General features: G+C 45.8%; 3 protein-coding genes across 4 annotated transcripts in view; all 3 read right to left on the bottom strand.

Moving 5' to 3' along the window:
* LOC146356152 (uncharacterized) overlaps nt 1-607 on the bottom strand; it is a 9696-nt gene extending 9089 nt beyond the window's left edge. Inside the window, exon 1 of the mRNA XM_084831723.1 lies at nt 393-607. The gene's annotated coding sequence lies outside the window, so the exon portion shown is untranslated. The remainder of the gene's footprint in view (nt 1-392) is intronic.
* Nucleotides 608-8999: 8392 nt separating this feature from the next.
* On the bottom strand, nt 9000-22128 carry LOC146356151 (uncharacterized). 2 transcript variants are annotated; one of them, XM_084831416.1, is made up of 6 exons: nt 21949-22128; nt 19053-19577; nt 18756-18876; nt 17284-17369; nt 16335-16455; nt 9000-13777 (listed from the first exon to the last, which is right to left on the bottom strand). In XM_084831416.1, exons 2-6 carry the CDS (start codon nt 19464-19466, stop codon nt 12243-12245), a joined length of 2277 nt encoding a protein of 758 aa, XP_084687542.1. In that variant the 5' UTR covers nt 19467-19577; nt 21949-22128; the 3' UTR covers nt 9000-12242. The 2 variants fall into 2 exon arrangements, with proteins under 2 accessions (XP_084687542.1, XP_084687543.1); XM_084831417.1 differs by lacking the exon at nt 18756-18876.
* An 11666-nt stretch (nt 22129-33794) lies between these two features.
* On the bottom strand, nt 33795-70182 carry LOC146356150 (uncharacterized). Its single transcript, XM_084830026.1, has 11 exons — nt 69830-70182; nt 64449-64901; nt 58511-59035; nt 58208-58328; nt 51486-51571; nt 50487-50607; nt 47302-48691; nt 45389-45441; nt 40819-41057; nt 40031-40151; nt 33795-37499 (listed from the first exon to the last, which is right to left on the bottom strand). Exons 2-11 carry the CDS (start codon nt 64887-64889, stop codon nt 36202-36204), a joined length of 4395 nt encoding a protein of 1464 aa, XP_084686152.1. The 5' UTR covers nt 64890-64901; nt 69830-70182; the 3' UTR covers nt 33795-36201.
* Between the last annotated feature and the right edge of the window lie 634 nt (nt 70183-70816).

Raw genomic sequence — 70816 nt, 5'->3', positions numbered from 1 at the left:
GCAGGGAACATTCCCAGATGGAGTGAAAGTGGGAACCAAAATGCACTGAAGTTTCCCAGGGACTTGATTGTGCTTCTCAACTCTCACCCCCAGAAGCCTCCTTGGCTGTCCTCTCTAGTCACTTAGATCAGGTTCTCCCAACTTGGCGCCTTCCAGATGTGTTGGACTACAACTCCCAGCACGCCCCAGGAAGCATGAGGGATGCTGGGAGTTGTAGTCCAACACATCTGGTGGGAACGAGATTGGGGGAGGCTGGCTTGGACTCCTTTCCACTTGGGGGTCTCCCCACCCACGCCGCCCTTCCCTGTCTTGCATTTTCCACTCGGCCTCCCACTGCAGCTCCCCGGAGCTCCTGCACCCAAATGCACACGGGGTGAGCTGGGGGGACTCACCTGATCCCCCTGGGTGGGCAAGGCAAAGGCCAGGCCCACACTCCCCTGCCCCCACAGGAGGAGGTCCAGATCCTTATTCCGGCTGGCTCTGGGTTGAAGCAGGAACCAGCTCCGGCCTCCTCCCACTCGGCCTTTGCTCCTTCCAGCTGCTGTCCAAACACCAAGCGCCAGGCGGGATGGGGCGGTGCTCTTGCTCTGGAGGACTCCCCCTTCTCCCCTTGACCCCATTTCCTTCCTCTCTAGGAATCCACCTCCTCTCCCTTTAACCCTTAGAAGACTGAGCAGCCCAATTTCTCAGCCTGGGCATCCAAGCCATCGAGTCCAACTGCGATGGGGGTTGGACTCGATGGTCTTACAGGCCCCTTCCAACCCCACTCTTGTATGGTCCTGTTTCCCCCTCCGTCGGCATTACGCCCCCACTGAGCACAAGCGGTGCAGCAAGGAAAATAATAGACCTCGGGGTCTTTCAGGGCAGGGGCGGCGCTTAAAACCACCATGTGAGTTTATTGCAAGCTCTTGGGTGTATTTACTCGGAAGTAGGCGGTGGAGGGTGATGGCTGCGATTTCGGTAGGTCTGTGAATTCATTCTGGGTTTCAGTCGGAACCAGCCAGACCGCTAAAGGAGCTATCCAAGGTGCCGAACCAATTTGGGGGATAGACTTCAGCACCTTGGATAGCAGCTTTAGAGCTGTGACTGGTTCTGCTGACTGAAACCCAGAAAGGACTCACAGCCCCACTGAAATCAGAGCCTGCCACCTCTACTGGAAGTAGGTCTCCCACTGCATTCAACAGAGATTATTCCGAAATGTGCTCATCAGATTCCAGCCAAGAAACCAGGAAGCTTCCCAGATGAAGAGACAAACAGATATGGGAGATGAGAGACTAGACAGAAAGGACGTAACAAAGCCAGGAAGCCATATCCCCACCCACCCATTTCATGCTATACAAAGGCTAGTATATCCCATTCTGATGTGTTAGCCAAAAAAAAATTGCAAATCCGGCTAAATAAGATAGCGGAGCCTCTGCAGTTTTGCGTTTGAATGAAACAAAGACACTCTTTACATGCTTTGAAACGTTTGCTCTGGCTGATGCTATTTCCACACCGGCTATAGGGCGCCAGCTTTGTCATCATTCACAAAGCTGCTTTGGCAGGATTAGTGAGGACAAGAGCAGTATCACCAGGACCAAATTACTTGAAGGACCGCCTTCACCCAAATCAGCCTGCCTGCACTTTAAGAACAGAAAGCGAGGCCCTTCTCATTTGCCCACCTGTGAGAACAGTTAGGTGGGTGATCATCCGTGAGGGGGCCTTCTCTGCAGTGGCCCCACACCGTTGAAACAAGTTGCCATCAGAGGCCCGCCATGCTCCATTATTGCAGGCTTTTAAGGCGGCCTTGAAAATGTATTATTTTACCATGGCCTTCCCTTGATATGACTGTTGTTGCTGGTTTTATTGTCTGCGTTTATTGTGTTTATGTTTTTATTGTTTTTACTATTTTAACTGTTTTTATGTATTTTATTGCTGTAAGCCACCTTGGGAGAGCTCCTGCCCTAAAAGGCAGTCAAGAATTTTTAAAATAAATAATCAAAATATTGTAGGCAAAGAATCTACTTACGTGGTTCACTTAGCCTTTTCCCCACTTCTTGGATTTTAGGGATGCTTTGTGGGGCTATAGCCAATGGCCCCACAATGACCAAGACGAGGAAGAGCAAGGGGAAATCCCTGTTTTACCCCTGCTCAGCTCCATCCTGAGGGGTAGACCTGGAACACAGCCATGGATCCTCTATCAGGCCTGGGAAGATTCTCTGCTGTATGTTCATCCTCTGGAGATCTCCTTCTAAGAATCCCCGTTCCAATCTGTCAAAGCATTTGCATGCTGTGCTCATATGGTTTTATATGGCTGTTAACTAAATGCAGATTAAACACCCTGCAACTAATAGAGGTTCAGGGAAGCTATAGTGGCCAACATACGGTAGACAGACAACGGCTGGGTTCACATAACATGCAAACCCACACTCATTATGCCTTTCTATATTGACATTTTGTGGTGACAGTCTGATGCCTTTGTATGTTCACTTTTTGTATCTTTCTTGGTTTCAGGTTTTAGCTTCGTGTATATGCAAAAGCTTGGTTGGAAATTGAGCAATAAACTGAACTGATTTACATGCATCCAGGGGCAAAATTGCTAGGGTTTTGTTTGTTCGTTTGTGTATTTGACATTGATGTTAATAGATAATATTAAGGAGCTATCAGATAGGGGACACGATTTGTTGCTGTGGCATGCATAATGCTTAGTCATCCTCAACATAAGATGTATTGAGTTAAGGCAGCATATCTCAATAATGGAAAACATCCAAACTAATTTTAATTCCCAAACCTGGGGAAGACACTCAAAATACGGATTTTTTGCATTTTAGCCCCAGCCCTATTGCCTTTGAAACCACCCACCACTGGAATGTGGCCCCCAAGAGCTTCTCTATTATTGAGTTCAGCTCTTGGGCTGAATGAAGTTCCCCACGCCTGACTTACCACCAGGCATCAGCCAAGTTATCTTTTAGGTGGAGCGTTTTTGTGGCATGTGTGTTCGTTACATGTTGCTTGTGTATGTGTCTTTTCTTGTCAACTTGCACATTGCCGGTCATGTTAAGATTATGATGTCTTACCCTGTAGATATGAGGTCTAATGCTGTCACCCCTTGAGGTATTTCTCTTCCGTTACTCTGTACCCTCAAGAATTCCAGGACAACAATGCTGCTGCTGAATAAACCACCAGTTCACGTCAGTATTGACCTCCGCTAAACCATGCTGGATCAAAAACAACATGTTTATTTTCTTATTAAGTAACAGCAATTCATGTTATTTCAAAGCCAAGTACAATACTAAATGCAGCACACACAAAGACATCTAACTTTCCCCCTCCCAATCCCCAGCTGTCCAAGTGTCATAACTTCCCTCTGAACTCCACTGACCCATCTCAAGTCAGCAAAGAAGTCCAAACGCCATGACATTCTCCCACCAGGACAGCTAATCCTAGCAATAAATAATTTCTCCTGGACTCTTAATAAAAACAAGATTTTTCTATTTCACCACAAAGATCTCCTCCCATAGCTACCTCTCTGCTGATTCTTTCCAATCTGGCCAGTGTTTTGTCTAGGAATATTTATTTATTTACAGGTTTTATATACCATTCTATATCTGACAAGATTCCCAAGCAGTGAGAAAGAATAATAATAAAAAGAAAATATTTAAAATCAGATCGTGCCTATAAAACTGTGGCTGGTCATTCAGGGAAGGCTTGTTTGAATAACAGTGTGTTCAGCCAGCACCAAAAACAAAGTAACGGCTGTGCCTGCATGATATCAAGAGGCAGGGAGTTCTACAGAGAGGACGCCAGTACACTGAAGGTTCTATTGCTAGTGGACTCCAAACAGGCTGCAGGTCCATGCGAAACTACCAGGAGTGCCTCATCTTATTACTTCAATGACTGGCCAGGCTAGTTAGGGAGAAGGTATTCTCTCAAATATCTGGTACCAAGTTTTTTTTACAGGTATGGGGCATTTCTACTCCCGAGCACTACCACCACTTATGGAGAAACTGCTCCTTCACTGGGCAATACTATGGGATTTCTTTTCTTAAAAAAATCTTGTATTTCAGGTCCCAAGGATTCATTTAACATTCCCTCTATTTCTGGTTCAAGCCAGAGCATAGTTGCGAAACTGAAGCCAAAATGGTACCACTTATGCAGACTCAGGGTAATCAGAGGTTGGTAGGGGGCACAAAAAAATCTTAAGAAAAAAATGCAAAGGGGGCAAAAACTCCACAAAATGTTAACTGCCTAAGAGGAAAAAACCTGAAATGTGGGAATGGAATGGGGTTGCTAGAGGGGGAGAAAGATGGAAGGTTGTTGTTGTTCAGTTGTGTCCGACTCTTCGTGACCCCATGGACCATAGCACTCCAGGCCTTCCTGTCCTCCGCTCTCTCCTGGAGTGTGCTCAAGTCCATATTCATTGCATCGATGGTGCTATCTAGCCATCTCATCCTCTGCCGTCCCCTTCTCCTTTTGCCTTCAGTCTTTCCCAGCATCAGGGTCTTTTCCAGGGAGTTTTCTCTTCGCATTAGGTGGCCAAAATATTTGAGCTTCAGCTTCAGTATCTGTCCTTCCAATGAGCAGTCAGGGTTGATTTCCTTTAGGATGGACTGATTTGACCTCTTTGCAGTCCAGGCCACTCGTAAGTCTTCTCCAGCACCACAGTTCAAAAGCATTATTCTTCAGCGCTCAGCCTTCAGCCCTCACAGCCATACATTACTACTGGGAAAACCATAGCTTTGATTATACGGACCAATTATAACGGGCCGTATAACCTTGAGTTCCACAAGGTGAGACTTCTCCACTGCCAATTCTGTCGGAATACTTTAAAACCTCCTAGTAGCCTGGCATAAAGGGCTTAGGTGCGAGGTGGCCACCAACACTTGAGACCAGATGCCCTATTCAAGAAAGAATTTATGAAAGAGATATTTTGTACACAAGGGATTACTAAAATTTACTTCGGGGTTTTCACAAGACTGCTTAGTGGCAATTCGTAAGGACTCAAGAGGCACTGTTGCTATTGTTGTTGTTCAGTCATGTCCGACTCTTCGTGACCCCATGGACCGTAGCACGCCAGGCCTTCCTGTCCTGCGCTCTCTCCCGGAGTGTGCTCAAGTTCACATTCATTGCCTCAGTGATGCTATCTAGCCATCTCATCCTCTGCCGTCCCCTTCTCCTTTTGCCTTAGTCTTTCCCAGCATCAGGGTCTTTTCCAGAGAGTTTTCTCTTCGCATTAGGGGGCCAAAATATTTGAGCTTCAGCTTCAGTATCTGTCCTTCCAATGAGCACTCAGGGTTGATTTCCTTTAGGAACTGTTGCTATTACAAGCTTCTAATGACTTACCTCTGGCCAGATTCCCTAAGGGTGCAATCCGATGCATGTTTAGACAGAAAAAAGTCCTACAACTCCCAGCATTCTCCAGCCAGCCATGCTGGCTGGGGAATGCTGGGAGTTGTAGGACTTTTTTCTGTCTAAACATGCATTGGATTGCACCCAAACCCTCTGCCCCAGCTAAATACACTTACAACCAGGTCCAGCTCTTGGGTATAGCCTTCCTCTTACCTGCAAAGTTCCTCCTGTTTTATTTCTGGCTGTGTGGACAGGTTATCTGGTTTTTTACTGCCTGCTTGTATAACTTTCCCCTGGCAAGAACTTAGGGCAGCCCCTTAGCATAACACAGGCACCAGCTCCCTAAGCCTGATTGCCAGCCACATAAGGTGACCCCACAGAGAAAGAATAGCTTGCTATTCAGGTCTTGGCTATTCACTCTCTCCTCAGCTATCTTCTACTCTTTTAATAAAAACACATGCCAGCCAACAGACCTCCTCCCTCCCTCTTTGCAGACTCTCAACTGTAAGAATAAACAAACAAATAAGCAAACACACCCTGTAACTGTCATTTCCAAACCACTCTTTCCCACCGAGCTAGAATCCCCAGGCAATCCAAATTGAATTGACCTCATCTAGGCCCTGTCTTTGCACAAAACGTTCCCTTGAGATCTCCGATTTCCTTGAAGAGACCTCTAGTCTTTCCCATTCTGTTGTTTTCCTCGATTTCTTTGCATTGTTCATTTAAGAAGGCCTTCTTGTCTCTCCTTGCTATTCTCTGGAACTCTGCATTCAGTTGGATATATCTTCCCCTTTCTCCCTTGCTTTTCGCTTCCCTTCTTTCCTCAGCTACTTGTAAAGCCTCATCAGACAGCCACTTGGCTTTCTTGCATTTCTTTTTCTTTGGGATGGATTGAGTTGCTGCCTCCTGAACAATGTTACGGACCTTTGTCCATACTTCCTCAGGCACTCTGTCTATCAGGTCTAATCCCTTAAATCTATTCGTCACCTCCACTGTATATTCATAAGGGATATGACTGAGGTCATACCTGAATGGTTTAGTGGTTTTCCCTACGTTCTTCAATTTAAGCCGAAATTTTGCAACAAGAAACTCATGATCTGAGCCACAGTCAGCTCCAGGTCTTGTTTTTACTGACTGTATAGAGCTTCTCCATCTTTGGCTGCAAAGGGCATAATCAATCTGATTTCGATATTGACCATCTGGTGATGTCCATGTGTAGAGTCGCCTCTTGTGCTGTTGGACTTGTGCTGGGAGTTGTTTTGCTATGATCAGCGTGTTCTCTTGGCAAAACTCTATTAGCTTTTGTCCTGCTTCATTTTGTACACCAAGGCCGTGCTTGCCTGTTATCCCAGTGATTTCTTGACTTCCTACTTTAGCATTCCAATCCCCTATGATGAAGAGGACATCTTTTTTTGGTGTTAGTTCTAGAAGGTGTTGTAGGTCTTCACAGAACCGATTAACCTCAGCTTCTTCGGCCTCAGTGGTTGGGGCATAGACTTGAATTACTGTGATGTTGAATGGTCTGCCTTGGATTCGTACTGAGATCATTCTGTCGTTTTTGAGATTGTACCCCAGTACTGCTTTTCCCACCCTTTTGTTGACTATGAGTGCTACTCCATTTCCTCTAAGGGATTCTTGCCCACAGTAGTAGATATAATGGCCACCTGGATTAAATTCACCCATGCTTGTCCATTTTAGTTCACTGATTCCCAAGATGTCGATGTTCAATCTTGCCATCTCATGTTTGACCACCTCCAGCTTACCTTGATTCGTTGATCTTACATTCCAGGTTCCTGAACAATATTGTTCTTTACAGCATTGGACTTTCTTTTCACCACCAGACACATCCACAGCTGAGTGTCCTTTTGGCTTTGGCCCAGCTGCTTCACTCTTTCTGGCGCTACTTGGAAATTCCCTCTGCTCTTCCCCAGTAGTATATTGGACACCAGACACATCTACAGCTGAGTGATAAAGGACAAAGAAGTCAGGGACCTAACAGAAGCAGATGAGATTAAGAAGAGGTGGAAAGAATACACAGAAGCACTATACAGGAAAGATCTGAATGTCTCTGATAGCCATGATAGTGCGGTCACTGGACTGGAGCCGGACATCCTAGAGAGTGAAGTCAAGTGGGCCTAACAAAGCTAGCGGAGATGACAGTATTCCAGCTGAGCTATTTAAAATCCTAAAAGATGATGCTGTTGAAGTGCTGCACTCAATATGCCCACAAATTTGGAACACTCAACAGTGGCCACAAGACTGGAGAAGGTCAGTTTACATTCCAATTCCAAAGAAGGGCAATGCCAAAGAGTGTTCAAACTACCGCACAATTGCACTCATTTCACATGCCAGCAAGGTGATGCTCAAAATCCTACAAGCTAGGCTTCAGCAGTATGTAAACCGAGAACTACCGGAAGTACAAGCTGGGTTCCGAAGAGGCAGAGGAACTAGAGATCAAATCACCAACATTTGCTGGATCATGGAGAAAGCAAGAGAATTCCAGAAAAACATATATTTCTGCTTCATTGACTACGCTAAAGCCTTTGATTGTGTGGATCACAACAAACTCTGGCAAATTCTTAAAGAGATGGGAGTACCAGACCACCTTACCTGTCTCCTGAGAAACCTATATGAGGGTCAAGAAGCAACAGTAAGAACCGGACATGGAACAACCGATTGGTTCAAAATTGGGAAAGGAGTACGACAAGGCTGCATATTGTCGCCCTGCTTATTTAACTTATATGCAGAGTACATCATGAGAAACGCCGGGTTGGATGAATCACAGGTTGGAATTAAGATTGCCGGGAGAATTATCAACAACCTCAGATACGCAGACGATACCACCCTAATGGCAGCAAGCGAAGAGGATCTAAAGAGCCTCTTGTTGAGGGTGAAAGAGGAGAGTGCAAAAGCTGGTTTGAAACTCAACATTAAAAAAACTAAGATCATGGCATCTGGCCCCATCACTTCCTGGCATATAGAAGGGGAAGAAATGCAAGCAGTGAAAGATTTTATTTTCTTGGGCTCAAAGATCACCGTAGACAGTGACTGTAGCCATGAAATTAAAAGACGCTTGCTCCTTGGGAGGAAAGCTATGGCAAACCTAGACAGCGTAGTAAGAAGCAGAGACATCACCTTGCCGACAAAGGTCCGCATAATCAAAGCTATGGTTTTCCCAGTAGTAACGTATGGCTGTGAGAGCTGGACTATAAGGAAGTCTGAGCACAGAAGAATTGATGCTTTCGAACTTCCAATGGGCAGTCAGGGTTGATTTCCTTTAGGATTGACTGATTTGACCTCCTTGCAGTCCAAGGAGAACTTGGACTGGAGTTCTCTCCAGTCTGGAGAAGACTGAGAAGACTCTTCTGGAGAAGAGTCTTACGAGTCCCCTGGACTGCAAGGAGGTCAAATCAGTCCATCCTAAAGGAAATCAACCCTGAGTGCTCATTGGAAGGGCAGATACTGAAGCTGAAGCTCCAATATTTTGGCCACCTAATGCGAAGAGAAAACTCCCTGGAAAAGACCCTGATGCTGGGAAAGACTGAAGGCAAAAGGAGAAGGGGACGGCAGAGGATGAGATGGCTAGATAGCATCACGGATGCAATGAATATGGACTTGAGCATGCTCCGGGAGAGAGCGCAGGACAGGAAGGCTTGGCGTGCCATGGTCCATGGGGTCATGAAGAGTCGGACACGACTTAACAACTGAACAACATCTAGGCCCCATTTAACACCACTCAAAGTGATTGTCTCCCCCTGCTCCTTTTCAGAACATCACTAAGCAACTACCGACAGGCCTTTGACAGTAACAAAACAAGGCCTTGGGCCTACTCAGATATATTACTGCCTCACAGAGGCCACACAAAGTAAATGTTACATAACAATAATGGTTATGTACAGGGCATTTCTTCACAAGGGGTTGATACAACAATTAGAAAACGTCAAAACTGGTCCGGTAGCAAATAGGCAGCTCATGCTGTTCTCTCAGAAGAGGTGTTACATGCTGGAAAGGGGCACCTCCTAACAACCCTGGATTTTTGTGCTCTGCACTAGCTGCAGTTTCCAGACCAGCCTTAAGGGCAGCCCCACATAGAGTGCATTGCAGTAATCCAGCCTTGAGGTTTTTAGGGCCTGTACCACAGTGGGAAAGCTATTCCGATCCAGGAGAGGCCATAGCTGGCATACCAGTCAAAGCTGGTAGAAGGCACTCTGACCTGCCATGGCCACTTGGACCTCCAGTGACAGAGATGGATCAGGGACTACTCCCAGACCATGAACCTGGCATTTCAGAAGGAATGAAACCCCCTCCAAAACAGACAATAAGCCTAGCTTCTGGACTCGGAAACCAGTCACCTACAGGTCCTCCATCTTACCAGGATTCAGCTTTAGTTTATGGGCCCTCATCCAGCCCACCACTGAGTCTAGGACTTGTACAGCCTCACCTGTTCCAGAAGTCACAGGGAGCTAGAGCTGTTTGTGATCAGGATACAGGTTACTGTCGGGCTGTAAAGGGAGGTGAGTGTTCCCTTCACAAAGACATACCTGCCTTGGGTGTCAGCTGAAGGAGTGAATATTAAAGGCAGGCAATTTGGCTGCCATGCTGATTGCCATCCCCATGCCTGGAAAGTGCCTGAGACCATGCGATGTGGGCCAGGCCATGGGTACTGAAGTGGTTGCTCACATTTTTATGGTAGGTTTCATGTAAGAAAACCGCATGGGGGTTTTCTTTCTTTTTGTTTTTTTAAAAAAATTGTTTGCAATTACAATAGAAGCAAAAAAGATAAAGGGAAAAACACACACACAACAACAACAAGAACAACAAGAACAGAAGCAAAAAAAGGAAGCATATCCATTCACAATAATTGTTCACATCATCGTTAATGAAAAGGAAAGAATTGGGAGGGGGGGGAGATTCCACAATCCTTTTCCAAATATATACAGATATAAGCAGACTTTGTATCTAAATAAGCATCCTGTTGAAAATGGCATCTGTAGGATATACGTTCAAAACCACCAGGAGCAGTAAGTTCTTCAGACCACTGAGTGATAGATGGTCATGTTCACCTTTCGAAGCTTGAAGTAGCAGTCCCTTTGCAGCTGTAAGGGCTCCCAAAGTCCACTTTTGCTGTCCACCTGTTAATCCCCACATCATAGGTATATAATGTAAAAGCAGATGAACATCCACAATTATGACAGATTTTTCAAGAACGAGATTTATCTGAGCAATAACTTCCAAACAGAAAGAGGTCACAATGAGTCATGTCTATGTTATGGGCCTCATCGAGGCACTGAGTGCCTTGTCAGCATCTAGAAGAGCTAGGCAGCTTCTTCTTAACAAGTCACTGCGGTGACCAATATACAGAATTTTTTCTTGAATCAGGCTTAATTTTAAATCAGGTGTTCCTTCTTGTTTATGTTAGTGACTGTTTACTGGTTGATTGCTGTCCCAAGCCCCCGTACATCAAGGGCTGCTTTGCACAACATGGCAGCTTATGGTGGTTGCACAGGCCATGCACATGCTGCGGCCAATTGTGAGTTAATTAACCCATGATAACCGGCCATATTGAATGAACCAGTTCTAAGAGTAGAGCCCTCTAAGGAGTACACTTAGAGGAGCACAGATGTAAACCTCATCAAAAGCAACTCCTTGAAAGGACCTAGCATTCAGAGTTGTGAACCAAAACAATAAACGACCTGTTTAGTGCACATTTTTTGGGCAGAAAGTAGCGTATTTCAGCTTGAGGGGGTGGAAATGCTAGCAGGTAACAACTGGGGGTGTGGACAGCAGTACAGACTGCACTCCTTGCCACCTGTGAATTATATACAATACAAAGCAAAGACAGCACAGAATGTACAACGGGTAAGGAACAGTTAAAGAGTATGAATAGCGTCTGTTCACATTAAGTGCTAAAATGATAGTAACGAAGTGGTGGTCCTAGCGGCAATCAACAGGGTCAAGAGGGACGCTATGGAGTAGGTGCCATATCTACGGTGTTCTGATTTGTAGGGTAGGCTTCAGGTTGACGGAAGTGCTGTTTCTTCTTCTCCTTGTGTTCGTAATAAGGATGGAGCTGTTGCCTTCATCTGCTGGCATTGGACTGAGGCAATTTTCTGGCTTCTTGGTGGGTACCATCCTACAGATCCTCAGGTTGGAACATCTCAAGTGGTTCTCCAGGTTCTTGAGATCCATATTAATGGTGGCCACTGACATGATGTGGATTTTTGCTTGGTGTCTGACACAGAGACTGAGGGCCTTGTTAGCCATACTTGAATCAATTTTATTCTGAGAGTGTTATAGCACATTCCTCTGACAGGTCTTTACAACGTTTTCCAAGTTGGTCTATTATCTCCTGTAAGAAGCTGCGGTAATCTGGAGTGGTTCCACCTTTATTGCATGGGGCTTGTTTAAGCACCGTACACGAGTACGATTCCACAGACCCTCAGGTTGGAACGTCCTGAGAGGTTCTTCAGGTCCTCCATCTTGAATAACATATTAAAGGTGGCTGTTGACTGGGCATGGATGTTTGACACTGAGGGTGAAGGCCTCATTAGCCATATATAAGTTATTAGGCAACTTCATACTGTGTCCGAGTTCCATAGCCTTTTCCTCTGGCAGGTTCTTCCAGTGTTGTCAAAGCTGCTCTGCCATTGCTTGTAAGAGGCTGTGGTAATTTGGAGTGGCTTCAGCTTTATTGTGATAAGCCTGTTCAGGTACTATACTTGGGTCGTTGTCTGACATTTCAGAAGTGAACAGTTGGCTTTGGGCATACCAGTAGTTCACTGTTCCATATTTTAGGGATTAGTACTTACAGAAGTTGATTCCCAGCATACTGATAGTTGTTCTGTGCTTTCAAAGTTATTACAGGGCACCAAACTAAGGGCCTAAGCCACTATTCCTGTTGGGTGACAGTACCACTATCTCGTGTGAATTTTTTGATGCGAAATAAGGGAATCTTTCTTCCTATAGTTCTTTCCACACTCTGTGCATTTAAATGGTTTCTCCCCTGTGTGACTTCTTTTGTGTGACACAAGGTGTGAGCTCCGACTGAAGCTCTTTCCACAATCCAAGCATTGAAATGGTTTTTCCCCTGTGTGAGTTCTTAGGTGTGACATAAGGTTTGAGCTCCAATTGAAACTCTTTCCACACTCCAAGCACTTAAATCCTTTCTCCTTTGTGTGTTCTTTTTGGTGTAACATGAGTTGTGAGCGCCGATTAAAGCTCTTTCCACATTCCAAGCACTGAAATGGTTTCTCCCCTATGTGAAGTCTTTTGTGTGTCTTGAGCTGTGAGCTCCAACTGAAGCTCCTTTCACACTCCAAGCATTTAAATGGTCTCTCCCCTGTGTGAATTCTTTGGTGTGTCATTAGGTTTGCACTCTGATTGAAGCTCTTTCCACACTCTGTGCATTTAAATGGTTTCTCCGCAGTGTGAATTCTTTCATGTGTCTTAAGTTGTGAGCTCCAACTGAAGCTCCTTCCACACTGCAAGCATTTAAAAGGGTTCTCCCCTGTGTGATTCTTTTGGTGTGCCAGAAGGTCTGACCGTCGACTGTAGCTCTTTCCGCACTCCAAACATTTAAATGGTTTCTCCCCTGTGTGACTTCTTTGGTGTCTCATAAGGTGTGAGCTCTGTCTGAAGCTCTTTCCACACTCCAAGCACTGAAACGGTTTCTCACCTGTGTGGATTCTTTGGTGTGCCAGAAGGTCTGACCGTCGACTGTAGCTCTTTCCGCACTCCAAGCACTGAAACGGTTTCTCCCCTGCGTGACTTCTTTGGTGTCTCATAAGGTGCGAGCTCTGTCTGAAGCTCTTTCCACACTCCAAGCACTGAAATGGTTTCTCACCTGTGTGGATTCTTTGGTGTGCCAGAAGGTTTGAGCTCCGATTGAAGCTACTTCCACATTCCAGGCATTTAAATGGTTTCTCCCCTGTGTGATTTTTTTGGTGTGAAATAAGATCAGAGCGCCGACTGCAGCTCTTTCCACACACAAAGCACTGAAATGGTTTCTCCCCTGTGTGAATTATTTGGTGTGCCATAAGTTCTTCACTATGATTGAAGGTCTTTCCACACTCCAGGCATTTAAATGTTTTCTTCCTTGTGTGGATTCTTTCATGGGAAGTGAGGTATGTCCTAATACTGGATGGTTTTCTACAGCTACAGCATTTATATGGTTTCCCCCCCATGTAAGTTTGTTTATGGACATTGAGACTTGATTTAAAATTGAAACTTTTCCCACACACAGCGCACGGACTCCTTTCTTTTCCTTTGCATATTCCTTCTTGGACTGGGATTTCAGAGTTGTCACCACCCTGAGAAACACAGGCTTCGTTCTTACTTTCCTCTTTTGTTTCAGTTTTTGTTCTCTCCCCTGCCTCATGTTTATCTTCACCTCTTTCCAATGACTCCTTGCTTGCTTCTCCTTCATTCTTACTGTCCAGCTCATCGCCGCCTGGAAAGGAGGAAGAGAAGTGGTAACAGCACCAGACAGAAAAGGAGCTTGAAGTCAAAGAACTAACACCATTATAGTTAACTATCTCCTAGCAGCAGTGATTCCATCAGGCTACAGCACAGGGAAAGATGAGACTGCAAATTGACTCTCCATCTGCTCTGCTGAGAGATCAGTTCCAACGAGCCCCTCCCTCAATTGTTTCCCTAAAAGATAGCTGTTACTAAAAAAAAAAAAAAAAGACCCTTTAAGGACTGCTGCCTAAGTTTGTTTCTTGAAACATTAGCAGTTTATGGTTATTATTTCACTCAGTTCTCGCACCACCTTCACTACTTCCCAGCCGGCTTTGCAAGATACAGAGACAGGTCAAGAGACAAGGCCTTGTCCTTTCTTCCACACTTGTTTGTTGTCATGCGAACCCTTGTGGGATCACAAGGTTCAGCTGTCCAAAATGCTTTTGATGAATAAGTTACTGCATTTGTAAGTGATGGCACAGAGAAGGAGAGGAGGAGGCGTTGCCATTTACCGAACAGATTATTTGCTTCTTAGATTAACTGAGAACTGGTATTTTGTAGCGTGCTGGATTGGGTCCATAGGGGCTGGATCTCAGTTCCAAGCACGAAGCTTATTGCTGAGCCTTAGGCCAGTCAGTATGTCCTTTATTTATTGATTTGTAAAACTTATGCCCCGTTTTCCATGTAAAATGCTCAAGGTGGTTTGTGGTGGATCTAAATGGAAAACCCCAGTGCATGCTGCCCTGTTCTCATTGGCGATGGGGAAGAAGACTACTCTGAGGAAAAAAGAAACAAGGAAGCAACAGACCCACAGCCCAGTGGCAGAGTCTGCGCTTTGCGTGCCTAAGGGGCCAGGTATAATCCCAGCAATTCCAGTTCAAGGATCTTAATAGGAGAACCTGGAAGACTTCTGTCAGGGTTCCACCATTAACCTGGACCCCCTGAGCAACTTCTTAAGGATCTCTTCCCTCCGTAAGAGTCCCACGTTCCTTCTTTTACCTTCCCCTTCCCAATAACGTGGGGTTTAGGCTGTAGGCGTGGGGTGACTTCACACTCTAGACACCGGGTCTAGCCAAAACAGTTTACTGGTAAATTTAAAACAAGCAAATTACCACTAAAGGTATAGAGCTGAGATCAGATCCAAAAGGCATTAAGAGAAAATAAAAGTTGCAAAATGCAAGTTCTTTTACCCTAGCTGTACTTAAGACTTCTCCAGGATGTTTCTTCTTGCTCCCTCTTCATGCTCTGGTCTTCTGACTCTGCTCTTCCTCTCTCTGGTCTTTCTGACTCTCTCTTTTTATACCCTCCTCCCCAAAACCGAAAGTACTGCTTCAAACCTGAAGAAACAAAACTTAACTGTGGAAATGAAACTACTCCTCTCAGGGATACCCACTCCCAACAAAAAACTCTAGGCCTGACCTTTTCCTTGCCTCTGCCGGCCTCAGCATTTTGAGGATCAAGGCCTGACTCAGCTTCCAATTCTTTTTCAATGCAGTCAACTTATCTCTACCCTTCCCCCACAAGCTATTCCCAGTCCTACCAGACCCACTTCTCAGGCCATCCTTACTGTATCCTATAAAGGAAAACCTGCAGCATTCACTTATCAGTCCCATGACCCTCTTCCCCAGGCAGAGCTCCACTCGCCTAATAATTCTCTAACAGTCGGTGTATTTTGTCTGGTAATGGATGGAGGTTACTGCTTGCCCAGTTTGGTTTGAAATGGCAATAGGAAAGCCATCATGGAGAGGGAGCCCACAGTCTATTTCTCCCCCAGGACCCAGCATTCAGAAGGGAAACCCCAACTGGGAAGGAAGAGTAAATCTTCTCAGTGGAGGTAGGTGGCTATAGGTAGGAGGCTATTGGTGGGGCTATAAATCTGCTCTGGGTTTGTCAGAACCAGTCAGAACTCTGAAGGAGCTATCCAAGGTGCTGGAAACCCCCCCCCCCAAATAGGTTCAGCACCTTGGACAGCTCCTATAGCATTCTGACAGCAGCCCAGAGGGGGTCACATCGGAGCCACCTGCCTCCACTGAAACTTATATACTTTTACTCAGAAGCAAGTCCCACTGAGTTAAATAGGGCTTATTCCCACATCACCATTCCCCATCTTCAGAGACCTTATGTGTGGGAATATGCCTGTGAATACCAGCTACTCAAAAGCAACAGTGGGAGGGAACTTCATGTCTTGCATGTGGCCGTCCTGGAGGCATCTAGCTGGGCCCTATGGGAAGCCAGATGCTGGACTAGACGGGCCTTTGGCCAGTCCAACAGGGCACCTCTTTTGGCCTTAATTGCGCATGTGTGATCGGAGCCTGGGAGCATCCCACTTCCTCCAGAAGTCAGCAAAGAGGCAGCCGGTGACATCCATGCCTGACACCATCTACTATGGCTTTGAGAAAGGTCTGCCAGCCAAAGGTAACCTCAGAAGAGACCCCAGACACCACCCAGGCAGGAAGAAGAGGACACTGACTGCTGAAATGTAGCAAGAGCACAGAAGGAGCACTTGTAAACTGATTATATCAGCCACAACAAAGGGGAAGCCTTACTCAGAGAGGCCATGATGCCACAAATCTCTTCTGTGACTTCTCTGTGCAGAGCTCTTTGGTCCTGATCCAGCAGATCCCATTCCCCCTTGTTGAAATGGATAGCCACCTCCTCAAAGGTCACCTGAAAGGAGAAACGTCATCTGTGAACAGAAAACTCTAACCTCAGAAAGGAAAGCTACATAGCTTGAGTTTGCCCCATATACTTTTTTAATTTATTCATTGTGCTTTTATACCACACAATAATGGAAGTCCTTTGGGTGGTGTACAATACATTACAAACCCAGCACAAATGTTCAAACGAAAATAAAATCAGTGCAGAATAAAACCAAGATAAAACCAGCAGCAAAGAATAAAACTATTACAACATCATAAAACCAAATTAAAAGCAGCATCAGACGAGATAACAAAAAGCAGCAAAAACACTTCCAAAAATGTGTGGGAGAATAAGAAGGTCTTCACTTCGTGCTAGAAAGACCACAACTTAGACACCAGGTGAGCCTCTCTAGGTAGTGCATTCCACAAACAGGGAGCCACAACTGAAAAGACCATCTCTCTTGTAGCCATCCATCTCCCGTCATTTGACGGGGGCACCTTAATGTCTGGGTAGGTAAATATGGCACATGATATTCCTTAAGGTAATCTAATCACAAAGTTTAGGGCTTTAAAGGTGAAAAAAATGAATTGGGCCCAGAAACGGGCTGGCAGCCAGTGCAGATAGAGAAGTAATGGCATTATACAATCACATTGGCCCTACAGGATTTAAATCTTTACACAGGGCATTCAGAGCCTCCTTAGTAGGCAACACTGACGGAAGAAAAGGGAACGAGGAAGATTCCTTCAGCCCCAGGTAGATGTGCAGGAATAATAGGCAACCGCGCTGCCCCTCCTCGGTGAGTGGATAAGGGAACAGCAGAGGAAAAGGTAACACCCCACTGATCATTGGCCTCACCTGATCCAGTCTCCCAGAAGCTGTTCCAAACACATCACAATGAAGAGAGGAGCTGGCAGATATTTCCTGCATCCTTGGTCCATCTCCTGTGAGGTACACAAAAGGTGAAAGGGAGAATCATTTACCATTCCTTCTATTTCTGGTTCAAACCTTCTTGTACTTGTGAAAATGTAGCCAAAACCATACCGTCCACACGCAACAGGGAGATAACAGTAGACTCAGGGTGACACAGAGGTTGGCAGGGGTACAAAAAAAATTAAGAAAACATATCAATGGGGCAAAGAGACAAACAAAAGCAAAACAGCTCAGTGACAACCAAGTGGCCACAGAATGTTAACTGACAGAGAGGGAAAAACTGAAACTTAAGTGAGTGGGGAGTGGAATGGAGCTGCTGGAGGAGGAGGAGGTTGGAGGCTCATAGATATAAAAACAGGGCAGAGAAAAGCATCCCTTTTTACGGATATAGCATTTTATAGTTCACACTGAGAAACCATATTAAAATGTGTTCAGGGTCAGAAGTACAAACAGCCTACATAAATAGGTGGAGAAACCCTAGGCGATTAATATAGCTAGGATTAAGTAGTAGTCCCGTCCCCCCACCCCCAGCACATACAAAAAAATCCACAAATGGAGAAAAGTAAAGTGTCTGAACAGTCCAATGAGGACCTGAGATGCTCTGTGGGCACAGAAAGCTGACTCAGAGGAGGGGAAAAAAAAGAAAATTGGAGGAGTGGGGTAGCAGAGGAATGGGAATGGGCCTGAGTCACTGAAGCCCTGAACAGAAGCACTCCATGCTGCAACATTTCGTTGCAGCGCCCCACTTGTTTATTACATTTATACACCAATTTAACCCAGGCGCTGAAGCCCTGAACAGAAGCAGTCCATGCTGAAACGTATAGATATAGAGATATAGTCCAGGTTCCAGGCTCTCCCCAAAATGCAGAAGGGGAAGGAGCTGCAGATGGACTGTGGGGCTGGCCAAGATACCAACCTACAGAAGCAGGCTTCCCAGTGATCTCATCCTTTCTACACATTTTGTGTTTTTAATATTTGATATGTGTGTATGTGTGTGTAACTCAACCCCTCTCCCCATACAAGCTGTTCCTAAGTGCTGGTTTGTTTACATAGGGTAGTATCCAATGTTAGTTCTATGTACCATAGACCCATTGAAATGAATGAGGCTTAATTTAGTCACAGCTAATTTAAGTCACATTCATTTCAATGGGCCTACTCTATGTAGGACTAACATTGGATATTACCCATACATTCTTAAAATATTGAAACAAAACATTTGCTGGGGACAACTGCCTCCTCCACATGGGCTCAGGGGAACATAACAGCAGCCCACATATTTTAGGCATACTGGAGAGGGGGAGATGGAGCAGAAAAATGCTCCCTTAGTCCTTACCTGAAGAGAGCTTTGGCTATTGGGCGGTACAGAAATGAAATAAATGAATGAATGAATGAATTACCCAGTGAGGTGGCCCCTCCAAAGCCCTCCTGCACAATCCACCCAGACAGCAGCTTCTGACTGGGGTCTGATGGAGCCTTCTGTGCCTCAGGGATATCAGTGGCCTCTTTGGCAAATAGATCCTGCAGCAGAAAGGGCAATGAAGATTGTGAAAAGAGATCAATTACAAAAGGCACTGGACAGGGGAAGACCGGGTGGATGTTCAGGGATTTACAAAAAAATGCTGGACAATTTATATTTTTTAAATCCTTGGAAATATTACCAGCCTCTTGAAATTATGAGGATGAAACGCTCTCACCTGCTGCTCTGCCTGCTTCTTGTCCTCTGCCTGGCTCAGGACGAAACCTTCTGCCAGGGCCACCGCCTGGGAACTGGTCTCTGCTCCACATTCCCTCACCCAGCTCTCCAGCTCTGGGGGCAGGATGGTCAGGAATTTCTCCAGGACAACCAGGTCAAGGATCTGAGTCTTCGTGTGTTGCTCTGGCTTCAGCCACTGACAGCAGAGTTCGTGGAGGTGGCTGCAAACCATTCGGGGCCCCTTGGCTTCCTCATAGCTGAACTGCCTGAAGCTCTGGCGGTGTAATTCTGGGCTGGGGTTGTCCTCATGCTGGATCCTCTGCACAGTTGTTTCCCAGAATTTTCCACTGCTCCCATCCTGAATGGTCTCAGGGGATTGTCCTAATTCAGGGTCAGCCAAGTCCTGTTCTTCCATCTTCACTTTGTACACCAAAGCAGCTTCTAACACAGCCAAAGGATCACTTTCCCCTTTTGCCAGGTTCTGTCTTAAGGCAAAGACTGGCAAAATTACCAAGGAGACCAAGCCCTGCAAAGCCAAGAGGATGTTCCGTGAATGAGCTACTATGAATATTCTTGTGGCAGGATCATATTTTACAATCAAATTCCAGCTGGAGACTGGCTCCTTTCTCTGTACAAAAGGCAAATGGCATCACTCAAAGACAGACTAGAGATAAGTGGGTGGGGGGAGTTCCTTTCCTTCTTGGCCACAGGCCAAGGCCTTTATACAATGCAACATCCATTCTGTTGCAGCACTGCAGTACAATGCAAAATAATGCAGTACAATCCATCCAATCAATTGTACAATGCAATGCGATGTCATCGCCGTACAACTGCAGTACTGCAATGCAATATAGCCTTCATATAACGCAGCATCCTTCCTGTTGCTCTATCCGTAACAACTCCGCTGCCCCCTCCTTTTGCCTTTTCTTGTGCACACCTCCTCCTTTCCCCCTTTCTAGCATGTCTGTCTGACTGATTGTATGTCTGTGGGAAAGGACAATGTTGCTTCTTAATCTTTGAACCAGGGTTAAAACACTTTAGGTGCTTTGAAAACAGCACCACATCCACCACCACTACACTGAGAATGGATCAGCTGAGGAGCAATGTGGTGCAGTGGTTAGGGCATCAAAGACTGGAGAGCCCCAGGTTCAAATCCCCACTCAGCAATGGAACTTAGAAGGCGACTGTAGTGGAGGCATGATTGACAGCAGTGGCCAGAATGGAAATGCTGAGTCGAGTTAGTGTCAGTTGGAGAAAGTCAATTAGAAGGAGGACAGAGACGATTAGTGAGAAGTCAGAGAGTGAGTTGAGTTAGGATGGAGAACGGTAGTTAGTAAGAGGAATGAGCAACCAGAGTTATTTGTCAGTTAGGGTGCAATCCTATGCATGGTTAGACAGAAAGAAGTCCTCCAGTGCTGGGAGTTGTAGGACTTTAAAAATTATTATTATTTATTGCATTATTATTTATTGCATTTCTATAACGCCCCACAGCTGAAGCTCTCTGGGCAGTTTACAGGAGTTAAAACATTAAATACAATATAGAAAGTTTAAAAGCCATTTACATAAAAGCACATAGACAATATACACAAACAACATATAACTAGAAACAACTTTGAACTGTCAGTCATAACTAAAGACACATCCAGGAGCGATTAAAACTCATCACGTGCTGCCAAATGCCTGGGAAAAGAGATAGGCCTTAACCTGGCACAGAAAAAATAATAATGTTGGCACCAGGCAGCCCTCATTAGGGAACTTGTTCCACAGATGGGGAACCACCACTGAGAAGGCCCTCTCCCTTGTCGCTGCCTTCCGAGCTTCCCTTGGAGGAGGCACCCGGAGAAAGACCTTAGATGCTGAACATAGCGGGATTTTCCCCGGTTTCCTGTTTTTTCTGTGTAAACATGCATAGGATTGAGCCCTTAGTTAATGACTAGAATCAGAGACAGGGTGTGAATGTGAAGAGAGGAAGAGAAGTTACTCAACACAGAGAGTTGGTCTTAGGTATTGAGAGCCATCCTTTATTATTATTTCTCAGTCACTTGTTGTTCTGAATGTTGACCTATTACATAAATGAATATATGTCTCTTTTAAAAAAATATCTGTTTTCTGGCCTGGGTGCACTTGGAATGTGGCGTCTCACCCCATGGGCTGCCTTAGAGTTACCCAGTGAAGGACATAAAGGGGAGAGTCCTGTTCTCTACAGAGCAGGTAATTGGGAGAGTCCTAAGGAAAGTCTGGACCCAGTGACCTCTAGGGACCACAGCATCACAGTGATCTTGGGCCAGACACTATATTCTGGCCTCCTTCACAGTGTTGTTGTGAAGATAAAATAGGGGAGGGAGAAGCATGTCCTACACCAAGCTACTTGCACTAAGGACAGGCTCTAGCTCTAATCAAAAAAGCAACAGTTGGAGGGAACATTTCCACATGGAGCAAAGGCAGGAATCTAAGCGCATGGCAGTCTTTCTTGAGACTCACTTGCTCTTCTCAGCCCGTTCCCCCGCCCTCACCCCAGTCTCCCTGGCTTTCATCCCCATCACTGGCTAGACAAAACGACAGAACACGTGTTCCGTTAAATGCGTGTCTAGCAGAGGCGTCTTTTTCTCATTTTTACTAGAGTAGACTAGGCGCAGGGCCCTAGAGAGCCGTGTAGGGGGCCTTCTACAATCTGGATCGGGCTTCTCCGCCTACTCTAGAGTACAAATGCAAAGACGACCCAGCTGCTGGACATACAGTTACTGTCAGTTGGGCCCTTGGGGCTTGGCCTCTTTCCACGTGGGGGTCTGCCCACCCACGCCTCGCTTTCCTGCCTTGCATCTTCCACTCAGCCTCCCACTGCAGCTCCCCGGAGATCCTGCACCCAAAAGCACACAGGGTGAGCCGGGAGGACTCACCAGATCCTCCTGGGTGGGGAGAAAAGGGCCAGCCCTCCCCCCACGGGGGTCCAGATGCTTATTCCGGCTGGCTCTGGGTCGAAGGAGGAACCAGCTCTGGCCTCCTTGCAATTGCCCCTCGCTCCCACCAGCTGCTCTCCAAAAGAAGCACCAGGTAGGATGGGGAGGTCCCTTTGCTCTGGTGGACCCCACCCGCCTCCCCTTGACTCAATTTCCTTCCTCTCTAGGAATCCACCTCCTCTTCCTTTAACCCTTAGAAGGCCGAGCAGCAAAATCTATCTGCCAGGGAATCTAAACCTGCAAATCCTATTTCCTGGGGATTAAGCCTCCATTGAGCACAAGGGCTCCAACCGGGTTTGCAGCTAGAACAATACTAGACGCTGGGTCTGGTGGTTTTTCGGGGTGGGGCTCTTAAGATGAATCCTGTGCAGATTTTCTCAGATGTAAGTCTCCCACTGGGCCCAATAGAGTTTATCCTGGAGTGTGCGCATCAGATTCATAGAATCATAGACTAGCAGGGTTGGGAGGGGCCTACGAGGCCATCGAGTCCAACCCCCTGCTCAATGCAGGAATCCAAGTCAGAGCATCCCTGACAAATGGCTGTCCAGCCTCGTCTTGAAGGCCTCCAGTGGGGGAGAGCCCACCACCTCCCCAGGTAATTGGTTCCATTGCCGTATTGCTCTGACACTCAGGAAGTTTTTCCTGATGTTCAGCCGGAATCTGGCTTCCTGTCACTTGAGCCCATTATTCTGTGTCCTGCACTCTGGGATGATCAAGAAGAGATCCTGGCCTTCTTCTCTGTGACAACCTTTCAAGTACTTGAAGAGTGCTATCATATCTCCCCTCAGTCTTCTCTTCTCAAGGCTAAACATGCCCAGTTCTTTCAGTCTCTCTTCATAGGGCTTTGTTTCCAGTCCCCTGATCATCTTTGTTGCCCTCCTTTGAACCCTCTCCAGCTTGTCTGCATCCTTCTTAAAGTGTGGTGCCCAGAACTGGACACAGTACTCCAGATGAGGCCTAACCAGTGCTGAGTAGAGGGGAACTAGTACTTCCCGGGATTTGGAAGCGATGCTTCTATGAATGCAGCCCAAAATAGCATTTGCCTTTTTTGCAGCCACATCACATTGTTGGCTCATATTCAGCTTGTGATCGACGACAATTCCAAGATCCTTCTCGCTCGTAGTGTGGTTGAGCCACGTATCCCCCATCTTCTAACTGTGCATTTGGTTTCTTTTTCCTAGGTGCAGAACTTGGCATTTGTCCCTATTAAATGCCATTCTGTTGTTTTCTGCCCAGCACTCCAGTCTATCCAGATCACTTTGAATTGTTTCTGTCTTCCAAAGTATTAGCTATCCCTCCCAATTTTGTGTCATCTGCAAATTTGATCAGCATTCCCTGCACCTCCTCCTCCAAGTCATTCATAAAAATGTTGAAGAGCACTGGGCCCAGGACTGAGCCCTGCGGTACCCCACTCATTACTTCTCCCCAGTTTGAGAAGGTCCCATTGATAAGCACTCTTTGAGTCCAATTCTGTAGCCAACTGTGGATCCACTGGATCGTTGTTTCATCTAGCCCACTTTGAGCTAGTTTGCTCATCAGGATATCATGGGGCACTTTGTCGAAAGCTTTGCTGAAGTCGAGGTATATGATATCTACAGCATTCCCACGGTCTACAAGGGAGGTTACTTGATCAAAAAATGAGATCAGATTTGTCTGGCAGGACTTGTTTTTGACAAATCCATGTTGGCTTCGAGTAATCACGGCATTGTTGTCAAGGTGCTTCCAGATGGATTGCTTTATGATCTGCTCCAGAATTTTCCCAGGGATTGATGTCAGACTGACTGGTCTGTAGTTCCCAGGTTCCTCCTTTTTACCCTTTTTGAAGATAGGGACAACGTTAGCCCTCCTCCAGTCATCTGGCACTTCCCCCGTCCTCCATGATTTCTCAAAGAGAATAGACAGCGGTTCTGAGAGTTCTTCTGCCAGTTCCTTTATGACTCTAGGATGCAGTTCATCTGGCCCTGGAGATTTGAACTCATTCAAAGTAATGAGGTGTTCCTTGACCATATGCCTGTCGATCTCAAGCTGCAATCCTGCCCCTTCAGCCTGTACTTCGCCTTTGCCAGGGGGGTCATAGACCCTCTTTTGGAAGAAGACTGAGCCAAAGTAGGAATTGAGCACCTCTGCCTTTTCTTTGTCATCTGTTATCGTTTTGCCATCCTTATTTAATAGCTGAACCACCATTTCTTTCCTCTGCCTTTTACTATGCACGTAGCTGAAGAAAGCCTTTTTGTTGTTTTCAACATCCCTTGCTAACCTCAGCTCATTCTCAGCTTTAGCCTTCCTGACGTCATCCCTGCAATTCTGTGCTATCTGCCTGTACTCTTCCTTTGTTACTTGGCCTTCTTTCCACTTCCTATATGTGTCCTTTTTTGTTTTCAGGTCATCCCTAAGCTTTTTGTGAAGCCACATTGGCTTCTTCTGTTGTCTTCCACCTTTTCTTCTTGTTGGAATTGCTTGTGATTGTGCCTTAAGAATTTCCTTTTTTTAAAAAATCCCACCCATCTTGGACTCCTTTTCTCGCTAGCATCGCTTGCCATGGGACCTTACTGATCATTGTTCTGAGTTTATTAAAATCAGCTTTCCTAAAATCCAGGGTACGCGTTTGACTACACTCAGCTTTTGCTTCCCTTAGAACCAAGAACTCAAGTACAACATGGTCGCTTTCTCCCAGAGTTCCTGTAACTGCTACTTGATCCACTTGAGCCACACAAGTCAGGAATTTCCTGGAGGGGCCATGTTTTGCAGAATTTGTCTCCCAACAAATATCGGGGAAATTGAAGTCCCCCATTACTACTACATCATGCTTCCTTAAAACATTGGCTATTTGCTTTTCAAAAGTTTCATCCTTGTCTTCTCCTTGATTGGGTGGCCGGTAGTAGACTCCGACCACCAGGTTGCTTTTATTCTTTGCTCCATTTATTTCAACCCAGATGCTCTCGATGGGGCTACCAAGCTCCTCCTCCTGTATTTCTGTGCAGAGATATGTATTTTTCACATATAGTGCAACCCCACCTCCCTTTCTGTTCCTCCTGTTCTTTTTGAACAAGTTATATCCTTCAATTGCTGTATTCCAGTCATGAGAGTCATCCCACCAAGTCTCAGTTATACCTATCAGGTCATAATTTCCCTCTTGTATTAAGAGTTCAAGTTCGTTCTGTTTGTTTCCCATACTCTGGGCATTAGTATATAGACATCGAAGACCATGTGCTTCATAGTCTGGCTTTCTTCCTACATGTGTATGAAGACTATTATTGGGCGCTATCAGAGCTGTTCTCGCCGTTGCAGTGCATGCGTCTATGTCCATTGTTACCCCCAACATTACATCTCCCTTCCCCGTAGGATTCAGTTTAAAGCCCTCCTGATGAAGTTCTTCATGCTGTGGCCAAACACATTCTTCCCAGCCTTTGTGAGGTGCAACCCATCCCTAGCCAACAGCCCATCTTCCAGGAAGTATAGCCCGTGGTCCCAGAATCCAAATCTCTCTCGTCGGCACCACCTTCATAGCCAGTCATTCACCCGGAGTATTTTTTGTTCCCTTTCTATCCCTCTTCTAACTACTGGAAGGATGGATGAGAAAACCATCTGGGCCCCAAAGTTCTTGAGTTTCCTTCCCAAAGCTTCAAAGTCTGACGTGATCTCTTCGTAGCTCCGCTTGGCGGTATCATTTGTTCCCACATGGATGAGAAGAAAGGGATACTTGTCAGTGGGCTTTATGAGTGCAGGCAACCTTTCAGTCACGTCTCTAATCTGTCCTCCCGGGAGACAACATACCTGGCAAGTCCACAGGTCTTCGCGACATACTTGGGTCTCGATCCCACGCAGCAAGGAGTCTCCCACTACTACCACTCTTCTCTTCTTCTTCTTGTAGGCCTGGGTTTCATCGCCTCTGTTTGACTGACCTTTAGCCTCTTGCTCACTCTCATGCAGGTTCCCCTGTGATTCTTCCTCTGCAGGCTGTCCTCCAGTCTCATCCGCAAGTACCTGGAATCGGTTCCACAGCTCCGCTGCTTCCACTGGTGCAGAGTGGCGTCTAGTTTCTCCTAACTGTCACCCTTTTCCAAGGAGTATCCTCTATTCCATTTTTCTTCACCTCAGCATTTCCCACTGCCTCATCTTGCTGTTGCTCTTCAAGCTTCTGGTCTGCCCTTTGCTGCTGTAGTTCCCCCATTCTGTCCAAGAACTCTTCGTGTTCTCTTATTCCCCGGAGGGTCGACAGTCGCCGCTCCAGTCCACTTACTTTTTCCTCCAGCAGCGTGATCAACTTGCACTTGTTGCAGGTGTAGGCCATGTTGTTCTCAGGCAAGAAAACAAACATGGCACACACCTTGCAGGTCACCACCACTGGAGAGTCTTGTCCTTCCATAGCCTCTTTTCCCTTTTTGTGTCTAGCTTTGTGATTGTTCTAGACTAGCCTGTGCCTGCTCCTCTACACAGTAGAGGTTAAAAGCAGAGTCCCACTGGTGTGAAAGTGTGTGTTACAAGACAAATAAATGGAAAAAAGTTAGTTAAAATAAAAAATAAAAATAATTAAAAAAAATGTTAGGAGCCTCCCCCTTGACCTCCCCTGCCGAACTCCCCTGGCCAACTCCTGTTTGCTCCCCCTGTCTGCTCACTCTGATTGCTCGCTCTCTGGGAGCTTGCTTGCTTCTGTAGTCCCTGGACCAGCTGGAGAAGCTTGCTCTGCTCTGCTCTGCTCAGCTGGGAGGTGGGAAACAGACCGAAGCTTCCCGCCCAGTCAGCTGCTGGGAGTACTCAGGCCACACCCCTCCAATTCAGTTGGAGCTCTCAGAAGCACCTGGTGAGCTCACAGCCAATCAGATGGATGAAGGGCAGCCCCTGGGCTTCCTGCAACCCACTTACCTCTTAGCCTCTGTCTCCTTTGTCTCCTTTGTCTCCTCTACCACTGCAACTCTCCTGGCCAACTCCTGTTTGCTCCCCCTGTGCGCTCGCTCTGTTCGCTCGCTCTCTGGGAGCTTGCTTGCTTCTGTAGTCCCTGGACCAGCTGGAGCAGCTTGCTCTGCTCTACTCTGCTCAGCTGGGAGGCGGGAAACAATTCCAGCCAAGAAATAGGAGGCTGCACAGACAGCGAGACAAAGAGCTTTGGGGGATGAGAGACTAGACAGAAAGGATGAAGCAAAGCTAGAAAGCTGGGCATGCCATATATACACACTTGCACACACTCACACACCCTTCTGTGCTGCACAACATCCCATTTTTGTATGTTCGCAAAAATAAGAAAGAAAAAAGATTGTATTTTCTGCTAGATAATCTAAAAAAGTACTGAGCCTGTGCAGGTTTGGGTTTGACTGAAACACAGGCACTCTTTATGTGCTCAGAGCCTCCTGCTCTCGCTGATGCTATTTGTTGTTGTTCAGTCGTTCAGTCGTGTCCGACTCTTCGTGACCCCATGGACCATCGCACGCCAGGCCTTCCTGTCCTGCGCTCACTCCCGGAGCATGCTCAAGTTCATATTCATTGCATCAGTGATGCTATCTAGCCATCTCATCCTCTGCCGTCCCCTTCTCCTTTTGCCTTCAGTCTTTCCCAGCATCAGGGTCTTTTCCAGAGAGTTTTCTCTTCGCATTTGGTGGCCAAAATATTTGAGCTTCAGCTTCAGTATCTGTCCTTCCAGTGAGCAGTCAGGGTTGATTTCCTTTAGGATTGACTGATTTGACCTCCTTGCAGTCCAGGGGACTCGTAAGAGTCTTCTCCAGCACCACAGTTCGAAAGCATCAATTCTTCGGCGCTCAGCCTTCCTTATAGTCCAGCTCTCACAGCCATACATTACTACTGGGAAAACCATAGCTTTGATTAGATGGACCTTTGTCGGCAAGGTGATGTCTCTGCTTCTTACTATGCTGTCTAGCTTTGCCATACTTTCCTCCCAAGCAGCAAGCGTCTTTTAATTTCATGGCTACAGTCACTGTCTGTGGTGATCTTGGAGCCCAAGAAAGTAAAATCTGCCACTGCTTCCATTTCTTCCCCTTCTATATGCCAGGAAGTGATGGGGCCAGATGCCATGATCTTCGTTTTTTTAATGTTGAGTTTCAAACCAGCTTTTGCACTCTCCTCTTTCACCCTCAACAAGAGGCTCTTTAGATTCTCTTCGCTTTCTGCCATTAGGGTGGTATCGTCTGCATATCGGAGGTTGTTGATAATTCTCCCAGCAATCTTAATTCCGACCTCTGATTCATCCAACCTGGCATTTCTCATGATGTACTCTGCATATAAGTTAAATAAGCAGGGTGACAATATGCAGCCTTGTCGTACTCCTTTCCCAATTTTGAACCACCCGGTTGTTCCATGTCTGGTTCTTACTGTTGCTTCTTGGCCCTCGTACAGGTTTCTCAGGAGACAGGTAAGGTGGTCTGGTACTCCCATCACTTTAAGAATTTGCCACAGTTTGTTGTGATCCACACAATCAAAGGCTTTAGCGTAGTCAATGACGCAGAAATAGACGTTTTTCTGGAATTCTCTTGCTTTCTCCATGATACAGTGAATGTGGGCGATTTGATCTCTAGTTCCTCTGCCTCTTCGAAACCCAGCTTGTACTTCCGGTAGTTCTCGGTTCGCATACTGCTGAAGCCTAGCTTGTAGGATTTTGAGCATCACCTTGCTGGCATGTGAAATGAGTGCAATTGTGCGGTAGTTTGAACACTCTTTGGCATTGCCCTTCTTTGGAATTGGAATGTAAACTGACCTTTTCCAGTCTTGCGGCCATTGTTAAGTGTTCCAAATTTGTTGGCATATTGAATGCAGCACTTTAACAGCATCATGTTTTAGGATTTTAAATAGCTCCGCTGGAATACTGTCATCTCCGCTAGCTTTGTTGTTACTAATGCTTCCTAAGGCCCACTTGACTTCACTCTCTAGGATGTCCGGCTCCAGTCCAGTGACCGCACTATCATGGCTATCAGGGACATTCAGATCTTTCCTGTATAGTTCTTCTGTGTATTCTTGCCACCTCTTCTTAATCTCATCTGCTTCTGTTAGGTCCCTGCCTTCTTTGTCCTTTATCATACCCGTCTTGGGTATAGCCTTCCTCTTACCTGCAAAGTTCCTCCTGTTTTATTTCTGGCTGTGTGGACAGGTTATCTGTTTTTTTACTGCCTGCTTGTATAACTTTCCCCTGGCAAGAACTTAGGGCAGCCCCTTAGCATAACACAGGCACCAGCTCCCTAAGCCTGATTGCCAGCCACATAAGGTGACCCCACAGAGAAAGAATAGCTTGCTATTCAGGTCTTGGCTATTCACTCTCTCCTCAGCTATCTTCTACTCTTTTAATAAAAACACATGCCAGCCAACAGACCTCCTCCCTCCCTCTTTGCAGACTCTCAACTGTAAGAATAAACAAACAAATAAGCAAACACACCCTGTAACTGTCATTTCCAAACCACTCTTTCCCACCGAGCTAGAATCCCCAGGCAATCCGAATTGAATTGACCTCATCTAGGCCCCGTCTTTGCACAAAACGTTCCCTTGAGATCTCCGATTTTCTTGAAGAGACCTCTAGTCTTTCCCATTCTGTTGTTTTCCTCGATTTCTTTGCATTGTTCATTTAAGAAGGCCTTCTTGTCTCTCCTTGCTATTCTCTGGAACTCTGCATTCAGTTGGATATATCTTCCCCTTTCTCCCTTGCTTTTCGCTTCCCTTCTTTCCTCAGCTACTTGTAAAGCCTCATCAGACAGCCACTTGGCTTTCTTGCATTTCTTTTTCTTTGGGATGGATTGAGTTGCTGCCTCCTGAACAATGTTACGGACCTTTGTCCATACTTCCTCAGGCACTCTGTCTATCAGGTCTAATCCCTTAAATCTATTCGTCACCTCCACTGTATATTCATAAGGGATATGACTGAGGTCATACCTGAATGATTTAGTGGTTTTCCCTACGTTCTTCAATTTAAGCCGAAATTTTGCAACAAGAAACTCATGATCTGAGCCACAGTCAGCTCCGGGTCTTGTTTTTACTGACTGTATAGAGCTTCTCCATCTTTGGCTGCAAAGGACATAATCAATCTGATTTCGATATTGACCATCTGGTGATGTCCATGTGTAGAGTCGCCTCTTGTGCTGTTGGAGTTGTGCTGGGAGTTGTTTTGCTATGATCAGCGTGTTCTCTTGGCAAAACTCTATTAGCTTTTGTCCTGCTTCATTTTGTACACCAAGGCCGTGCTTGCCTGTTATCCCAGTGATTTCTTGACTTCCTACTTTAGCATTCCAATCCCCTATGATGAAGAGGACATCTTTTTTTGGTGTTAGTTCTAGAAGGTGTTGTAGGTCTTCATAGAACCGATCAACCTCAGCTTCTTCGGCATCAGTGGTTGGGTCATAGACTTGAATTACTGTGATGTTGAATGATTTGCCTTGGATTCGTACTGAGATCATTCTATCGTTTTTAAGATTGTACCCCAGTACTGCTTTTCCCACCCTTTTGTTGACTATGAGTGCTACTCCATTTCTTCTCAGGGATTCTTGCCCACAGTAGTAGATATGATGGTCACCTGAATTAAATTCGCCCATGCCTGTCCATTTTAGTTCGCTGATTCCCAAGATGTCGATGTTCAATCTTGCCATCTCATGTTTGACCACCTCCAGCTTACCTTGATTGATTGATCTGACATTCCAGGTTCCTAAACAATATTGTTCTTTACAGCATCGGATTTTCTTTTTACCACCAGACACATCCACAGCTGAGTGTCCTTTTGGCTTTGGCCCAGCCGCTTCACTCTTTCTGGCGCTACTTGGAAATATCCTCTGCTCTTCCCCAGTAGTATATTGGACACCTTCCGACCTGAGGGGCTCATCTTCCGGCGTCATATCTTTTAGCCTTGTGATACGTTCCATGGGGTTTTCTTGGCAAGAATACTGGAGTGGGTTGCCATTTCCTTCTCCAGTGGACCACATTTTGTCAGAAGTCTCCGCCATGACCTGTCCATCTTGGGTGGCCCTGCACGGCATAGCTTATGGCTTCACTGAGTTACGCAAGCCCCTTCGCCACAACAAGGCAGTGATCCACGAAGGGGGATGCTATTTACACTTGCTATATGATGACTCCAGCATTCCCGAGGCTGTTTCAGCAGGGTTAGTGAGGTTTCAGAGACAAAGATATGGAATATGAGAGACTATTAAGGTTACAAAGCCAGGAATCTGGTCATGCTGCATTCCCCCACTTTTCATGCTACCCCGATATGTTAGCAAAAGTTTGCAAATCATGTTAAAAAAATTTTTTTTAAAGTACTGAGCAAATTCAGTTTTGCATTTGACTAAAAGAAAAATACTCTTCACATGCCTAGAGGACTGAGTTAGCATTCCGTACACTCTAAATAATAAAGTTTACACTGTAAAAAAATGTTTATAGCATTTATTATTTATTATTTACATTTATTGGTTGTGTATCAACTTAGTCTTCTAGGCATTATACACATGAAATCAAACAAAAACATAAAATGTAACACAAGCAAGAAACAATAGCATCAATCAATAGAACACCAGCATAGAGAAAAAAGCACACACACATGGGGGCTACACACATCCCATAGGATGTGTGTTTTTTTGTTTTTAAGATCAAACAGTGTCAAAGTAGAGACTAAAGTAACATTAATATCAAACTTAAAATAGTAAATCTGAACTTTGTTACAGATGATGTTACAGATATTTAAAAATATTAAAATGTTTTTTTTAAAGTCTGAGTGAAAAAAAGGTCTTTTCTCAAGCTGAATAGATGTTACAGTAGGTGCCAGGTAAGCATTTTCTAGGGATACTGTTCACAACCAGGTGGCCACCAGTAAAAAGGACCTGTCTTTCATTGCCTCCCTCCATACCTCAGATGGAGGGAGCATTCAGAGAAGAGCCTCAGTTGGTGGTCTTAAGGCACAGGTAGGTACATGTATTTTTTGCACCAGGCAAAGACCTTTGTGTTCATCTAGGCTTCTTAACATAGTTCTTCTTTGGACACTGAGGTTCCAACTCATGCAATGCTTTATCGGTAAAATCCAGCATTTTGAACTGGGCACAGAAATTAATTGGAAATGGATGAAGGCAAGAAAGGACCGGCACAATATGACTGGAGAGAAGAGCAATACCTCTCTGAGCCCAGTTTAAAGACAAAACATAAAAACACTGGGGAAAACCAGGGTGGGAATGGGAAAGATAGATCAAATGTAAGAGGGGGCAGGATTTTGAAAGGTGCCATATCCACTGGCCAGACATTTGCAGCCAGATTACAGTGTCCTGGCCTGTGGACTGGATGTTTCCTGCCCCTACTGATCCTGCACTCACACCAGGGTTAGATTTAAAGGAGAAAGATGCATACAGGTGATAAGGAACAACAAGTCCCTGGAAAATCTCTCTCAGTGGTTTAATATAGATGTAGAATGGCGTGTGGGATAGACTGGAACCCTGCAAGACCCTGAACCAGGGCTGCTATGGGGCCTTGGCCCCAAAACTATTTACCACAGCCCGGAGTCTATTCCCCAGATGCCATTTTCTTTAGTCTTTCCCATTTTTCTTTCTTTTCAGCACCAGCGGGAGGGGGCTGCAGCCTATGTCAGGGGCTAAAGTGGCCCTCAGATGGCTCGAACTTGCCCACCCCTGATTTATTGTTTACCCCAGGTATATCTAGATATACTAGTGTAAAGCCCGTGCTGCCATGGGTGCTAGTAGTCTGAGAATAATTGGGTGAAAATTTGTTCCGTGCCGAAAATTTTGTTTTTCCCATTTTTGGCATTTTGTGGGAATGGGTAGGGACAAAAACTCTGGCAAAAGAGGCTGGGGGAGGTGAGAATTTTGAGTAACTTTCTCCATGGGACCGAGGATAGGATTTCCCCTTACCTTTTAAATGTAGGTGGTAGCTGAGGATCTTCTTTCTATTTTGTATTTGTTTTACTTAAAAAACTCCGCACCCCCCACCTGCAACTCTCCAGGACTCTTTAGTCCTCTTGGCAGCTCTTTCTGAACTCCAGTGAGACCATGTGACCACACCCTCTTCTATAAGCATTCAGTAAGGGCTCCTGGGCTGCAGAAGCTCTGCAAAGCAAGAACAAATGGGGCTTTTAGAGCTTTAGAAAAAAATTATTCTTTCTTGCTGCAACACAGAGCAAGAAAGGTAAGAGTTTTTTCTAAAGCTCCAAAAGTCCCATTTGTTCTTGTTTACAACAGCCTGGGACTCTTTGCAAAGCTTCTGCAACCCGTGAATTCTTCCTGAATGCCTACAGGAGGGCAAGGTCATGTGGTTTCATGGGGGTTTAAGAAATGCTGCTGGGCTGGAGAAGAGCAATAGGAGATTGTTTGTCATGGAGCCAAGAAACATACCCTTTGCCATTAAAGCTCAAGCTTGAACTTTTTCAGAGTTTCAAAATTTTCTGCATGTCTACACTGCTCAAGCTTCAGTTTAAAACAAAAATGAGGAAGATTGGTCTGGTAGATCTTGAGTAATAAGCCTTACACTACCATATTCTTATATAAGATACTAGGTTTTCTGTATATTACATGAAGCTCTTTCCACACTCCATGATTTTATATGGTTTCTCCTGTCTCAATTCTTTGATATAAAGTAAAAGAGACAGACAACTGTACTCCAAACCAGGGGTGGGCTCCCTCCGCCCCAGTACAGACCTCAGTGATCACCGTAAAAAGAAAACAAAGCTAGATTTGCTCTGTACTGTTCTGAATGGCAGAGCTTGGCCCACATGGGAGGTGTGTGTGTGTGTCTGTAGAGTGAAAATGCCCCAAAGACCTCCCAACGTTGCCCACCCCTGCTCTAAATTTTTTACAATTTTCCACTGTATAAGTGTTTTATTTTATTCAGATAATATAACATACAACTTATATTCAGTACAAACAAGAAAATAGATGAACAGGTTCCCTTGCAACTATGCATGTTATGTAGGGGAGACATCTGTGAAAATCATTGAAATTGATTTGTGATATATTCCTGTAGGAAGGTTGAGGTTGTTTGTCTGTGCCACCATCATTTCTTGCATACAGAATAAAGTTACATCAAATGGCACTAAATGTGTCCACCTGTAATTGTCCTCTAGATAACCTTATTTGGATAATTGTCTTCTTGGATAGCCTCCTGCAAATGTTACATCCCATAATCTTCTGAACCATGGTTCCTTTGGCTATTTTAAGTCTGACAGCAACTAACAGGAAGGCGACCGAGTCTTTGCAGAGAATGTCCTTATGCACGGTCACAAAAATTTTCGGCAATGCAAGTTTGGGGCTTAAAATGAGCCTTTGCTTTGTAATCAAACCCAATTCAATTTGCGTGTCCGCAATCAGGATACTACCAGACAATGGTAGAAATACCTGCATCCGCTCCAGTATGTGCTGGAGTATCTAGCTGTGATGTAGGCAAGTCTAAGAGGGGGTCAAATACTACCTGTGGATGAGCTTTAGAGAGCAATCCTATGGCCACTAGACACTGCCTAGACAGCCATAGGATTTTTCAGATTGTGGGAACTGAGGTCGTCTGACCTTGGTTCCCAGAAACTGCAGTCCATGCCCCCTCGTAGCCTACGCATTTCTTTCCATGCCACCGCTGTCTCTGTGCTTGTAAACGGAGCATGGAGAGAGTGAAAACAGAGCATCCCTGGGGGCGGGGAGGGAACTGCATGAGCTGTTTTAGACAGCTTTCTAACCAGTCTCAATGCCCCTTCCCTTCCCTCCCCTCCCTGAAGCTGTAGCTAGATGGCCAAAAACACGCATCTAGCCACAAATGCAGGGTGGGCGAGGTGTGGAGTAGAGGATCTCCTCCATCCTCTGTGTGTTGGACATCTGACTATCAATTACCAACTATCTCAATAGGATTGCGCCATTAGACTACTTTCCTGGATTTTGGACAGTATTGACCTCATACGTTTCTTCTGACATATGAGAACCACTAGGTATCTGCCAGGATCTGTCTGAGGTCTTTTCCCCAAATGGCCATAAACCTGTAGAGGGCTAGGGAGTAATACCATTGAGGATTTTCTTATTTCTTTATTTATAAAATTTTATATTCACTTGAAAGAATTGACTTAATCTCTTCTGTATATTGGTCTATTCTCTGTTCAAACGTGGCAAGCTTCCTAGCAGCCTGCCATATAAACTTGCAGTTATTAATAAAATATATGATCTGATGGATCCGATCTCATGAAGATGGTATATCTTGGGCTTTGTCCCTTACAAGTTGTCCTATGAGCTGATTGTTATTTGAACAGAAATCTCTCAACCTATATTTGAACAGAAATATTTGAATAGAAATCTCTCAACCCATCTCTCCCGCCCTCTCCCACACCCTGAACACATGAGTACATGTCGGGGTAGTGGAAATGGGGGGGAGAGAAAGAGAATGGGTGTAAGACAGGGCCTTCTTGGTGATGGCCTCCCACTTTTGGAATGATCTCCGTGATGAGGCCTGCTTGGCACTAATGTTATCTTTTCGGCACCAGGTTAAAACTGCCCTCTTCTCTCATGCATTTAGCAGCATACAATGACTTTTAAATTAGCTCTTGGATCATCTGTGGCTGGTGGTTTAACAAATTGTTTTTGGATATATGTTTTCTCTGTGTTGTTTATACGGTTTTTATGTAAATGCTTTTCTTTTTTTTGTACTTCATATAATGTGATTTAATGTTTTTTTAATTTTTGTGAACCACCGAGAGAGCTTCAGCTATGGGGTGGTATAGAAATACATTAAATGAAATCAAATGTAAGGGCATCCCACAGACCCTTAGGTTGGAATATCTTGAGTGGTTCTTCAGGTCCTCCATCTTGAATTAGCATATTAAGGGTGGCTGTTGACTGGGTGTGGATTTTTGCTTGGTATTTGATACAGAGATCGAAGGCCTCAATAGCCATATATGAGCCACTAGTCAATGTCATTAACATGTCCAAAAGTGCCAAAGCCTTTTCTTCTGACAGATCTTAACAATATTGTCTAGGCTGATCTATCATTGCTTGTAAGAAGCTGTGGTAATCTGCAATAGTTTCAACATTATTGTGATGAGCATACCATACTTGGGTCGTCACCTTACAGTTCTGGCACCAAAACAGGAGCTTAAATCTCTCTCCCGTATGCCTGAAGTTTCCGGTTGCATGTCTTAGAATTTCATACTTGCAGCTGCTGATTCCCAGTATTTTGACAGAGGTTGTGTGCTTTTAACGTCATTATGGGATGTGGAGCTATGGCCCTAAGCCGCTGTTCCCATCAGGTGATGTTACCACTGCCTACTGTGTGACACTTTTTTTTATGTGAAGTAAGAAAATCTCTCCTCCTATAGCTCTTTCCACACTTTGAGCATTTAAATGGTTTCTCCCCTGTGTGAATTCTCTGGTGTCTCATAAGGGTTGCGCTCTGACTGAAGCTCCTTCCACACTCCGAGCACTGAAATGGTTTCTCCCCTGTGTGAACTCTTTGGTGTGCCACAAGGCCGGAGCTCTGACTGAAGCTCTTTCCACACTCCAGGCATTTAAATGGTTTCTCCCCTGTGTGAATTCTTTGATGTCCCATAAGCTGCGAGCTCTGACTGAAGCTCTTTCCACACGCCAAGCATTTAAATGGTTTCTCCTGTGTGTGAATTCTTTGGTGTGCTATAAGGTTTGAGTTCTGATTGAAGCTCTTTCCACACTCCAAGCATTTAAACGGTTTCTCCCGTGTATGAATTCTTTCATGTCTCACAAGCCGGCAGCTCTGACGGAAGCTCTTTCCACACTCCAAGCATTTAAATAGTTTCTCCCGTGTGTGACATTTTTGGTGTGTCATAAGTTGTGAACTCTGACAGAAGCTCTTTCCACACTCTGAGCATTTAAATGTGTTCTCCCTGGTGTGAATTCTCTGGTGTGCCACAAGTCGCGAACTCTGACGGAAGTTCTTTCCACACTCCAAGCATTTAAATGGCTTCTCTCCTGTGTGAATTCTTTGGTGTCCCATAAAGCTTGTGCTCTGACTGAAGCGCCTTCCACACTCGAAGCACTGAAATGGTTTCTCACCTGAGTGAATTCTTTGGTGTGCCACAAGACGCGAGCTCTGACTGAAGCTCTTTCCACACTGCAAGCATTTAAATGGTTTTTCCCCTGAGTGAATTCTTTGGTGTCTCATAAGGTGCTCTCGCTGACTGAAGTGCATTCCACACTCAAGACATTTAAATGGTTTCTCTCCTGTGTGAATTCTTTGGTGTCTCATAAGGTTTCCTCTCTGACTGAAGCTCCTTCCACATTCAAAGCATTTGAAAGATTGCTCCCCTGTGTGAGTTCCCCTATGAAGAATAAGACTTGATTTACAATTGAAGCCATTCCGACATGGAATGCAATTACACCTCTCCTTTCCCTTGTGTATTATTCCTGGGATCTCACAGGTGCCAGTACCCTGAGAAACTGAGGCTTTATCCCTCCTCTTCCCTTTTGCTTCAATTCCTGGGCTGTGCTCTTCCTCTTGTTTACATCTGGTTGTTTCTAAGGATGCCTTGATTGCTTCTCCGTCATTCTTGCTGTCACACCCATTGCCTCCTGGAAAGGAGAGAGACATTTGTAAGAGCCCAAGAGAGAAATGGAGCCTGACATCAAAGAAGTAACAGTACTAGTTAATTGGCATCTCGTGGGAGTGATTCCATTCACCTATAGCAGAGGGAAAGATGAGACCAGCTCCGTTGAGCTCCTCCTCTCCCTAATTTTTTTCCATAAAGGATGGTTGTTATATGAACTTTCTAACGTCAAGAATTGGCACCTAAGATGGCTTTTTCCTCTCTTCCCTCCCTGTTGCCTTTTCTTTTTGTGTTGTGTCTTTTAGGGTGCAATCCTATGGCCACTAGTCAGCAGCTAGAAGGCCATAGGATTGCTCGAATCCTGGGAACTGGCCTTGGAGCCTGCACTCCGAGGCTGATTCTCGGAGAACCGACCTCCACCACCTCCTGCACTGCCTTGTAGGCAGCGTGGATCGTCCCTGTGCTCTGCGCTCGTAAGAGCAGTGTGGAGCGAGGAAAATGGGGGAGGGCGATTGGAAATGCTGGTATGACACTTCCTATGTGTCGTCTAGCCTCCGCATCCCTCGCTCCGAGGTCCTGCAGCTAGACAGCCGAAATGGGCTGTCTAGCCACGAAAGCAGGGCGGCAGGAATGTGGAGGAAATGTGCTATCCACCCTGCAGTGGATAGGCAGTCGCCCCCAGGTTCCGAGGTGACCATTAGTCCCCATAGGATTCCTCCCTCCAATTGTAATCCACTGTACAAGAACTTTCTTGTTCATTATTTATCTCATAGAAGCTGTTCTGTGATCCCTTTCAACAGGAGAATAGGGTCAACAACATCCTTTAAATAAATAAATATCTGTGTTTGTACTAAACAAATTATGCTGGTTTGCATTCTTTGGGAACTGGTGTTTCATAGAGTGCAGTACTGGGTCTCTTGAGACTGAGCCTCAGTTCTCAGAAAAAGGCTTATGGCAGAGCCTTAGGGCAATCAGTATTTCTAGATGTATTTATTTGTGACATTTAAATGCTCAATGTGGGTTGTTGTGCATCTAAATTGAATAATTCAGAGCATGCTGCTATATTCTCCTTGGAGATGGGGAAGAAGACTACTCTGAGAAAAAACAACAACAAGGAAGAAACAGACCCACAGCTCTGTGGCAGAGTCTGTGCTTTGCGTGCCTAAGGGACCAGGTTTGTTTCTAGCAATTCCAGTTAAAGGATCTTGGTAGGAGGGCCTAGAAGTCTTTGATATGACATTTTGGAGAGGTGCTGCCAATCAGAGCAAACTTTATGGGACAGATGGACCAATGGCAACTTCAAACGTTAGGGCAGTAACCAACTGTGTCATTCCGTTAGTGTAAATGACATTGTGCTAGCAGAAACTAGGTTCTGAACTATGCGCAAGAGAAGAATCCAGCTAAAGTTATGTTTGTGCAAATGGTTCTGCTTCATGCTAGTGCAACCCATTGCACATAACTCTTGTGCAACCGGTTGCGCAAGCATAATGGGCAACTGCTTACACAAGCATAATGCGCAACCGCTTGCACAACTGAAAGATTCAGCGGAGCTATTTGGGTCTGTGGAATGACACCGATGGATACTGCCCTCAATATTTAGGTAAATAGGCCAAGTGCTCTGCAGATATTTTTCCTTAAAGGGATTATACAGGGAAATGAATACCAGCCTTTCCCACAGCTGATTAGATAGGGACCCCAGATTTTGATGGTCCCAGCTCAGTTTACAAAACCATTTACAATACAATTGTAACTTATACCTACACCACCAGCTATTCCCAAATCGACTAGATCCACAGGCCAACCTTACTGTACTCTATAAAAGAAAACCCATACCTTTCTCTTATATGTCCAGAAACAATCTTCCCCAAGTACAGCTCCAACTCCCAAACAATTCTCTAACAGTTGGTGTATTTTGTCTGGTGATGGACAGAGGTTACTGCTTGCCAAATTTGGTTTGAAATGGCAATAGGAAAGCCGTTGTGGAAAGGGAGCCCACAGTCCACTTCTCACCCAGGACTCAGCACTTGGGAAGGAAGAGTAACTCCTAGGCATGGTTTCTCAGAAGCAAGTTGTACTGAGTTAAAGTAGGCTTACTCCCAAGTCACCAGTCCCTATATTCACAGTCCATATTCCTGTCAATGTCAGCTACTCGGAAGCAACAGCGGGAAGGAGCTAATGTCTTTACACCCTATTTGTGGGCTTCACGGAGGCATCTGGCCGGACCCTGTAGGATGCAGGATACATGGACCTTTGGCCAGTCCAACATGGCACTTTTTATGGCCTGTAGTGTGTGTATGAGATTGGAGCCTTGGAGCATCCCACTTCCTCCAGCAGTGAGCAAAGAGGCTGCCACTGACATTCAAGCGTGAAACCATCTACTGTGTCTTTGAGAAAGGTCCGTCCACTAAGGGTGTCCTCAGAAGAGACCCCAGAAGCCACCCATTTATGAAGAGGAGGATGCTGGCTGCTGAACTGTAGCAAGAGTGCAGAAAGAAGCTATAATTTTTTAGCACTTGTAAACTGATTTTACCAACCACAACAAAGGGGAAGCCTTACTCAGAGAGGCCATAATACCACAGATCTCCTCCGTGACTTCTCTGTGCAGGGCTCTTTGGTCCGGATCCAGAAGAGCCCACTCCCCCTTGTTAAAATAGACAGCCACCTTCTTGAAGGTCACCTGAAAGAAGAAACGTCATCTGAGCAGAAAATTCTAACCCTCATCAGAAAGGAAAACTAGGTAGCTTGCATGTGCCCTATTTACTTATTTTATTTATTGTGCCTTTAAAGCGCCCAATAACTGAAGTTCTTTGGGTGGGGTACATTAAAAACCCAAGGCGAGACATTATTGAAAGCAGAGGGGTGGTGTTCGGTATTTACAGCCATCCTTTACTATCCTCTCTCAATCACTGGATGTTCTGAATAAGTGATCTGTAACAATAATAAATAGAAGTTTCTTCTTTTAAACATCTATGTTCTGGTCTGGGCGGATTTGGAGGTTGGCATCTCTCACCCCACGGGCTGCCTTAGAAGTCCCCACTCTCACCGGCCTCCTTGATTTTCCTCCCTGGTCCCTTAGTTCAGCCTTCCTCAATGTGGTGCCCCCCTGACTACAACTCCTAGCATCCCCCAGACAGCCAAGCATGGCTGACCGGGGATGCTGAGAGTTGTAGTCCAACACATCTGGTGGGAACGAGATTGGGGGCTTGGAGCTTGGCCTCTTTCCACTTGGGGGTCTTCCCACCCACGCCTCACTTTCCTGCCTCGCATTTTCCACTCAGACTTCCAGAGCAGCTTTTGGGGGCCCCTGCACCCAAATGCACACAGGGTGAGGTGGGGGGACTCACCGGACGGGGGAACATAGGCCAGTTCCCCCCACAGAAGGGGGTCCAGATCCTTATTCCGGCTGGCTCTGAGTTGAAGCAGGAACCAGCTCCGGACTCCTTGCAATCGCCCTTTGCTACCTTCAGCTGCTGTCCAAAGAACAAGCACCGGGGAGGAGGGGGCGGCGCTTCTGCACTTGAGGACCCCTCCCTCCTCTCCTTGCCCCCATTTCCTTCCTCTCTAGGAATCCGGCTCCTGTTTATTTAACCCTTAGAAAAGTGAGCAGCAGAGATCTCTCTGCCTGGGAATGCAAACCTTCAATCCTATTCTCAGTCCCTCGGAATTAAGCCCCGTTGAGCGCAAGGGGACCTACCGGTTGTGCAGCTAGGAAAATACTAGGCCTTGGACATCATGGTCTTTTAGGCGACCCCCACTTACGACATCAATGTGTTTTACCGGATCCTGTGCATATTTACTCAGTCGCACTGGATTCAATAGAGCTTATTGCAAAGTGTGCAAATCAGATTCCAGCCAAGAACTCAGGAGGCTTCACAGACAGCGAGACAAAGAGACAGGTGAGATGAGAGACTAGACAGAAAGAAACAAAAGCCGTGTTACCGTGATAAACTTGGAAAAGTTTGAAAATCCTGTTAATTTTTAAAAAACGCACTGAACAGGTTCAGTTTTGCATTTGACTGAAAGACACTCGTTGTATGCCTAGAAGACTGAGAGAGATTTAACATTCTGGACACTCTAAATAATAAAGTTTACACTGTAAAAATTTCCCCCAGCATTTATTATTTATCATTTACACTTATTAGTTGCCTATCAATGTAGGGCACAATCCCAGGCCTATTTAGTCAGAAAAAAAGCCCCACTACTCCCAGCATTCCCCAGCTAGCCATGCAGGCTGGGGAATGCTAGGAGTTGTAGGACTATTTTCTCTCTAAACATGCATTGGATTGTGCCTTTAGTCTTCTAGGCATTGTACAAATTGAATAATAAAAAAAACACCTAAAGAATAATACACCACCAGCATAAAGAAAAAAATATATATATATGGGAGGCCACAAGTATCCCACAGGGTGTTTTTTTAAAAATCAATTCAAGTCAAAATAGAGACTAAAATCATATTAGTTGTTGTTGTTGTTGTTGTTGTTCAGTCGGTCGGTCGTGTCCGACTCTTCGTGACCCCATGGACGCCAGGCCTTCCTGTCCTGCGCTCTCTCCCGGAGCGTGCTCAAGTTCATATTCATTGCATCCGTGATGCTATCTAGCCATCTCATCCTCTGCCGTCCCCTTCTCCTTTTGCCTTCAGTCTTTCCCAGCATCAGGGTCTTTTCCAGGGAGTTTTCTCTTCGCATTAGGTGGCCAAAATATTGGAGCTTCAGCTTCATTATCTGTCCTTCCAATGAGCAGTCAGGGTTGATTTCCTTTAGGATGGACTGATTTGACCTCCTTGCAGTCCAGGGCACTCGTAAGAGTCTTCTCCAGCACCACAGTTTGAAAGCATCAATTCTTCGGCGCTCAGCCTTCCTTATAGTCCAGCTCTCACAGCCATACATTACTACTGGGAAAACCATAGCTTTGATTAGACGGACCTTTGTTGGCAAGGTGATGTCTCTGCTTCTTACTATGCTGTCTAGGTTGGCCATAGCTTTCCTCCCAAGGAGCAAGCGTCTTTTAATTTCATGGCTACAGTCACCGTCTGCGGTGATCTTGGAGCCCAAGAAAGTAAAATCTGTCACTGCTTCCATTTCTTCCCCTTCTATATGCCAGGAAGTGATGGGGCCAGATGCCATGATCTTAGTTTTTTTAATGTTGAGTTTCAAACCAGCTTTTGCACTCTCCTCTTTCACCCTCAACAAGAGGCTCTTGAGATCCTCTTTGCTTTCTGCCATTAGGGTGGTATCGTCTGCATATCGGAGGTTGTTGATAATTCTCCCAGCAATCTTAATTCCGACCTCTGATTCATCCAACCCGGCATTTCTCATGATGTACTCTGCATATAAGTTAAATAAGCAGGGTGACAATATGCAGCCTTGTCGTACTCCTTTCCCAATTTTGAACCAATCGGTTGTTCCATGTTTGGTTCTTACTGTTGCTTCTTGACCCTCGTACAGGTTTCTCAGGAGACAGGTAAGGTGGTCTGGTACTCCCATCACTTTAAGAATTTGCCACAGTTTGTTGTGATCCACACAATCAAAGGCTTTAGCGTAGTCAATGAAGCAGAAATAGACGTTTTTCTGGAATTCTCTTGCTTTCTCCATGATGCAGCGAATGTTGGCGATTTGATCTCTAGTTCCTCTGCCTCTTCGAAACCCAGCTTGTACTTCCGGTAGTTCTCGGTTCACATACTGCTGAAGCCTAGCGTGTAGGATTTGGAGCATCACCTTGCTGGCATGTGAAATGAGCGCAATGGTGCAGTAGTTTGAACACTCTTTGGCATTGCCCTTCTTTGGAATTGGAATGTAAACTGACCTTTTCCAGTCTTGTGGCCACTGTTGAGTGTTCCAGATTTGTTGGCATATTGAATGCAGCACTTTAACAGCATCATCTTTTAGGATTTTAAATAGCTCGGCTGGAATATTGTCATCTCCGCTAGCTTTGTTGTTACTAATGCTTCCTAAGGCCCACTTGACTTCACTCTCTAGGATGTCTGGCTCAAGTTCAGTGACCGCACTATCATGGCTATCAGGGACATTCAGATCTTTCCTGTATAGTTCTTCTGTGTATTCTTGCCACCTCTTCTTCATCTCATCTGCTTCTGTTAAGTCTAGTCTTTCCCATTCTGTTGTTTTCCTCGATTTCTTTGCATTGTTCATTTAAGAAGGCCTTCTTGTCTCTCCTTGCTATTCTCTGGAACTCTGCATTCAGTTGGGTATATCTTCCCCTTTCTCCCTTGCTTTTCGCTTCCCTTCTTTCGTGAGCTACTTGTAAAGCCTCATCAGACAGCCACTTTGCTTTCTTGCATTTCTTTTTCTTTGGGACGGATTTCGTTGCTGCCTCCTGAACAATGTTACGGACCTCCATCCATAGTTCCTCAGGCACTCTGTCTATCAGGTCTAATCCCTGAAATCTATTCCTCACCTCCACTGTATATTCATCAGGGATATGATTTAGGTCATACCTGAACGGTTTAGTGGTTTTCCCGACGTTCTTCAATTTAAGCCGAAATTTTGCAAGAAGCAGCTCATGATCTGAGCCACAGTCAGCTCCAGGTCTTGTTTTTACTGACTGTATGGAGCTTCTCCATCTTTGGCTGCAAAGGACATAATCTGATTTCGATATTGACCATCTGGTGACGTCCATGTGTAGAGTCGCCTCTTGTGCTGTTGGTCAGGGCCAAGAAGTGTTCCTAACCAATTTTAAACTTACTCAAAACTAAGTAGGGCAGGTCTCAGCATGTCTGCTCAGAAATAACGACTGAATCACTCAGCAGCTTCCTCCCCAGGCCACACACTTCTCCCCTGTAAAGAAAAGCTCTTATCTCTGATCAACAGCTAATCTGTGAAAAGAGCACTTCCTCTCCAATTGCCCAGAAAGGGAGGCTTGTGAACAAGCCAGTTTTGACCCTTTTGATGCCCCATAGCAGCTACGGATGCCATTTTCTTTTTTCTCTATTTCCCCCCCTTTTCAGCACCCATGGGAGGGGTGTGCAGCAGGTGGAGGGGGGGTTGGGGGGCTAAAATAGCCAGACTGCTCAGACATGCCCTGCTCAGACTGATGTATAGTTTATCCCCAACTATATCCTGAGGTATCTACTAAGTTTCGTTAGTTACCATTCCCCAGTGTGCACCCCAACGCTCACTGCAAAAAGAAAACCAAGCTAGATTTGACCTTTTTGGTGCTCTGTACTGTTGTGGACGCCATTTTATTTTTTAATTTAAAAAAAATTCAAAACCGTTTTTTGGGCTTTCCAAGCAGACTGCGGCCCGCATTGGGGGGGGAGCAGGGAGTGAAAATGGCCCAAAGACCTCCTGAAGTTGCCCAACCATACACTTACATCATGTTTCCAGTGTGACATTTTTTTTAAAAAAATTAAGACAATATAATGTACAACTTCGAAAACAAGAAAACACATGAAGAGGTTCTCCTACAACTATACACGTTATCTACGGGAGACATGCGTGAAAATCATCCCAATATATTGGGATTTTGCAATATACTCCTGTGAGAGGATAGAGGTTGTCTGCCTGTGTCACTGTCATTTCTTGCATACAGAATAAAGTTACACCAAATGGCCCTAAATGCTTCCACGTGTAACTGTCCTCTGGATAACCTTATTCGGGTAATTATCTTCTTGGCTGATCTTTCTGCAACTGCTGTGTCCCACAGCCTTCTGAACCATGAGTCCTATGTCCTACAGTTTTCTGAACCATGATTCCTTTGGCATAATTTTGGGTCTTCCCATCTTTTGGCTATTTTAAGTCTGTCAGCAGCTAACAAGAAGACGACCAAGTCTTTATAGAGAATGTCCTTATGCACGGTCACAAAAATGTTCAGCAAAGCAAGTTCGGGGCTCAAAATTAGTGTTTGTTTCGTAATCAAACCCAATTCAGTTTGTAAGAACGTCCAGAATCAGGATACTACCAGCCAGGTACCTCCCTCCCTGCACCCTCTCCAACATGTGCTGGCAGATGCACCTGTGTAGTGGGGAAGTGTAACAGGGGGTCAAATACCACCTGTGAATGAACTTCATACTACTTTCCTGGATTTGGGGCAATATTGAGCTCATAGGTTTTTTTCTGACAGATGGAGGACCACTCTGTATCTGTCAGGGTCCATTTGAGGTCTTCCCCCCAAAAGGCTGTAAACCTGTACAGGGCTAGGCAGTAATGTCATTGAAGGAATTATTATTTCATATATGCCTGAAACAATTATCTTAATCTCTTCTGTATATTGGTGTATTCTTTGTTCAAACGGGGCAAGCTTCCTAGTGGCCTGCCACGTAACCTTGGGGTTGTTAATAAAATGTGTGATCTAATGGATCTGATCCCATGATGATGGTATAACTTGGACTTTGTCTCTTATACATTGTCCTGCAAGTGGATTATTGCCTGAAAATAAATATCTCAACCTACAAGAGTCCTACCCTCTAACCCCACCATCTGAGAGTGTATGTTGCTGGGGCGGGCGGGGGGGAGAATGGGATCTCACACACCCTCAGGTTGGAACGTCTTGAGTAGTTCTTCAGAGGGGTGTTTCCACCAGAGATTTACTTGAAACCAGACGTGTGTTGAGGTCATTAGGGATACATGACATCATGGCCATCCAGCAGCCACTGCGGAACTTATCAGGGAAAACCTGGATTTCCTGAGACTGCTTAAAGACCGATTCTTTTCCTTAAGTCAGGTTCTCCCTGGTATAGTTGTTGTATGCCCCAACCCCTGCATTTAGCTTGAGTATGCTAGCCTTGCCCAGGGGTGTGTCTTTCACCATGACCCCAGTGAAGTGGTGTTTCCTCCCAGTGAGCTGAATGAGGCTTCCCCTCTCAATGACCACAGAAACTACAGAGAAGCCCCTCAACTAACACGGCACATTTTAAAGCCCAATTCCTTAAGTGCGATTAAGCGTGATCGCGAGGCTCTGATTCATTGCCTTAGGAAGTACTTCACAGCTTTGTTATAGATATCCTGCAAGTTACAATGGGGGCTAGTTCCTGTCTCTTTCCCACAACAAATCCATTACTGTCTCCTCAGAAGTAACTCCCATTGTGGTCAATGAGGTCCCGCAGGTTAAAATGGGGGCTGGTTTCTGTCTTTGTGTTCTCTCCCCCTCCCCCTCACTTCTCAGCACGAGCATGTGTGTGTCTACTTGGAAGTAACTCCCACTGTGCTCAGCGAGGCTTGCTCCTGAAATGCAGGTGCTTCTGGACTTCCAGGGGAAAAGAGAAAGGGGGGGATGGGGGAACCTCTCCTATTGGTTGAGCAGCCCCTGTCAGTCAAATAACATTCATTCCAACCCCCACCCCCACTAGGAAGTATGTTCTGTGAAGTGATTTTTACTGGTCTGCAGAATTTGCTTGTGGAACTCTGCTCACAGCAAAGCCAATTCCTTTTAACAAAATCCAATACTCCTCCATTAGCTTCTCCTTCCGTTGTCATGGAAACACAGCCCAGGTCTTCCATCTTGAGTAGCATATTAAAACTGGCTGTTGACCGGGCATGGATTTTTGCTTTGTGTTTGACACCAAGACTGAAGGTATTGTTAGCTGTATATGAGCTGTTAGGCAACTTCATTGCCATGTCCCAGAGAATCATAGCCATTTCTTCTGACAGATTTTTACAGTGTTGTCTAAGTTGGTCTATCATTGCTTAAATGAGGCTGTGCTAATTTGGACTGGTTTCTGCTTTACTGTGATGAGCGTCTTCACGTATCATACTTGGGTCATTGTCAGACACTTCAGAAGTGACAGATTGGCTTTTGCCACTAAAATCTGATTTTAAATCTCTCTCCCGTATGCCAGTAGTTACCTGTTGCATGTCTTAGAGGTTTGCACTTACAAATGTTGATTCTCAGTATTCTGACAACTGTTCTGTGTTTTTAAAGTTATTACAGGGCGTGGAGCTATGGCCCTAAGCCTCCATTCCCGTCGGGTGACGTTACCACTGCCTGGTGTGTGACATTTTTTTTGATGTGAAATAAGGAAACCTCTCCTCCTATAGTTCTTTCCACACTCCAGGCATTTAAATGAATTCTCCCTTGTGTGAATTCTTTGGTGTGCCACAAGCCGCGAGCTCTGACTGAAGCTCTTTCCGCACTCCAAGCATTTAAATGGTTTCTCCCCTGTGTGAATTCTTTGGTGTCTCATAAGCTGCGAGCTCTGACTGAAGCTCTTTCCACACTCCATGCATTTAAATGGTTTCTCCCCTGTGTGAATTCTTTGGTGCGCTATAAGGTTTGAGTTCTGACTGAAGCTCTTTCCACACTCCAAGCATTTAAATGGTTTCTCCCCTGTGTGATATTTTTGGTGTGTTGTTAGTTGTGAACTCTGACTGAAGCTCTTTCCACATTCCAAGCATTTAAACGGTTTGTCCCTTGTGTGATTTTTTTGGTGCGTCATTAGGTTTCCACTCCAATTGAAGCTCTTTCCACACTCCAAACATTTAAATGGTTTCTCCCCCGTGTGAATTCTTTGGTGAGACATAAGGCTTGAGCTCTGACTGAAGCTCTTTCCACATTCCAAGCATTTAAATGGTTTCTCCCCTGTGTGAATTCTTTGGTGTGAAATAAGGTACGAGTTCCAACTGAAACTCTTTCCGCACTCAAAGCATTTAAATGGCTTCTCCCTTTTGTGATTTTTTTGGTGTGAAATAAGTTGTGAGCTCCGATTGAAGCTCTTTCTGCACTCCAAACATTTAAATGGTTTCTCCTCTGTGTGTATTCTTTGGTGTGACATAAGGCTTGCACTCTGACTGAAGCTCCTTCCACACTCCAAGCATTTAAATGGTTTCTCCCCTGTGTGGATTCTTTGGTGTGTCTTAAGGTGTGAGCTCCAACTGAAGCTCTTTCCACACTCTAAGCATTTAAATGGTTTCTTTCCTGTGTGGATTTTTTGATGGGAAGTCAGGTATTTCCTCAGAATGAAGGTCTTTCCACACTCACAGCATTTGAAAGATTTGTCCCCTGTGGGGCTTGTCCCATTACGAAGAACTGATTTACAACTGAAGCCATTCCCACACTGAAGGCAATTACACCTCTCCTTTCCATTGTATATTACTTCCTGGACTGGGATTTCACAGATGTCACCACCCTGGGAAGCAGAGGCTTCATTCCTTCTCCCCTCTTTGGCTTCAGTTCTTTTGCTCTGCTCTTCATCCTGTTTACCTCTCGTTGTTGCCAATGATGCCTTGCGTGCTTCTCCTTCATTCTCTCTGCCACACCCATAGCCTCCTGGAAAGGAGAGAGACAATTGGTAAGAGCCCAAGAGAGAAACACAGCCAGGAAACAAAGAAGTAACACTATTAGTTAATAGTCATCCTGTACGAGCAATTCCATTAATCTATTGCAGAGGGAAAGACTGGACCAGCTCCATCGAGCCACTACTCTCTCTCAAAAAATTTTTTCATAAAAGATAGTTGTCATATGAACTTTATAACTTTGAGAAGTGGTACCTAAGATTGTTTTCCCCCTCTTCCCTCATTATTGCTTTTTTCCTTTTGTGTTGTGTCTTTCAGATCGTAATCCTCTGTACATGGAACTTTGTCTCTATCAGCTGGAGAGCAGAGTCAAAATGTTTTAATTAAGTAAATATCTCTATTCATACTAAACGAATTATGCTAGTTTGGATTAACTGGGAACAAGCATTCTGGGGACTGCAGTGTTGGGTCTATTCAGACTGAGCTTCAGTTCTCAGAATAAGGCTTTTTTCAGAGCCTCAGGCCAGTCTAAATGTTTTTATTTATCAACACTATAAGCACCCCGCCACCGCTGCCCCCACTTGCTCAAAGTGGCTTGTGGTGGATCTAAATGGAAAACCCCAATGCATGCTGCCCTGTTCTCATTGGTGATGAAGAAGACTACTCTGAGGAAAAAAGAAACAGGGAAGCAACAGACCCACACCTCAGTGGCAGAGTCTGTCCTTTGCATGTCTAAAGGACCAGGTTTGATCCCAGCAATTCCAGTTAAAGGATCTTGGTAGGAGGGCCTAGAAGTCTTTGATATGACATTTTGGAGAAGTGCTGTCCATCAGAGTTAACATTACTGCACAGATGGACCAAAGGCAACTCAAAATGTAGGTAAATTGGCCCAAGTGCCCTGTACACATTTTCCTTTTTAAAGGGAAATGAATGATCACCTTCCCCATGGTTTATTAGATAGGGACCCCACCTTTTGATCATCAGGCCCCAACTTGGCTTTCAAAACCACTTACAATACCTACACTGCCAGCTATTCCCAAATCGACCCACAGGCCAACCTTACTGTACTCTATAAAAGAAAACCCACACCTTTATCTTGTATGTCCAGAAACAATCTTCCCCAAGTACAGCTCCGTCTCCCAAACAATTCTCTAACAGTTGGTGTATTTTGTCTGGTGATGGACAGAGGTTACTGCTTGCCAAATGTGGTTTGAAATGGCAGTAGGAAAGTTGTTGTGGAGAGGGAACCCACAGTCTGCTTCTCACCTGGGACCCAGCACTTGGGAAGGAAGAGTAACTCCTATGCACGGATACTCAGAAGCAAGTTGCATTGAGTTAAACAGGGCTTATGCCCAAGTCACCAATCCCCATCTTCAGAGTCCGTATGCCTCCGAATGCTAGCTACTTGGAAGGAACAGCGAGAGGGAGATAATGCCTTTACTCCTTATTTGTGGGCTTCCTGGAAGCATTCGGCTGGCCCCTGTGGGAAGCCAGATGCTGGACTAGATGGACCTTTGGCCAGTCCAACAGGGCACTTCTTATGGCCTTATGTATGCACACAGGACTGGAGCTTTGGAGAATCCCACTTCCTCCAGAAGTGAGCAAAACGGCAGCCAGTGACATCCAAGCCTGACACCTCAAAGACACTGTGTCTTTGAGAAAGGCCCACCTACTAAGGATGTCCTCAGAAGAGACCCCTGAAGAGCCACCCACATAGGAAGAGGAGGACACTGCCTGCTAAAATGTAGCAAGAGTGTAGGAGACAGCTACAATTATTTTTTAGCACTAGTAAAGAGATTTTATCAATGCTAACGAAGGGGAAGCCTTACTCAGAGAGGCTATGATACCACAAATCTCTTCCATGACATCTCTGTGCAGGGCTCTTTGGTCCGGATCCAGCAGAGCCCACTCCCCTTTGTTAAAATGGACAGCCAGCTCCTCGAAGGACACCTGAAAGAAAAAATGTCATCTGTGAGCAGAAAACTCTAACTCCATTAAGAGAGGAAAAGTACATAGCTTGCGGTTGCCCTGTTTATTCAATTGCAGTTGCCTTATTTATTTACTGTGTTTTTATACCGTCCAATAACCGAAAGCTTTGGGGTGGTGTACAATACATGAAAAACCAGCACAAACATTAAAACAAAAAATAAAAACTGTGCAGAATGAAACCAAGATGAAACCAGCAGCAAATAAAACCATTACAAGATCATAAAGCCAAATTAAAACCAGTAGCAGGTGAGAGTACTAAAAGCACCAAAAAGAGTTCTGAAAATGCATGGAAGAATAAAAAGCTCTTCACTTGGTGCCACAAAAACCACAACATAGGTGCTAGGCAAGCTTCTCTGGGGAGAGCATTCCACAGACAGGTTGCCACCACTGAAAAGGCCCTTGTTCTTCTCACCACCCACCTCGCCTCATTTGTGTGTGTGTGTGTGTGGGGGGGGTACCTGGAAGGCCTCAAACGATGACCTTAATGTCCAGGTAGGTAAATCTGGCAGGAGATGTTTCTTAAGGTAACCTGGTCCCAAGTGGTTTAGGGCTTTAAAGGTTAAAAAAATAAACTGGGCCCAGAAACAGACTGGCAGCCAGTGCAGATGGAGAAGTACTGGCATGATATGATCACACTGACCGCACAGGTTTTAAATCTTTACATATGGCATTCAGTCTTCTGAGAGGTCAATGTTGACAGAAGCAAAGGGAAGAAGACAGATTCTTTCAAGCACAGGTAGATGTGCAAGAGTAAGAGGCACCTAGGTTGCCCCCTCCTCAGTGAGTGGATAAGGTAACAGTGGATTAAAATGTAACACCCCACTGACCATTCGCCCTACCTGATCCAGTGTACCTGAAGCTGTTCTGAATGCATCACAATGAAGAGAGGAGCTGACACATATTTTCCACATCCTTGGCCCATCTCCTGTGAGGTACACAAAATGTGAAAGGAAAATCATTTAACATTCCCTCTACTTCTGGTTGAAAGAGTTTAAAGTATCCAAACCTTGGGCAAATGACTTGAAACTTGGCAAACTTGTGGGCACCCTTAAGGGGGATGTACATGCCAGGTTTCAAGTCATTTGCCCAAGGTTTGGATACTTTAAATCCCACCACCCCATTAATAGTCTTCTCCCACATACACTACTATAATTATAATTATTAATATTAGAACTGGTGTAGATAGGCATACTGCCTCTGACAATGAACAGTCGTGTATCTTCATCCTGCATACTAGGCATTAATAGCCTTCTTCTCCATCTACTACCATTACTATTATTTTTATTATTTGGGGAATTTAACAGGAACATGATCTCCCTGGCTAGTGCCACTTGCTCCCCAGTTGGGGAATTGAAGCAGGACACCCCCAAGGTTCAGGGGAAGCCCTTGAACCCTGTGGATAACCTTGCTAAGTCAAGTCTCTCTATTTTGGACAGCTGCAATATTGCTATAGCACAACAGAGGCTAACCCATTTTTTAAAAGAAGGGAAAAAAGGGCTGGGATTGCAGAGTGGGGATGGGGGAATGGAGGCAAGAAGAGGGGCCAGTGACAGCCCCACTAAAGTGCTGTTTCAGCACAGTTGGAGGGGCTGTCACTGGCAAGGGGACTGTGGCCAGGATCGCAATCAGAGCGCGGACAGGGAACTTGGCGGCAGACAAGATGAATTCTGCCTCCAAGTCCCCCGGGATGCTTGGCAGAGCCAGCTGGAGGACCGAAGGGGGAATGAGGGGAAACAACCAACGCACTGAGGGTCGTGCTCCTGATCATTTGTCGGGTACACCAGCTATGCACTGGGGGTTGTTCACAAAACAACTCCCAGTGCTTGGCTAGTCACCCATCGTGGGTTGGCATGTTGTGCGAACATGCCCAGAGTTGGAACAGCTCATTTAGGCCATCGGGTCCAACCCTCTGCTCAGTGCAAGAATCCACTTTGAAGCATCCCTGACCGATGGCTGCCCAGTCTCTGCTTGAATACCTCCAGGGATGGGGAGACAGCGCCTCCCTAGGCAGTTGGTTCCACTGACTGACTGCTCTGACCCTTAGAAAGTTTCTCCTGATATTCAGCCGAAATTTGCCTTCCTGTAACATAAGCCCATTATTTCATGTCATACCGACTTGGGTGATAAGAGAACAGGTTGCATCCCTCTTCTGTTTGACAACCCTTTAGGTACTTGAAAAGTGCTGTCAACCCCCCCGCCCCCAAGTCTTTTCTTCTCAAGGCAGAACATAACCAGTTCCTTCCATCTTTCCATGTATGATTTCGTTTCTAGTCCCCTGATCATCATTGTTGCCCTTCCCTGAGCTCATTCCAATTTATCTGACTCATTCTTGAAGTGTGATGTCCAGAACTTAACACAGTATGCAAGGTGAGGTCTAACCGGTGCAAAGAGGACTGGAACAATTGCTTCCTGTGATTTTGAAATTATACTTCAGCTGATGTAATCTAAAATTACATTTGCTTTTTTTTTTTTTGCAGCCACCGAGTATCATGGGGCAATTTTAGAAATGGCTTGCTGAAGTCAAGATATGTCATGTCCACATGACATATCTTGAGGGGCCATAGCTCGGTGTGACAAAGCCCCTGCTTTGCATGCAGGAGGTCCCAGGTTCGATCCCCGGCTTCTCCAGGTAGGGTAAGGAATCCTGCCTGAAACCCTGGGGAACCGCTGCCAGTCAGTGTCAACAATACTGGGCTAGATGGACCAATGGTCTGCCTCAGTATAAGGCAGCTTCCCATGTTCCACAGCATTTCACAATCTATTAAGGAAATTTCCTGATTGAAAAATGAATTTATAATCTGCTCTAGAATCTTCCTAGGTTTTGATGTCAGAGTGACTGGCCTATGAATCCCTGACTCTTCCTTTTTGCTCTGTTTGAAGATACAGTTACACATTGAGAAACTATGTTTAAATGTCCCCAGTGACAGAAGTGAAAACTGCCTCTGTAAATTAATGGCAAAATCCTAGTTAAGATAACTGAGATTGGGCAGCCATAGAATCAGAATAGTAGGGTTGGAAAGGGCCTACAGGGCCATCAAGTCCAACCCCCTGCTCAGTGCAGGAATCCAAGTCAGAGCATCCCTGACAGATGGCTGGCCAGCCTCATCCCACATCTCCCATTGTGGGAGAGCCCACTACCTCCCTAGGTAATTGGTTCCATTGTCGTATTGCTCTAACAGTCAGGAGGTTTTTCCTGATGTTCAGCCAGAATTGGCTTCCTATAACTTGAGCCCATTATTCCGTGTCCTGCATTCTGGGATGATCAAGAACAGATCCTGGCCTTCCACTCTGTGACAACCTTTCAAGTACTTGAAGAGTGCTATCATATCTCCCCTCAGTCTTCTCTTCTCAAGGCTAAACATGCCCCGTTCTTTCAGTCGCTCTTCATAAGGCTTTGTTTCCAGTCCCCCGATCATCTTCGTTGCCCTCCTGTGAACCTCTCCAGCTTCTCTGCATCCTTCTTAAAGTGCGGTGCCCAGAACTGGACACAGTACTCCAGATGAGGCCTAACCAGTGCTGAGTACAGGGGAACTAGTACTTCCCAGGATTTGGAAGCTATGCTTCTATTAATGCAGCCCAAAAGAGCATTTGCGTTTTTTGCAGCCACATCACATTGCTGGCTGATATTCAGCTTGTGATCAACAACAATTCCAAGATCCTTCTTGCTTGTAGTGTTGTTGAGCCACGTATCCCCCATCTTGTAATTGTGCATTTGGTTTCTTTTTCCTAGGTGCAGAACTTGGCATTTATCCCTATGAAATGTCATTCTGCTGTTTTCTGCCCAGCGCTACAGCCTATCAAGATCACTTTGAATTTTGTTTCTGTCTTCCAAGGTATTAGCTATCCTGCCCAATTTTGTGTCATCTGCAAATATGATCAGCATTCCCAGCACCTTCTCCTCTTCCGAGTCATTAATAACAATATTGAAGACCACTGGACCCAAGACTGAGCCCTGTGGTACCCCGCTCGTTACCTCTCCCGAGTTTGAGCAGACCAAGTCCGATCCTGTAGCCAAATGTGGATCCACCTGATCGTTGTTTCATCTAGCCCACTTTGAGCTAGTTTGCTCATCAGGATCTCATGGGAGACTTTGTCGAAAGCTTTGCTGAAGTTGAGGTATATTACTTGTTTTGTTTGTAATTGTGCCTTGAGAATTTCCTTTTTTTGAAACTCCCACCCATCTTGGACTCCTTTTCTCATTAGAGTCGCTTGCCATGGGACCTTACTGATCATTGTTCTGAGTTTATTAAAATCAGCTTTCCTAAAATCCAGGGTACGGGTTTGGCTACACTCGGCTTTTGCTTCCTTTAGAACCATGAACTCAAGTATAACATGGTTGCTTTCCCCCAGAGTTCCTATAACTGCTACTTTACCCACTAAGTCATCTCTGTTGGTTAGGATCAAGTCAAGGATAGCCGATCCTCTAGTTCCTACCTCTACTTTCTGTAGGAGGAAGTTATCCGCCACACAAGTCAGGAATTTCTTGGAGGGGCCATGTTTTGCAGAATTTGTCTCACAACAAATATAGGGGAAATTGAAGTCCCCCATCACTACTACATCATGCTTCCTTGAAACCTTGGTAATTTGCTTTTCAAAAGTTTCATCCTCATCTTCTCCTTGATTGGGTGGCCGGTAGTAGACTCCGATGTTCCTTTTATTCTTTGTTGCATTTATTTTAACCCAGATGCTCTCGAAGGGGCTACCAAGCTCCTCCTCCTGTATTTCTGTGCAGAGATAAGTATTTTTAACATATAGTGCAACCCCACCTCCCTTTCTGTTCTTTTTGAACAAGTTATATCCTTCAATTGCTGTATTCCAGTCATGAGAGTCATCCCACCAAGTCTCAGTTATACCTGTCAAGTCATAATTTCCCTCCTGTATTAGGAGTTCAAGATCGTTCTGTTTGTTTCCCATACTCTGGGCATTAGTACATAGACATTGAAGACCATGTGCTTCATGGTCTGGCTTTCTTCCTACATGTTTGTGAAGACTATGATTGGGCACTATTAGAGCTGTTCTCTCCATTGCGGTGCATGAGCCTTTGTCCATTGTTACCCCCAACTTTACGTCTCCCCTCCCCGTAGGATTCAGTTTAAAGCCCTCCTGATGAAGTTCTTCATGCTGTGGCCAAACACATTCTTCCCAGCCTTCATGAGGTGCAACCCGTCCCTTGCCAACAGTCCATCTTCCAGGTAGTATAGCCCGTGGTCCCAGAATCCAAATCTCTCGCACCAGCACCACCTTCGTAGCCAGTCATTCACCTGGAGTATTTTTCGTTCCCTTTCTATCCCTCTTCTAACTACTGGAAGGATGGATGAGAAAACTATCTGGGACCCAAAGTTCTTGAGTTTCCTTCCCAAAGATTCAAAGTCTGACGTGATTTCTTCATAGCTCTGCTTGGCGGTATCATTTGTTCCCACATGGATGAGAAGAACGGAGTACCTGTCAGTGGGCTTTATGAGTGCAGGCAACCCTTTAGTCATGTCTCTAATCTGTCCTCCCAGGAGACAGCATACCTGGCGAGTCCACGGGTCTTTGTGACATACTTGGGTTTCGATCCCACGCAGCAAGGAGTCTCCCACTATTCCTCCTCTTCTCTTCTTGTAGCTGTAGGCCTTGGGTTCATCACCTCTGCTTGGCTGACTTTCAGCCTCTTGCTCGCTCTCATGCGGGGTCCCCTGTAATTCTTCCTCTGCAGGCTGTCCTTCATCCTCAAGTACCTGGAAACGGCTCCCTAGTTCCACTGCCTCCACTTGTGCCGAGTGTCTTCTAGTTCTTCTGCTCCTAACTGTCACCCTTTTCCAAGGAGTATCCTCTACTGCATTTTTCCTCCCCTCAGCAGTTTCCTCTTCTGCCTCAGCTTGCTGTTGCTCTTCTAGCTTCTGTCCTTCACTTTGCTGCTGTAGTTCCACCGTTCTGTCCAAAAACTCTTCGTGTTCTCTTATTCCCTGGAGGGTCGACACTTGTCGCTCCAGTCCTCTTACTTTTCCTTCTGGCAGCGTGATCAACTTGCACTCGTTGCACATGTAGGCCATGTTGTTCTCAGGCAAGAAAACAAACATGGCACACACGTTGCAGGTCACCACCACTGGAGAGTCTTGTCCTTCCATAGTGTTTTCCCTTTTTGTTTCTAGCTTCTTGGTTGTTCTAGAGTAGCCTGTGCCTGGTCCTCTACTCACTCTTTGCCTTTGTCTCCTTTGTCTCTTCTGCCACCGCAGCTCCCCTGGCCAAGTCCTGTTTGCTCCCCCTGATCGCTCGCTCTCTGGGAGCTTGCTTGCTTCTGTAGTCCCTAGACCAGCTCAGTCACTGGCTAAAAGTTGGAAACTGCAGAATTTTTAATATTGAAATCATGGTATATGGAATTATGGCAAACAGCCATGGCAGAAAAATTGACACATCTACTGAAATTAGCTAAAGGCAAAGTCAAAATATCTGACTTTTATAAAATATGGCAGGATTGTATTCTATATACTGATCAGGGACATACATACACAGCAGTATTTGTCAAAGCCTTTCCTCAGATTATGGAAAGAGACTAAATATAAACTTGATATATTGAAGTATTGTAATGAAAACTTTTAGGCAGCCTATGGATTCCACTTATATCTTCATCTGCAAAGTAAAGCGGAAAAATACGAATAAACGTTAAGCGTACTTCCCTCTGTCAAGAATTAATTTAAACTTAATGTATTTCTTTTTATCTATTTGCTTCCTTTTCCCCCTTGTTCTTCTTTTGGTTTGGTTGATTTTGTTTTGGAAAACTAATAATATCTTTAATTTTACAAAAGAGAGAGAGATTGGGCAGCGGTGACAGCCCCATACACAAAATTCCCAAATGGAGAAAAATAAACTCCTGAAACATTCCAGTGAGGGCCAGGGATGCTCTGTGGGCATGGAATGCAGACTACGAGGGAGAAAGAAAAAGAAAACCAGAGCAGTGGAGACAGGAAAGGAAATTGAACACAGTGGCCAAAGCATGAAGAGAAGCACTCTACACTGCAACTTTTTGCTAGCTCCCACTTGTTCATTACATTTATACCTCAAATTTAACCAAGTTTGGTACCCAAAGCAGCTTTCAACTGAAACCCACGCAAGGGAACAATGTTGTTAGGGATTTGTTGGTATGCTTGTATGCATGAGCAGGAGTGATGGGGAAGCGGGAGTGTTTTCTGGCCCTCGCAGTTGGAAATATAGTCCAGGTTACATGCTCTCCCCCTGCACCCCACGGGGAGGAGGAGGGAGCAGCAGATGGACTATGAGTCCGGCCAAGATCCAAGCCACAGAAGGAGGCTTTCCATTGCTCTTTTATCCTTTCTACACATTTAGATTTTTTATATTTGATAAATCTGAGCATGTGTGCGTGTAACTCAACCTCTCTCCCATACTGGTTTTTCCTAAGTGCCGGTTTAGATATATAAATACTTGCACTGTTGAAGCAAATTATTTGCTGGAATCAACCACCTCCTCCACACAGGCCCAGGGGAACATAAAAACAGCCCACATATTTTAGGCACACTGGAAAGGGGGAGACTGAATTGAAAAATGCTCCCTTCATCTTTACCCTGTGAGGTGGCTCCTCTGAAGCCCTCCTGCATGATCCACCCAGACGGAGGCCTCCGACGGGTATTCGATGGAGCCTTCTGTGCCTCGGGGATATCAGTGGCCTCTTTGGCAAACAGGTCCTGCAACACAAAGAGCAGAGAGGATCACAAGGGGGTGCAGGTTAGAAAAGGAACGTTACAGAAAAGTCATGGCCATCCTCTCTGATGATTTGCAGAAAAAAGTGGGCAAATGGTGGGGATTTTTACAATATCCCTGGAAATATACTCAGCCCTTTAGAACTATCAGGATGAAACGCTCTCACCTGCTCCTCTTCCTGTTCCTTGTCCTCTGCCTGGCTCAGGAGGAAACCTTCTGCCAGGGCCACTGCCTGTGAACTGGTCTCTGCTCCACATTCTTTCACCCAGCTCTCCATCTCTGCAGGCAGGACAGTCAAGAATTTCTCCAGAACAACCAGGTCCAAGATCTGAGTCTTTGTGTGTCGCTCTGGCTTCAGCCACTGGCGGCAGAAATCGTGGAGCCTGCTGCAAACCTCTCGGGGCCCCTCGGCCTCCTGGTAGCAGAACTGCCTGAAGTGCTGGCGCCGTACATCTAAAGTGAGTGTAACCGCACCCTGGGTCTTCTGCATGGTTTCCCCCAAGAATTCCTCACTGCTCCCAACCTGAACGGGAGAAAGGGATTTCCCTAATTCCGGGCCAGCTAAGTCCTGTTCTTCCATCTTCACTTTGTGCCCCAAGGCAGCCTCCAACACGGCTGAAGGATCGCTTTCTTCTTTTGCCAGGTTCTGCTTTAAGGCAAAGGCTGCCCAAATCGGCGGGGAGACCAGGCCCTGCAAAGCCAAGAGGATGTTCTGTGAATGAGCTATTACGAACGCTCTTGAGACGGGACCAATATTTTATAGTCAAATTCCAGCTTGAGACTGGCTCCGTTCTCTGCATAAAAGGCAAATACCATGACTCAGAGAGAAACTAGAGACAGGAACATAGGAACATAAATCCTAGTGTCAGTACTTACACACAAAAGTAACCCGTCAAATCTACTCTTAATAGGCTCCCATGCATAGGAGCACAGGAAGCTGCTTTATACTGAGTCAGCCCCTTGGTCCATCTAGCCCAGTACGGTTGACGCTGACGGGCAGCAGCGGCTCTCCAGGGTTTCAGGCAGGATTCTTTCCTAGCCCTACCTGGAGATGCTGGCGATCGAACCCGGGACCTTCTGCATGCGAAGCAGGGACTCTATCCACTGAGCTACGCTAAAGAGAGCTTCGGCTATTGGGCGGTATAGAAATAAATAAATAAATAAATAAATAAAATGTGGGGCAGGAGGAGCTACCCTCCTACATAATCCACCTGGGCAGAGGCTTCTGCCTGGTGTCCAATGGAGCTTTCTCTATCTCTGTATTATTTATTTATTTGTTTGTTTGTTTATTTATTTTATTTACAAGATTTATATACCACCTTATATCCAATAAAATATCTGAATGGTAAGCAATAAAAAGAGGATAAATCTAATGATAACAATAATCAGAATACAGAATTAAAACCTTTAAATTCAGAATGTGCCAATAAAACCATGGCTGGTTAGTCAGGGAAGGCTTGTTTAAATAAAAATGTTTTCAGGAGCCGCTGAAAACAAAACGTTGATGCTTGCCTGATATCAATAGGCAGGGAGTTCCATAGGGAGCCAATATACTTAAGGCTCTACTCTGAATGGACTCCAGGTGGGCCGCAGGTCCATGAGGAACTATGGCCAGCACTGGAAAAAGCATTGAGGATTACAAATAGAGGGATTAGAAAAGGAAACGTACAGCAAAAGGCCTGTGTGAGGGTTGGGATATCTCCTCCTTCAATGATTTCAAGAAAATGTTGGCAATTGATGAGGATTTTTATTAGAGCTGTGTGCAAATGGCCTCTCAAAATTCTTCACCTTTTTTGTGGGCAGAGAAATAAGGGGGACAATTTTGCAGAATTTCTCCAGGGGGAGGAGAATTTCTTGGTCAGTGAGGAAGTGGAGCAGGCAGGAAAAGGTCAAATCCCACTTCTGTGGAAGGCAGGGCCACCCAGCTGAGATGTGTATCCCCCCAGAAAGGGGGGGGGGGGACCCATCTCAGACTTGGCTCTGCCTTCCACAGGAGAGTAGGGTTAAGTTTAGACTTGGGAGTGGTCCCTTTTCTTTCTAAGTTTTTTTCTTGATATTTGTTCAGGCATCTGACACAGGGCTGGCAGGAGTCTCTCCTTGCTTCCTGTTACTTCGTCTCTGTAATTTATGTTTCATTATGACCGGTGCTTTAAAAAAACAGTGTTTTTTATGTATTCAAAGAGGCAGAACAAGAAATACTTAAGCCCATCCTTATTGTTCTCTGGTGGGTGTATTTGGTTTGGGGAATGCTCTTGTCACCACAGTGCCATCCTGTCTAAGGGGTATATCCCGATCCAGCAATCACATGCCCTTCCTTACTCCAGCTTGTTTCATGGGCCAGGAAAGGGCGGTAGCAGTGTCTGGATGCAACTCTCCACACTTGTTTGTCTCAGAACTGGGCAGGGCTAATGGTCCAGTGATGGTTGGGGCAGCTGGCAAATAGGGATATGTTCCCCAGAAGCCCAAGGAGTAAACTCCACCTGTAGCAGTGCAACTATCTCCTTATTAACCAGGGATGTGTTCTCCAGAGGCCATGTGCAGCTAATGAGCCCAAGCAGCAAAGGGAAAAATATTAAAACTGACCAAAGACAGTAGAAAGGTGTGGTGTGGAAGGAGAAGACAAGGAGTCCTGTGTGTGTGAAGTTGTACAACAGACAGGCAAGTTTTGTTTTGAGAGACTAATTGAGCCTAGGACTATCTGTGAAGAAAACATCGGCCTCTATGATGAGCCAGCCATCTCTTGTTTAAGGCCAAGCTGGAAAAATATTTAGCTCTCTCAAAGAACTGTCTCTGAGAGGCAGTATCTTGAATAGTTTATCACACTTCCCCAGAAGCCCAAGGCGTGAAGTCCACCTATACTGGTGCAACTATCCCCTTATCAACCAGTAATGCCTTCTCTAGAGGCCCAGTACCCCAGGAGCAAGGTCCATCCATAGCATTACATGGGAACCTGACCAATTCCCAGATGATTTGCCCACATGACGCTGAGCCCTAGCGTAGCAGGATGGTCACTGCCGGCAGGCATTCATCTACCCCATCTGGGGATGAAAGTGTGCCAGAGGCTGAAGCAGTGAAGTTAAATTTGGAAAGCCTGGGGGGGCAGGGCTTTCCCTCACCCCCCCCCTCCATCCATGAGAACGCCTCACACTCAGAATGTTTAAATTATTAGATATGTCAGATTAAGATCAACAACCTAGTAAAAGGGATGGAAAAGTGCCTGCTGTCCCTGAGGCACAGCTCAGGAAAAGGCAAGAAAACTCCCTTCCCAATCCTCTGACTCTTCAGGCCACAGTATTCTGACAAAGTTGGGGAATCGCATAAAAATCCTCTCAAAACCTGTCAACTAATCCTGCTAACCCATGTTGGCACAAAGGGATGTGGCTTTACCTCAGTATACCAAGAGGTTAACTGTGCCAGACCTCCTCCCTGCCACTCCCATGAGAAACAGAAACACAGCAAACTTTCTAAGGAGAGATCCAAGGAGTTCCAGTACTATATTTCTGTGAACCTCCTCTTCTCTCAGAAACAAGGAGCAGTGAGTGATGGTGGAAGAACTAAAGGTTCCCAGAACAATTTTTCTGCGGAGTTTTATGCATCCTCCCCCTCAGAAGCAGAAGGAGCAATGTGCTGTCTGGGCAGAGACAAGGGAGTTCCCTCCTAGCTGAGGATTTTTCCCGCCTTTTTTCTTGGAAGCCACTAGAACAGGAGAAGTAGTTTGCTCTGTTTAGGGAGCTGCCTGTCTCCCCCAGGCCCTGAGAGGCCAGAGCTCTCATTTCTAAGGGTAACAGCAGAAGAGTCTGTTAGTGCCTCTAAATGGCTACAAATTTTAAACGAATGAACGAATGAATACGACTTGCCTCATGACTCTATGACTGGGTTCACATAACACGTTAACCCACACTCAGTGGCTAAGTATGGGTTGAGCGCAGGTTGTCATTGAACCGTGGGTTATCATGCTGTTTGAACCCAGCACATTTACGGGTGGCTTATTTTTCTCACCCCGAGTACCCATTGTTTGTTGCTGGGTTGTGAACTGTGCGTTGTTCATGGTTAACAAGCCATGGTTTGTTAGAGTGTCTGGGTTCAGACAACATGATAACCCAGTGTGGGGTGTTGTGTGAACCCAGTCTATGAGGAGTTAAAAGATTCCCCTTGTGGATGGCCCTATAGCTACACTGGTCCCTGGCATTCTGATACCAAAGATGTGGATAAAACTCAACCCACACATTTGGTCAGGAGTGCAACAACTTCAGCGGCACTATGGGCCTACTGCCATCAGAAGACATTTGTAGGGCAGCAACATGGGTGTCGCCTTCCATGTTCCGTGTTCATCCACCACAACAAAAGAGACAAGTTTGATACCGCAGAAGCATCGTTTGGATGTAGAGTGCTACAACAAGTATTGTAATATATACAGTCCAGCCCACCCGTGAAGGGACACTGCTTTGGGACAGCCCTTTCCTGCCTGCTCCACTACTTCGCTGACTGAGAATGGAAAGCTGGACTTACCATGAAGTAGTGTTCTGGTCAGCAAGGGATGGAGCAGGCAGTCCCACCCATATTGTAGTTCTCCATAAAGCAATGTATGTTTTTGATTTGGGGGGAGTGTGTTTTCGCATTCTTGCGGTACCCCTCTATAGCTAGCTTGGGGACTCCACTGGAAACCCCTCTGATGGGATATCTTTCTTATAGTTGCTCAGATAATTCAGTTAGAGAGCAATCTTGTGAGCCCTAGACAGCATCTGCGGGGACATAGGATTGTTCAGTTTCTGGGCTCCAAGGTCTGAAACAGGTCTGAAACAGGGCTCTGACTCCGGAGCCCAGAAACCCCTCTCCCCACCCTCCCTCATAACCCAAATGGAGCACGGAGATAGGAAAAGGGGATGGTCCTGGGGGTGGGGAGGAGACCAGGGAAGCTGCATTACACAGCTTCCTGTGCTCAGCCCAGCCTCCTTCCCACCTGTTCCAAAGTGCCACAGCTAGATGGGTGGAATTTCCCATCTAGCAAAAATGCAGGGTGGCCACAGCACGGAAGTGAGGATCACCTCTGTGCTCCAGCCACCCTGCACTGGATACTCAGAAGCCTCCAAGTTTGGAGGCTGCCGACTATCTTCATAGGATTCTGCCCTTAAAAGATATTTTTTCCAAATTCCTTCTGTAAGCAAGACTGGTGACTGAGAGGGGTTCCTCCCCTTCCGGGTGGATACACATCTGATCTGGTTGGCCCTGCCTTCCAGGAAAGTGGGAGTTTACCCTTTTCTGCTTGCTCCATCCCTTGCTGACCAGAACACGGTAACTCCAACTTTCTGTCCTCAACAGTTTCTCACACGTAGGGCTCACCATTGGCAGGGGTTGCAGCACAGCTTCTTTCTTTCTCCATAAGGGGTTTTGGTTTTTTTGTGCTCCCGCTGCAAGTGGCAACTGCAACAACTGTGTTGGCAGGTTGACCCCCATTTTGCATCCACCACAATGCAGGTGTGAGGGGGGCAGTCTTGTGTCAAGCTCCAGGGAAGAGGTGGAGCTAATGTTGAGCCAAAATCTGTCCTCCAATTTCCTGAAAGTTTTCTTCCCCTATGAAAGAGGCTTCCAGTGTTCTGCCTCATTCTCAGGATGTCTTATAATTTATTTTTTGGTGTTTTTGAGTGCAGCTAATTACTGCAAAGTGGCTGAGGGTGCTGTGTGTGTTTTCTTTGTATTACACATCTCTATGTTGCTCTGCAGCCTCCCAGGCTGCCTGTACTTCCTGATCTGAAAAAGTGCTATGAGAGGAATTACCTCATGATGTCTCCCCCTGGGCTTTAATTGAAGTGTGGGAAGCCAAGGAGGCTACAGGCTGCTGGAGAGATGATTATGGAATGAAAAACAGGGCACTTGAACTCACTGCTTGGCTACCTCCTATGTGGGGTAAGCAAAAGAACCCCAATTCATGAGAATTTCTCAGAAATTTTCTTCACCACTGAATTTGTTTTTGAAATAAGTTTCTTTTCCATCAAATTGAATGAGAACAGTTGAAAAAAGGTGGGATAAATTTTCAGCACAGCACTATTTTTTATCCTTGAAAATATTATTGGCCCCTTGAAACTTTCAGGATGAAATGCTCTCACCTGCTGCTCTTCCTGCTTCTTGTCCTCTGCCTGGCTCAGGACGAAACCTTCTGCCAGGACCACCGCCTGGGAACTGGTCTCTGCTCCACATTCCCTCACCCAGCTCCCTATCTCCGAGGGAAGGACAGTCATGAACTGCTCCAGGATCACCACGTCCAGCATCTGGGTCTTTGTGTTTTGTTCTGGCTTCAGCCACTGACGGCAGAGGTTGTGGAGGCGGCTGCAAACCCTTCGGGGGCCTTCAGCCTGCTGGTAGGAGAATTGCTGGAAGCATTGGTGTTGTACATCTGCGCCGGGGTTGTCCTCTCTCTGGGATTTTCCTAACTCAGGGCCAGCAAAGTTTTGTTCTTCCATCTTCACTTTGTCCTCCAATATGGATGAATAATCACTTTCCTCTTTTGCCAGATTCTGTCTTAAGGCAGAGACTGCCCAAGTCAGCATGGAGACCAAGCCCTGCAAAGCCAAGAAGATGTTCTGTGAATGTTCTCTTATGGACATTTTTTAAGGCAGGATCATATTTTACGTATGGCTGGGGCATGCTGGGAGTTGTAGGACGCTTTCTCTCTCTAAACATGGATAGGATTGTGCCCCAGGTTAATGAATGAATAGAATCAAAGACAGGGTGTGAATGAGAAGAGAGGGAGAGAAGTTATTGAAAGCGGGGAGGGGGTGGCTGGTATTTAGAGCCATTCTTTATTATTTCTCAGAAATAATTTCTCACTAGGTGTTCTGAATGTTGACCTATTACATAAATGAATATATGTTTCTTCTTTTAAATATCTATGTTCTGGTCTGGGCAGATTTGGAGGTATCTCTCACCCCACGGGCTGCCTTGAAAGTACCCAGTGGAGGACATAAACAGGAGAGTCCTTCTGTTCTCGTAGAGATGTGAAGGCCCAGAAAAAACTGGAAAAATTCAGAGAAAATTTTTTTTTCCCCATTGTTTTTTTTTTTTTACCTAAGGACCATTTTTGGGGTTTCCGGAAAAATTTCACACCTTGGATTATGACATATTTTCTCCCAGAATTTTAGAAAAGGCGTTTATATATTGTTACCCAGTCTTTACTCTTCCCAAAATGATTTCTAAAAACTATGTCAGAGACTAGAGATATAAAATGTCTGGAAATAATGAAGTTGTAGGGAAAAATGTTTTTTCAATCTTCTCTGTAAGATTCCCAACATAGTTATTTCTTTCATTCCTTATTAAAATGATTGATCTAAAGTATATTTTACTAAAAGACATGGATGCTCTGAGTGATGCTCACATGCCCAACATCTGAGAAGAGTCACCATATTATAATATGGAAGAAAACATGCATTCTTGACAGTCGGGGTTTTGTTCTACGGAGTCTTGTGTTTCTGGGCTTGTTCTGGTTAGACGCTGTAGTGGTCAATTAATGTAGTTCTAATCTAAAACCCATTATGTGAAAAAACCCACTATAGATTATCCTGCCAATGTCACCAGCTGCAACGGAACAGCATGTGGGTTACCCCACCTATGTTTCTTTTTCTTTAAATTAACTTTGAGGCTTGAATCAGAAACTCGCTACCACCATTTTTAATAATGTTCTCAATTAGACCTCACCCCTAGGCAACGCTACCCCAGCTATAAACCCTTCTAACTGTTGCCACTAGAATAAACCCTTTCTACTTAAAAGAAACTCAGGACGCAGTCCTATGGCCGCTAGACAGTGGCTGGATGGCCGTAGGATTATTCATTTTTCAGGAACTGACTCGGAGCCCAGAAAATCGCCTCCCTGCCCCCTCATAGGTGGTGCCCATCATCCCCAGCTCCGCGCTCGTAAGAACAGTGTGGAGCGGGGGGAAAGGGGGAGTTCCAGGGGGGTGGGGCAGGGACCTCGGGAGGGCCGGTACAACAGTTCCTATGCGATATCTGGCCACACACACCCCGCCCCCATTCCAAAGTGCTGCGGCTAGACAGCCGAAATAGGCCTTCTAGCCACAAATGCAGGGTGGCCGGAGCACAGAGGAGAGGATCCTCTCCATGCACCATCCGCCCAGCGTTGGATAGGCAGATGGTGCATGGAGGAGATCCTCTTCTCCGAGTGTGGAGGAGGCCGCCTATCCCCATAGGATTGCGCCCTCTGTAGCCTGGTTCCCATGGGATTGACACTACCACTAGGGACCACCTTTCAAAATGAACAAAAAATAAGATGTTCATTAACGGAAGTTATTTACCAAAGTGAATAAAATGTCACTCTTCAAATAATAGGCTGAGATTGCTTAAAGGTTTTTTAAAAATAAATATGGTTGCTTACCATTCCTATGCCGAGTTTTTCCCAGCTAAATAAAATCTCGATAGTTTTTCTTTCATATCAGATTTCCCTAAGCCTCACCCCACAAACAGGAACATGTTTAAGAATTTCCCTAAACTTTCTTACAAATAGGAACAGATGCTGTACACCAGTCTTCCTCTGCCTCCAGGTCTTCCTACTTCTTCTGGCTTCTAGGAAGATCCAGATGTTTCGGGGACTACTTGTTGATGTTCCCTCTGGTCATACATGAAATAGGAACCTAAAATATGTTATGTATATCTTGGTTAACTCATAAAATTAGCATGTATGGTATATTAAATTTAAAAGTATAATTTATTCAGATAATAATTATAAATTTACTAACTGAATTTACTTTTAAAAGTTTTAAAGTATAACGATAATTTTATGAGCAAACCAAGTTATACATAATATAGCTTTAGGAACAGAAAGGCTGCTTTGTGTGATGGAGAGAGCAATCCTATGACTGCTAGACAGTGTCTAGACAGCCATAGGATGTTTTGGTTTCTGGGGACCAGGGGTCTGTGCTCAGTTCCCAGAAGCCTCCCCCCATGGAGAGGGTGAAAAGGAGGCATTCCCAGCGGTGGGAAGGGGACTGTGGACGTGTCGTTACGACGCTTCCTATGCACCACGCGGCCTCCCCACCTCCTGCTCCAAAATCCCTGGCTAGGCAACCAAGCTCGGCCATCTAGCTGCAAGTGCAGGGCAGCCAGAGTGCGGAGAAGATCCCCTCTGTGCTCTGCCTGCCCTGCATTGGATAGTCGGCCGCCTCCGAGTTCAGAGGCAGCCGACTATCCCAACAGAATCACGCCCGAAAGCAGCTTCCTCCAACCTTGTGTCCTCCAGATGTTTTGGACTAAAATGCTCAGCATTACTGACCATGTGCCATGCTGCCTGAGGCTGATGGGAGCTGAAATCCAAAATGTCTGGAGGGCGTGAGATTGGGAGAAGGCTTTCCTAAAGCAACAAAGTGACTTTAGAACTATAAAGGGTGCTAAAAACATAAATATTTATTTATTTATTTATTCATTTCATTTCTATACCGCCCAATAGCCGAAGCTCTCTGGGCGGTTCACAAAAACTAAAACCAAACAACACACAATAAAACAATTTAAAATATATAGAACATTAAAACCACAATATAACAATACAACCACAATAAAACCTAGCAGCAGTACAGGAGTTTAAAATACAGATTTAAAACAGCAAAGATAAAAATTTAGAAAACTAAAATGCCTGGGAAAATAAAAAGGTCTTCACCTGGCGCCGAAAGGAGTACAATGTAGGTGCCAGGCGAACCTCACTAGGGAGCTCATTCCAGAGCCGGGGTGCCACAACAGAAAAAGCCCTCCTCCTAGTAGCCACCCGCCTCACTTCCTTTGGCAAGGGCTCACGGAGAAGGGCCGCTGATGATGATCTTAAGGTCCGGGCAGGCACATATGGGAGGAGGCGATCCTTCAGGTAACCTGGCCCCAAGCCGTTGAGGGCTTTGAATGTTAACACCAGCACTTTGAATCGGGCCCGGAAATGGACTGGCAGCCAGTGCAGCTGGAAAAGTACTGGCGTAATATGAGCTCGCAGGCCAGTCCCTGTTAACAATCTTGCTGCCCTATTTTGGACCAGCTGAAGTTTCCGGACCGTTTTCAAAGGCAGCCCCACGTATAACGCATTGCAGTAATCCAGACGAGAAGTTATCAGAGCATGGATAACTGTAGCTAGGCTATCTCTGTCCAGATAAGGGCGTAGTTGGTATACCAGCCTAAGCTGATAAAAAGTGCTCCGTGCCACTGAGTTCACCTGTGCCTCAAGTGACAGTTCTGGATCCAAGAGCACCCCCAAACTACGAACCTGATCCTTTAGGGGGAGTGCAACCCCCTCCAGAACAGGTTGAATATCACCTAGCCGGGCAGACGAACCACCCACTAACAGTACCTCCGTCTTGTCTGGATTGAGTTTCAGTTTATTAGCCCTCATCCAGTCCATTACCGTGCCCAGAACATTGCTTCTTTTCCAAAAATATCCTTTTCCCCTCTGAAAACAACATTTTTTCCCCCGTGGCTTCAAAGGTTCCGGACATTTTACTGCTCTATGTTCTCTACAAATCAGGAGATGGTGGCAGCTGGTGTTTGGGGGAGTCCTAGGAAAAGTCTGGGCCCTAGGGGCCAGAGCTCTGTGGGCCCACCCCTAAATACATCTCTTTGATCTTGGGCCAGACCCCATCTCTCCTCCTGGCCTACTTCACAGGGTTGTTGTGAGGATAAAATAGGTCAGGGGGAAGTTTGCACAACACAAGAAGCCCCTGTGGGGGTCGCATATTCAAAATGGTGGCTCCTTGCTCCACAGCCTTACCACCAGAGGACTGCCACAGCTAGATACCACAGCCTAACCCACGGTAGCCTAAATAACCCACAGTGGGCTGTTAGGTAACGTGAACGGTCCCATTGAACTCAGCTTGTTACCTACGAGCATAGGGCTGGACGTGCCCGATCTCAGCTGATCTCATAAGCTAAGCAGGGTCAGCCCTGGTTAGTACTTGGATGGGAGACTGCCTGGGAATCAGGCTTCCTGCGTTGAGCAGGGGGTTGGACTCGATGGTCTTGCAGGCCCCTTCCAGCCCTGTGGTGCTATAATTCTATGAACGTGTACTGCACCAAGCTCTTTGGGCTAAGGAGAGGACCTGAGCCTAATCCACAAATAAATAGCTGCAGGGAGCATTCCCACTTGCAGCGAAGGCAGCAACCCAAGCGGGCACGGCGGTCCCGCTTGCTTTTCTCAGCTCATCCCCCGCTCACCCCCTGGCTTTGCTCCCCACCCCTTAGATCAGCGTCCCGCAATCTCGTGTCCTCCGCGGGGGCTGGACTACGACTCCCACAATGCCCCAGACAGCATGGGGGACGCCGGGGGGTGCAGCCCAGCATACCTGGAGGACACCAGACTGGGGAAGGGCAGCTCGGAGCTCGGCCTCCTTCCACGTGGGGGTCTCCCCACCCGCGCCTCGCTGCCCTGCCGGGCGTCTCCACTCGGGCCCCAATGCGGCTCTCTGGGGCTCCTGCGCCCAAACGCACAGGGGGCGAGGGGGGGACTCACCCGATCCTCCAGGGGGTGGTGGGCGGGGGGATGCCAGTTCCCCCACCGAAGGAGGCCCAGAGCCTTCCTCCGGCTGGCTCCGGGAGGAAGCAAGACCAGCGCCGCCTCCTCCAGCCGGCCTTTGCTCCCGCAGCTGCTCTCCAAGGAGCAAGCACCGGGCGGGATGGGGCGGTGCCTCTGCTCCGGAGGACCCCCTCCTCCCGCGCCCCATTTCCTTCCTCTCTAGGACTCCGGCCCCCCTTAGACAGGGGAGCAGCCAGCTGTCTCCGCCTGCGGCCCCGGCCTTCAGGCCTGGTCCCCCTCCCTCGGGGCTGAGCCCCCGCTGGGCGCCAGGGGGCGGACCAGAGGTGCAGCTAGGAAAACACGAGGCCTTGGACGCCACGGGCTTCTAGGGGCTTCCCTCTTAATACGGATCCTCTGCGTATTCACTCAGAAGTTATTCCCCCGCTGTGTTCAGTAGAGCTTGTTCTAAAGTGTGCGCATCAGATTCCAGCCAGGAGACCCGGGGGCTTCGCAGACGGCGAGACAAAGAAATGTTGGAGATGACAGACTAGGCAGAAAGAAAGTAACGAAGCCCGGAATCTGGGCATGCCGTATTCCCCCACTGCACATTGGCAAAGGGTTTGAACCCTGTTAATTTTTTTAAAATGGACCAAGCGCGTTCAGTTCTGCATTTGACTGAAAGACACTGGTTATATAGCTAGAAGACAGAGAAATGGAACGTTCTTTACAAAGCAAATACTACAGTTTGCAGTGTAGGAAATAAACTTTCCAGCATTCATTGTTCATTTATTATTTACATTTATCGGTTGCCGATCAACTTCGTGTTCTAGGCATGGTACAAATTAAATAAAACAAACCCTAAAACATAATACAAACAATAATCATAAAGTAATCCAACACCAACCATAGAGAATGATCACCCAGAGAGCTTCGGCCACGGGGCAGTATAGAAATGTAAATAATTTAAAAAACCAGTTTTTTAAA

Source organism: Heloderma suspectum, chromosome 2, assembly GCF_057233095.1.
Source record: "Heloderma suspectum isolate Gila_16-S chromosome 2, 16-S_ref, whole genome shotgun sequence".
NCBI lineage: Eukaryota > Metazoa > Chordata > Lepidosauria > Squamata > Helodermatidae > Heloderma > Heloderma suspectum.
The sequence above is the reverse complement of the archived record's forward strand: the minus strand, read 5'-3'. Positions and strand labels throughout refer to the sequence as shown.

Coding starts and splice junctions, on each gene's coding strand:
- LOC146356151 (XM_084831416.1), bottom strand. CDS start 19,466: ATGGAAGAACAGGACTTGGCTGACCCTGAATTAGGACAATCCCCTGAG. Junction 18,877..19,052: donor AGAAGCAGGCAGAGCAGCAG/GTGAGAGCGTTT, acceptor TTTCTGCTGCAG/GATCTATTTGCCAAAGAGGC. Junction 16,456..17,283: donor CTTCTGGGAGACTGGATCAG/GTGAGGCCAATG, acceptor TTCTCCTTTCAG/GTGACCTTTGAGGAGGTGGC.
- LOC146356150 (XM_084830026.1), bottom strand. CDS start 64,889: ATGCTGACTTGGGCAGTCTCTGCCTTAAGACAGAATCTGGCAAAAGAG. Junction 51,572..58,207: donor CAGAGGAGCCACCTCACAGG/GTAAAGATGAAG, acceptor TGTACCTCACAG/GAGATGGGCCAAGGATGTGG. Junction 40,152..40,818: donor GGCCTATGTTCCCCCGTCCG/GTGAGTCCCCCC, acceptor TTCTTCTTTCAG/GTGACCTTCAAGAAGGTGGC.